Below are 72089 nucleotides of genomic sequence, written 5' to 3'. Positions count from 1 at the left end.
ACAATTCAGTATAGTACAACATATCATTGCTTTCCCAGCTTTGGTTGAGACTAATCTGTTGACAGTTTCAAGATGTTGGCCAGATTAAATCCTTTTTTTTCTAACTCTTTCTAATCTTTCAATTAACTCCCAAAAATTTCACTTCTCTTTAGTGAGCATGCATGCATTTGATAGTTATGTGCAAAATTTGACTTATACACTATGCATAATAGACACAAAAGACACAATCTTTGCCACAAATATTTTACAACCTGGGTGGCAAAACATTTTAAAAATTGACTATAATACAAAGAAGACAAAAATAATTACTAATGATATTACTGAATATTTACATTGTGTGCCTCAATTTAAGTACTGATAAAAGAAAAGATAAGGTTCCCATTGTGAAATTCTTATTTGGTAAGTATATATGAATTGGCATTGAATTAAAAAAAAAGGAACAGAATCTTCAAACGTAAAACATGTTTTTTCATGGAAAAAGGTGAAAAGGAAAACATCAATTTGATGTTTTTGGCTACGAATGAGGAAACTCATAGGTAACATTACATATAATTATTAAAAGAATGTTTTGTCACTTTCAAGTTATACAGAATTGTATATATACACACAGGTACCATTTATATACATATATATACCATTTATATACATATAAATTTACCTAAGACTAAAGAGCTAATGTATAACACAACTGATATCAGTTCTGCTACCTGCTAGCTCTTTAGTCTTAGGTAAGTTATGCAATTTTTCAAAATCTTTGTTCCTTCCTTTTAACACCTATTTTCCTGGGTAACTATATGAATAAGTAATGATGTAGATTGTCCTCCAGAAGACATTGAAAGGGAAAACGTTCATAAATTAAAGCTCCTATTTTCGTTAGACACGGAAAGGAACTATATACTGTAATATTGGGCAGTGTGTGGTTGTACAGGAGGGGGAAACAGATTAACAGGTGTTTTAACCTTGGGTAATTCATATAACTTATTTTAACCCTAGTTACCTTATAAGTGAAATGTAACTGTTATTTTCTTTACCTCCTTGGTTTGTGCTGAAGGCTCGATGAAGCATGATATCATGCAAAATATTTTGCAAAGGCTTGGCATATAAGTAAGCCCTCAATTACTGGTCATTATTATATTTTGACTTACTAGTGGAATAACTATGACAGAATGAGTAATCTGATCAAAGCCCAAAAGATTTTAATATTAATACAAGAATTTCTTGGTTACTGAATGTGGTAATTAAATTTCATCAAATTCTGATAAGTTAATTTAGATGTATTTTTCTATTGTTATATAAACAAAAGTACAGTTTAACTTTTAGAAAATATCTATGTATAATTATAATACATTTATAATTAAGAGTGTAACCATGTGACACCAAAATTACATTTAAATTTGATGACTTGAAAGGAATAGTAACAATTTTTTGAAGATTCATTAACGATACTGAGTTTTTTTCAGTGATACTGATTGGAATCGTTATGATTTCCCAATAAGGGTTTGAAAAGAAAAGTAAAATGATTTTTTATATTAATAGAAAAAGAATTATAGGAGTTTAGAGAGAATGCTAGAGATATACTTACTGATTTTGAATCCTGGTTCTGCCACTTACTAATTTAAAGATCTTTGGCAAGTTACAACCTTATCATGCCTTCTTTTCTCATATTTAAAATGGGAATAAAAATATAATACTTCTTTTGGGGGTTATTATGAGGAATAAGTAAGTTAATATATGTAAGGCATTTCGGATATTTGTTAGCACTTCATAAGAAATAAAGTTTGATTACCTATTATAGTATAACAAAACATTGAAAACTTGATATCCTAAATAATATACGATTATTGTTGATGATTTATGATTTGGTTCTTTGTTTTCCCTTCTGGTTTCTCCTCATGAAGCTGATTGGACCCATTAAAAGGTCGAGTATGGCTTCATTAGTATGTCAGGCAGTTGGCGTTAGATTTTCCTCAAGTAGCCTTTTATCCTTCCATAGTGTCAGCATCATAACTAAGAACTCTGTCTTTACTAATTCAACCCAGTGTATTCCAATAATGTTAGTCAGAAAATACGGTTTTTCTTTTCTTTTAAAGGAAGTTTATTTATTTTTTAATATGAAATTTATTGTCAAATTGGTTTCCATGCAACACCCAGTGCTCACCCCAACAGGTGCCCTCCTCAATGCCCATCACCCATCCTCCCTCCCCCCCCCCATCAACCCTCAGTTTATTCTCAGTTTTTTTTTTTTTAACGTTTATTTATTTTTGAGACAGAGAGAGAGAGACAGAGCATGAACGGGGGAGGAGCAGAGAGAGAGGGAGACACAGAATCGGAAGCAGGCTCCAGGCTCTGGGCCATCAGCCCAGAGCCCGACGCGGGGCTCGAACTCACGGACCGCGAGATCGTGACCTGGCTGAAGTCGGACGCTTAACCGACTGCGCCACCCAGGTGCCCCAATTCTCAGTTTTTAAGAGTCTCTTATGGTTTGGCTCCCTCCCTCTCTTTTTTTTTTTTTTTTGAAATTTTTGCACAATTTCTATTAATACCTTTTGCACAATTTCTATTAATACAATTTCTATTAATAACATAAGTTAGAACACACATTTTTGGTAACAATGATTTAGTCCAAAATATTTCTTTTTTTGTTTCACACAAATGGAAAAAATAAATTCCGAGACCAAAGAGGTAAACAGGTCAACCAAAATCTCATAGGCTTTGTTTGAATCTGGCTTATAAATTGTACTTCTAATAATGCAATCAGATATTCTTCATGCAGTCTGTATGTTATTACAGGCAGGCAAGTAATTAATTATATCTGTAAGTTTAATGCTTTATTTTTTAGAAATAATGATGAGGCACCAATGTTATTTGAGAGGAACTAAAAATAGAAGGAAAGATTTAGTCATTAAAAAACATATATTGAGCATGTGCTGATCACCTAGTACCCCATTAGGGGAAACAGATTCATATTGAAGGGATCAAAAGCCAAATAGACATGAGGATGGCTATGGAATTGTGATACTTTAGCTAGTCTTATGTGACAGATAAGGCATTCTGGATACAGGGAGTATTTTGTGCAAATATGGAGGGCTGAAATATTCTGAAGAAATTTTATCCAAACATGTGGCATCTGACTTATTTAATGACAGTGCAAAACACATGGACCACAAATTTATAGTACATTTTAATGCCCATACAACCTTCAAAAATGTAAAATAAAACACTGTTATGACACAATACAATAATAGCTTTATATAAAAAGAAATGGGTAATGGGGTGCCTGGGTGGCTCAGTCAGTTGAGCATCCGACTTCAGCTCAGGTCATGATCTCACGGTTCGTGAGTTCAAGCCCTGCGTCAGGCTCTGTGTTGACAGCTCAGGGCCTGGAGGCTGCTTCAGATTCTGTGTCTCCCTCTCTCTCTGCTCCTCCCCTGCTCACACTTTGTCTTTCTCTCAAAAATAAATAAAGATTAAAAAAATAATAATAAAAAAAAAGAGATGGGTAACATTATGGGCACTGTCCCATCAAAGTCTTTGCCATGACTTGAATCAAGTTTCACTTTAGTTGATTTTTTTTTAACTTTCTCTTTGTTTACACAAATTTTAAAAATTCCAGCTCACAATTATAGGAATTACAAATAACCACAAGTATTTGTTCTCTGTGTCATACAGTTTTGTAAGCTTCAGTGATGTAAGTTCCAGAGATAGGAAGCATTCTAGTTGGAAAAGCAAAACAAAACGACAGAAACAGCAAAATGCTTTTAGCTTTCCATGAGAAAATGTCAAATACCATTTTCAAAAAGGAGTGCATTCTAGGGGCGCCTGGGTGGCGCAGTCCGTTAAGCGTCCGACTTCAGCCAGGTCACGATCTCGCGGTCCGTGAGTTCGAGCCCCGCGTCAGGCTCTGCGCTGATGGCTCGGAGCCTGGAGCCTGTTCCGATTCTGTGTCTCCCTCTCTGTCTGCCCCTCCCCCGTTCATGCTCTGTCTCTCTCTGTCCCAAAAATAAATAAAAAACATTGAAAAAAAAAATTAAAAAAAAAAAAAAAAAAGGAGTGCATTCTTTCTGTACCTTGCAGAATTTCAATCTTCCAAAATTTAATTTCTCCAATGCCTCTAATCTGGCCTGTGGCCCCCAAATTCCTAATTCCCTGTACATTGCTCTATTCCGGCAGCTGCTACTTAGGGCTTCATTCTCAAGCGATAGCATGTTTTCCATTCTATAGTATGTGTGACCATAAAGTTTATATTTAAATAATTTGTCTACAGAGAGGAAGTCATAAGATTAATTGGATAAATATTTTTGCTATTATAAATACCAAGGTGGAAATGATCTTTAGGTAAAATTGAGTTTTACCCCATCTAGAAGGTAAGAAGAAGTCTTGAAAAACATAAATATGAAGAATCAGTTTTTCAATTCCATCGTGATCAACTGTCTGCCAACCTATAATTTGATGTATTATTCATTCATCTAACAATGCAATATTTATTTGATTAACAAATACTGTGTGCAAGCACAGTGCTAAATACAGAGGTGACTACTCTTGCAATAAAATAGTTTATAGTCTACCAAAAATTCCCGTGAGTGTGAATACTGAATTGAATTATCATTTTCGTGAAGTTATAAAAAGGTTCAAAAAGCACTTTTAAAACAATTTCAGTATTGTTATTATATGTAAGACATATTAGATAATTTCCTCACACAGTGTAAGTGGTCACTTCATTAAATTTGATGATTGAGTAAAACATTGGAATATTCATGGAGTAAAATAAATTATTTAATTTTCACTTTGAAAATAAAAAAGTTATATTGATGCTGTCAAATTGGTAATTTTCCTGTAAATCATGAGTATATCATTGAGGAAATATTGAAATTCTTTACTATATGTGTGCCATAGTTCATTTTACACTTGAGGTGAGATGCCTATGAATTCTACACATGACCACCCTTGTGTTGATAGAAAAAAAAGTAACAGAAATTTTACATCACTTTGTGAATTTAACATTGGGAAAGTAGTATCTTCTCTGTGAAAACAAAATCATTGACGTTCAAAGGACTAAACATCAAAGTAACTATAGAGAACATTTTGACATAGTTTACCCCATTTTTTTCAAGGACACAATATTATTAGGAGATTGATGTGATTACGCAAAACTGAATTGAAATACATATGAATAGTTTGGATAGGAATGATAAAGCAGCTATTAAGACCTATATGAAAACATCCTGATTTTGAAATTTAAAGGTAGCAAAAATTATTGTGAAATCTATTTTCTTCACCGTAATAGAAATTAGTTGTACATTCAAAAAATTCATAAGCTTTTTACTCTTTGTATGTCAGTTATTTTTGCTCTACCAATGAGATTAACAGGAAATAAGTGCCTATTATGTTAAGAAATAATGAAGCCTGTATACAAAAATAATTTTGCATATATATATGTATATGTATATATATATATACATATACATATATATGTATTTTTTTTTCAAAGCTGATACACTTTTGATTGTGAGTAACACAAAATCTTTTGGAGCTGATACCATATGTTAAATTCACACATTGAATGAGCTCTTCTTCCTTCAGTGTTCTTTTAGTTCTGCATATATTAGGCCTTGCATAAAATAGAGCTAATATAACATGGATATGTAAACACAAAGCCACTTTTACCATTTTAACAAAGTCTGCAAGTCATGTTTTAATAAACATGGGTACCTCAGTTCATCAGCAGGAAGTAAAAGAGGAATTTAGTTTTAGAAAGTCTTCATTTGAGATTAGAAAACATTTTCCTCTGAAAAATATTACAAATTTATGACTTTGATGAAATATTTAAGAACTCATAGAAGTAGAAGTCACTTTCAGTAAATTGGAATGAAACAGAAGAATCTACCCTGGAGACATAAGAACCCAGAACATTTTTTTCTGATAATCAATAGTAAAATTGAGGCTGTTTTCTGTGTGTTTTTTTTTTTTCATTGTTTTAATTTCATTTAACCTTTGGCGAGTTGTACATGTAAAGTTTCAGAAGGAAATTAGTCTCTGTTGAATTTTTTATCATCTAGCAAAGTAATATAATATAATCCCTTCCTGTCCCATATTCCAAGAATCATCTTATTTAGTAGTAGTTAAATATTATTCTATTTATTCTTAAATAATAATTTAAGAAATCATGCAAAAGGGTGTAGAATATGGGAGATAAGCATAGAATATTGAGTGACTGTGCTGTGCCTATCCGTATATTAAATACTTATATTTAAAATTTTCAATAGACTTATTTAAGAACAGTTGTAGATATACAGAAGAATTGTGAAGATGGTATAGATGGTTCCCATATATTTTACATCTGGTTTTCCCTATAATTAGCATCTTACATTAGTAAGATGTTATAATTGATGAATCAATATTGACCCATTATTATTAACAAAAATTCATTTTTTCTTATGATTTTCTCAGAATCTATCTAGTATCCTTTTCTGTTCCAGGTTACCACATTTCATTATCTGTTAAGTGGTTTTTGGCTCCTCCTGACTGTGACAGATAAGTATTAGAAATCAAGACATGACTTCTAGGTGTGCTGATTGCTATTATTGTCCACCTATATATTTTTATTCCTTTTATTCCGGTGGGGGGGGGGGGGGAGGAGGAACAAACAAAACAAAACAAAACAAAACAAAACAAAACAAAACAAAACACCAACTGTGTTTATGGCTATGCTCTGAAAAAGAGCTGAAAATGAAAATAGCACCTATATACATGGAACCCTCCCACATCCTCTCAGCACCCTCTTGTGCATTAATCTGATCTTTGAGAAAAGGTTTTATGTATTACATAACTGAGTTTTGGAAAAAGAGGATATTTAAAAACATATTGTACTGATATTGGAGTTTTGGAGAAAATTTTAGTAGTAAGAATGGTTTTCACTAAACCTATCGATAGGAATACTTTATGATTAGCAAACCAAAGGGAAAAATGTTCTGGAAGAGTTTAAGACACCTATTAAAATGGAAGTGGTGTGAGAGGAAGGTGGTTAGCAATGTCCAAAGAATTACTGTCTTTGGGCATGAGGGTAATCTGGCTGCTACACCTGTCTCGGCATTGATCGTCAGGGTTGATTCGGCTGACCTGGCTGGTGAGGTGCGTTTCCCTTCCTCCCTCCCTGCTCCACGTGCATCCCTCCCAAAGCTGTGAAGCTGCGCTTTAGGTGGAAGAGGACCTTCTTTGGTCAAGGGTATAGGAGTAGCTGTGCTCCCCTGCTAGAACCTTCAGACAAACTCTCAAGCACCATTTGTAGGAGAAAGCAGGGCAGTCAAGTCTCCAAGACTCGGAGACACTGCATGTTGCCGGCGGCCTTAATTAAAAAAAAAATTATACACACACACACACACACACACACACACTGTTTAAATATATGATAAGATTTAATTTTGTAAAGTACCTATCAACTGCCTCTTTAATGTAAACATTTTACATTATTATTAATTTATACTTGTGTAGCACACATTATTGAGTACCATTATTATTATTTCCAATTGGCCAGTGTTGGTGGTTTGTACCAAATTTTTGGATTTTAAGTGGCAGAACCATGGATTCGGTGTTTTAGCTATTAAGGTTACAGCTATATAATAGTCCTTGTTTCAAAATACGTATCTTGTCTGGAAGGACAGAGCCTAATTTGCTCTGTGTATTGTTGCTTTATCTGTACCTTAAAAAGACTGTTTCAACATTTTGTCAAACTTTGAGCTTCTGGGTGACTTCTGCATAGCGGGGCAAGTACTGTTTATCCCAGGCTGTTTTAAATAGTGTAGGTTCCTTGATCCAAGGAGAAGTTATATAGACTCCCAGGATGATAAATTAGAAATCTTGTGAGTCAAAGGACAAAGGTATCAGACTAGGCACTGAAGCCAGGGAAAGAAAACCTATACTCAGGATCTATATTGGTTACAACATGACAGTGAAAATACAAATCTTCTATCATCCAAACTATTGCTTTGTGTCACTTTGAACTCAATCCCCTTCCCATATGGCAACCATTAATCTACTTTGCATTACTGTTAGTTTCCCCCCACCGCCCCTAGAATTCCACTCAACAGAAACTATGTGTAACAGATAATGTATGTAGCCATATTTGTCTTGATGTTTTCACCTAGCATAATGCTTTGGAGATGCTTCCATAATGTTCCACCTATCAGTGGTTAATTTCTTTTCATTGCTATATAGTGTCCCATTGCCTAGATGAACCACAATTAATTTTTCCATTGGTGCCCATCAGGATATTTTTCAGATTTTGTCCATTATAAATAAAACTGTTATAAATATTTAGATGGAAATCTTTGTGTGGACATATGGTTTCATTCTCTTGTGTGAATATCTAAATGTAGAATGCCTGGATTGAATAGTAAATACATGTTTAACTATATGATGGATTGCCAACTCCTTTCCAACATGATTTTGCCGCAGCCCCTCAGAGAAAACTCTAAAACATGCAAACATGTTGGCTTTTCCAGTATAAGGCACCAAGTAGTAGGCTCATGTAGTAGTTTTCAAATAACAGATATCTGAGGACTAAAATTCCAGTAAGTGGAATATGCTTTCATATAATATGTATAAAATGATTAATTCATACAATATATTCAAAATCAGTATAATGTTTAAGTGTTCTACTTCTCTTAAAAAATATTTCCCTGTCCTTTTCCCATCTGTCCATTGATCTAAATTTCATTGAGGTAATAAATCATTAAGATATTTTGTCTCTCTTACTTGGAATGATTTTGATTTATTAATGAATCAAGGGCAATTCTGAGATTTGACCTTATAGCATCGGCACATTTTGAGATGTTATTAAGGAGAATCTTAGAGATTTGAAGGAAGTGCTCTCAGGGAAGGAAGAATGACAGGTATGACCCTGTGAATCACTTTTCTAGCAATTATAAGATTATTCATGAAGTTAGTGGTTTTATTCACATTATAACACATCAATTAGGCATTGTTTAGGGACAATAACATGTAAGTTAAATTTGTATTCAACAATGTATTATGCTAGATATCACTTATGTTAGTTCATTATATTCTAAATTTTGAAAAATATAAAATATAATAAATATATTAAAATATAAATTCTAAATTTTCCAAACATATTATCAAAACAGTGTAATAATGAATATCATGAATAAAGTTTTCTGAGAAGTTGTTGAGTTGAAAGCTACCTCTCCACTTATTATTTATAACTAATTATTACTAAGTAAGAGAATTACTAAATAAGAGAATTTACTAAAATTCATTGGGCGACTTCTGATTTTTTGGGGGGCACAACATATCAGTCTTTTAAAACTCACTTTGTCTCGGTGACATTTCTGTGTATAATTAGTCCTAATAAACCTGATAATTCCAGAAAATGCCAGAATTATGTGCTTTAATCACTGCTCAATAACCACTACCCTAGAATTTGCTATTTTTTTGCAATGACAAGGGGTCATTTAGTAACAAAAACAGGCATTAAAAGGCTTTTCATTATTATACTAGCAGAAGAATGGTCAGTGTGTGTCATCATATAGTTTGGCCATTCACATTTATCTTCATGTTCTAAGTTAAACATGATTCTATCAACAAACATATTATTAAGTTGCCATATAAACATGGAAAATTGAGGAAAAGAGTTAGAGGAAAGCAGCTGGTTAGATTCTATTTCCAAGCCCATATAATAAACGCCATGGTTATTGATGAAGAGCATCTTAAAATTCCTCTCTGCTTTACTAAAATTTAGACATGCTTCTTCCTGACTTGAGGCCCGTGACTGCCTCTTCTTAGAGCATTTATTGAGAAAACTTTGATTCTTTGGGACGTAAAGCTTTTTAAAAGCCTCTTGCAAGTTTTCACAACCCGGCAATGTCTTTCTGAACGACCTAGGAACCATCTCACAGAAATGTCATCTTCAAGGAAGATAATGCTCCTATCTCATGGTCTCTGTGACAGGGGACAGGAGCCTAATTTAGAAAGGTGCCATGCTCCAAATTGTAAAACTATCACCTGTCATTACATACAAGAAAGTTTGCTTTTCCCTGGGTAAAGTCAATTAGCAAACACAGATGGGCTAAGACACCCCACTCACCCCAGTTCTAAAAACCTTCTATCTTTTGAGAATCACTTAGTAAATAATTAAAAACGTAATAAATATATGAGATTCTGAGGAATAGAAGAGACTTGCTAAGTAGCCAAAATAACTTTTATAGATAGGTCATGAATTGCCTTTATGATTTTTTTTTCTTAAATCATTCATACTGACTATTATCAGAAAGCCTGAGGTAGAAGGGCATTTGTGATGAGCCCTGGGTGGGTGTTGTAAATGATGAATCACTGGATTCTGTACCGGAAACTGACATTGCACTGCATGTTTACTAGCCAGAATTTAAATTAAAACTTGAAAAACAAAAATGTACCAGATCCATGGATTCTCCTCCTTGTAATTCACTGACAACTTGGAATTGTATTTCTGATAGCATTAATTGAGGCATTTCTCCCCAGTAGTATAAAACAAGAAGATTTTGCAACTAATTGTTTTTTTCCCCTTTTTTCTCATCTACTACAGTTCAAATTTTTATACACAATCTTATTTCAGCACAAATGAGTAAATATTGCAGATATAAACTATTGTGACACACATACAAATAAATCGCTACTTACAGTATAGTTCTATTTTTATTTTTACATGCCTAATATAGTACTCTATACACTGTTGACAAACCTATTTAAAATTGAAAGCATTTTTTCCAAGACTATTTGCTTTATATATGCAGGATTAAATGGAAGTGAATCAAAAACAGAGGCCAAATGCTGCTAATGTCAGGGATTTCTTCATAGGACAATAAGGCAGAGTGATTATTATTATTCTCATCATCATCATTATTATTATTATTATTCTCTTTACAGCCTTTCTCCGTAAAGGCTTGGCACACAGATTAACAATCCTACATTATTTGTTTATTTTATTTAATTTCAAATAATATACCTCATCTTAGTGTCAGTGAGGGAACATTTTAGTAATTAAAGTTGACTCAGAAGAATATAATTAAAATTAAATTGGACATAGAAATGTATATATGTGTATAGGTATACATGTGTATATGTTTGTCTGCATTTGTTATATATATGCATGTATGCATAATATTTTAGAATTTAAAGATATACATTAACATATACAATTTTTAACACATTTATGAGTATATATTTTGTAGCATATATGCATATGTCTATATAATATATTATCCAATTAGGTTGTTAAGTGGTTCTATATCTCTATCTCTCTACCTATCATCTATCTTTACTTATCTCTTCATATCTATATCTATCTCTACTTACACGCCTGTCTACCTATCTACTTATCAGTCTGTGCATCTGTCCATCTGCACAATTCTGTCTCTTCTTTAAATTTACTATTTCACCATCTGTATTCATGTAACCATTAAACTTTGTAATGTCCAGAGAAGTCACTGTATGGTACAGTCGTATCATCCGATACTGCTTGAGAGTGGAGCTCAGACTTATGATCGGAAAAAAATTTTCAAGGAGGAATGATCCAATTTAACATAAGGATGTTGATTATTTTTGACTTCAGAGATGTCAGAGAGAAAGATACAGAAGCATGATGAAGGCTAAATACTTGTATGTCTTGTTTGAAAGTCATTTTTTTACTAAGATTGCAGTAGTTAGATAAACGCTCAAAGAGCAAGTAGGAACACAATTTAGGAAACTAATGCGTATTAACTTCTCAATGAAAGCAAGATTATCTTTGTAGCCTAAAATATTATGGGAACAATGAGGACATCACTTAAACAGTTTGTTGTAGAAAAATGAAAACTCGTAGGTATTAATGAAATATTTAATTTTATCACATAGTACAGGTGACATTTTCTGTTTTTCAAAATAAGTCTTGAATTAATTTGATGGACTTCTTCTCATTTGATGACAATTTAGAGTCATACTTTTCCATATCTATGGTTTGATCAGGTTAATTGGGCATTAATCTCATAAGGGATATTATATACAACATACAACTAGTTGGATTGTATGTCTGATTTTAATATACAGTTCATAATTTTGCTGAACAATTTGGAAAATGTGTAACTAGATATCCAAGTACTATCATTGTGACTGTAATTGAAAATGCTGTATGTAATAGAGATAAAAATTCATTTTCAATGCAATTTTGTGAAAGAGTGAACACCTATTACTGTATAAATCCTGACCATCTCCTACAGAAATGTTAAGATACTGACATATTGTGAACCTATAAACTGGGGGTCTTGCCTTTGAGGTAAATTCAGTGACTGTTTCATTTTCAGGGTGTCACCAATGGCACTGCTTAGTACAGATATCAGAAAACTTTTTCTGTAAGGAGACAGATGATAAATATTTTTCTGTTTTGTGGGTGTTACATATGGTCTCTGTTGCAACTACACAACTCTGTTGTAGTGTAAAAGCTACAATATACTCCCGAGTGACAAATGTGACAATAGCAGAAACAGCGAGTGGTCTCAAAAAATATGAAACTCAAGAGGATAATAATAGTGTGGGCTGCTCCCTGTGTCTTAAGACTATCCTCCCATTATCCTTAATTAGGATATTTTTGGCTTGATTAGGAAAGTCTTATATTTCTGTATCTCCTTCTCCTTAGTTGCTCTAACCTAGAATATACTCAACCCTTCTTCACCATCATAATAAATGGGCTATTTAATAGTGAGCACTTTTTGGTGGTGACCAAAAAATACTGATTTAAACTTTTCATTTCCCTATTTAATTCATCCTCAATTTGTGTTGCAACTAAGATCAACTTAAGTGGCTATGTCCCTCTTCTTCTGTTAGATAGTCTCAACTTCTTTTTCTATGAAAGGAAATATCTTCACTAAAGAATAAACAAGTTAGAACTCAACTTCCTCATATGAATATTACATTTGATCCCATCCTTTTATACCCATAATATTCTTTTTCCAAATATGAAGGTAAGAAGATCCTCTTTATTCCTATAATTGGTCTCAGAAATGTGAGCCCAAATGAGCCACCTCTAAAGAGTTTAGAGACTGCCACCGTTTTAGGAAATTATTTAATGCCTCTTCACTTCTTTAGAAAAACATTCTGATAAGGGTTAATGGGACATTATATAATAGCTATTATATACAATATTTAACTATTTGGATTATAAACCTGATTCCAAATTCCCTGGTAGGTAGAAGATGTGAAGAGATTGAGGCTCACATGCCCAGTGGAAGAATCATTCAGTTAGGTCTGGCAAAAAATGGCCTTTTATCTAGCACTCCAAGTGCAGTCCCTGTAATTACAACATGCTTTGCCAAACTGAAGTTAGAGGTTTCATATACCATTGTGCCTATTTTTGTCATTTCTATGATACCTTATGCAGTCACCTTTCAGCTGTTATATTACCTCACAAATATGCAGTGATTTCCAAAGTGTTTGTGAACTATGTATTATTTTATTGTTGTCTGATTTTCCCAATATTTAGCACAATGCTTGGAACAAGTAATGTATTCAAAATGTTGGGTAAATATGTGAAAACCTCTCCAGACGATCGAGTTACCTGTCCATCAGTCTACTCAGGAGGAATGGTGTGATAAAAAATGGTCTGCAAACATTTCCTGGATGTCTGTATATATCAAGAAGTGAATACTGCATTAAATATAATACACATTAACATGCATCTAATTAATTAGGTTCTTGTGCATGATAAAAGAATAATGGGAAACTCTAAAAGATATTGCTTTGAGATATTTCCCTCTGGACTCATTTACAAGCTAACAGAAGGATGTAAATCTGGTAATCGGTAAAATTTGCATATTTGTGAAAGAAAGATCTGTGGGATGATAGATCTTTAAGAACTTTGTTCTATTGATATTTTATAAGTTCATGCCATGGGATTGTGAATCCATTTGGGAAAAAAAGCTTTCCTAGAAAATTTGAGGCTAAACACACTGAAATATAATAATGTCTAATGTAAAACACTAAAGATGCATATAAACTTCTTATTGAGAAAACTTCACTTGTCTTTGATTTTGCATTTTTCTTTGCATATCACAAAGAAGTCTGTACATAAAAGTTCATGAGTAAAAGAATACAGTTGATAGTATTAATGAAATACAAGAATATTTGAAGATCTCTGAAAAATAAAATAACTGCTTTCCTTTAGATTATGTGAATAGCATTTTTATTATGTATAAATTTTTAAATGAAATATTTTTAAACAACAAATCCAATCTTTCAACATTTTTTTCCCTTCAGTTGTACAAGAGGAGTTTCTAACCTGGGGACCTTGGCTTACAGTTAGCATTCTGACTACATCTTCTAGATACTATAAGAAGACTAATGCATACTTGAACACATGAGATTTTACAGAGGAGAGATCATACATATAAAAAGGATTTTTAAAGGTTTTTAATGTTTATTTATTTATTTCTGAGAGAGAAGGAGAGAGAGACAGAGAGACAGAGAGAGGGAGAATCCTAAGCAGGCTCCACTTCGTCAGCACAGAGCCCAATGCAGGGCTCCCTCTCATGAACCATGAGATAATGACCTGAGCTGAAATCAAGAGTGGGATCCTTAACCGACTGTTAAAAAAAGGATTTTTAAAAGAATCTATTCAATCAAAAATGGTTAAGAAGCAGAGGTGCATATAAAAGGATCAAAAAACTTAATTTTTGTTGAGGTTAAAAAAATTTTATTGATGTGTACCACCTAATATTAATATTAGTAATGCATTCTTTTAAATAGTAACCATAATGTTGTTTTGCTAATAAGAATCAGGTCTTTGTACATGTTAAGTCTTCTAACTGTAAGATCGATCTTCACCTAGTTTACCATTTTACCAGTTACATACTTCTCTATCAGTTTTAGATCTCTGCTCAAATGCCTTCTCTGACTACCATATCTAAAATAACCACTTTCACCATCCTTTATAATTTCTTTATTCTGCTTGTTAATTCCTTGAAGCACTTCACACATGCAAGCATCATGAAGTTAGTGATATCATGTCATGTTTACTACTGTGTCCTTAACTACCTAAACATTTCATAGGGGTTCAATAAATAATTAGTGACTATTGAATATTGAATGCATGACACTATAAGAATTCCCTATCCAACCTAGTATTGATATTACACCAATATAAATATTTGACTTAGCCCAATACCTTTCCTGTTGTAGGTTCATAATTTTTGATGAATAAACCTGAATCAACACATATTTCTAAAGCTATCATGTATTGGAGAGATATTTCTATATAAATAATTGCATAGAATACTAAACAAATATTTATTAAGAGTATTATGAATAATGTATGCTCTACTGTTTTTGTTTCTTTAATTATTGAGTTAGAAATATTTCTTTTTTTCAACGTTTTTTTTTTTTTTTTTTTTTTTTTTTTTTGGGACAGAGAGAGACAGAGCATGAACGGGGGAGGGGCAGAGAGAGAGGGAGACACAGAATCGGAAACAGGCTCCAGGCTCCGAGCCATCGGCCCAGAGCCTGACGCGGGGCTCGAACTCACGGGCCGTGAGATCGTGACCTGGCTGAAGTCGGACGCTTAACCGACTGCGCCACCCAGGCGCCCCGAGTTAGAAATATTTCAATGCCATATCTTCCTTTTCCATTTGTCTATTAATGAGCACAAGGTTTCTACATCTTGGCTATTATAAATAATGTTGCAATAAATATAGGGATGCATATATCTTTTCAAATTAGTGTTTTCATTTTCTGTGGATAAATACCCAGTACTGGAATTACTGGATTATATGGCAATTCTATTTTTAATTGTTTTAGGAACCTCCATACTGTTTTCCACAGTGGCTGCACCAATTTACATTCCCACCAACAGTGTATGAGGCTTCTTTATGGTATCTAAAAAAAAAAAAAAAAAAAAAAAAAAGAATAAACAGAGAAACAAATAAAGAATGGAATCAGACCTGTAAATACAGAGAACAAACTAATGGCTGCCAGAGGGGATTGGGGTGGGGGGATGGGCAAGTGAATGAAGAGAAGTTAAAGATACAGACTTCCAGTTACGGACTGAATAAGTTATCGGAATAAAAGTCAATGCATAAGGATTATAGTCAATGATATTGTAATAGCATTGTATAGTGACAAATGGTAGCTACATTTGTGGTGAGCATCGCATAATGTATAAACTTGTTGAATAGTTATGTTGTATACCTGAAACTAATGTACTATTAGTTGCATATCAACTATTCTCAAATAAAAATTCTTTAGAAAACATTTTAATGCCAATAGACTTACTAGTTGACAAATTTCCTTTAAACTAACAATAAGGAGGTTAGAATAGAAATAACTTACAACTGAATATAATAAAACTTGGAATGAATAGAGAAGAAAAAATAATAAAATTACCAAGATTCAAATTATATTTGAGAAAATTTTTCAAGGAAAAGCATAAACTACAACAGAAGTCGGTGCACTTATGGTCAATAATAAAATAGTACACAGATTTTTAAATAAAAATACTAGGTTATTTTTCCTTCCAAACTTCATTGCATATTTTATTTTTTTATTTTTATTTTTTTTTAATTTTTTTAACGTTTATTTATCCTTGAGACAGAGAGAGACAGAGCATGAACAGGGGAGGGGCAGAGAGAGAGGGAGACACAGAATCTGAAACAGGCTCCAGGCTCTGAGCCATCAGTCCAGAGCCCGACGCGGGGCTCGAACTCATGGACTGTGAGATCGTGACCTGAGCCGAAGTCAGAGACTCAACCTACTGAGCCACCCAGGCGCCCCTTCATTGCATATTTTAAGGTTGCTTTTGCTTCCCAAAACAAAGAATAAATTCCCAAAGAACACTGTTAGTAATGACAGAGATAAGCCAGTAGGTAACTAACATACTTTTTTTTTTTTTTTTTTTTTTTTTAATTTTTATTTATTTATTTTTTTTTTGGGACAGAGACATAGCATGAACGGTGGAGGGGCAGAGAGAGAGGGAGACACAGAATCGGAAACAGGCTCCAGGCTCTGAGCCATCAGCCCAGAGCCTGACGCGGGGCTCGAACTCACGGACCGCGAGATCGTGACCTGGCTGAAGTCGGACGCTTAACCGACTGCGCCACCCAGGCGCCCCAAAATTGTTATTTTGACCAATTTATTTCAATTCTGTTGTCAGTTTTGTGAAAATAACTTAAGAATATAGATGATACTCTATATGCAAGAAGAAAATTAGTGCCTATTTAATAAGAAAAGAAATACATTAAAATATATTAAAGAACTAACTCTGAAAAACAAAATAACATTGAAAAAAAATAACAATGTTACCTGTATATACGATATTAATGAATGCTTTAAAAATCATAATTATGTTCTGTACTATGATTTTTAAACTTGTTTAAAATCTTGTTATTAAAAGATAAACATTGATCTAGAAATTAGGTCCTAAGTTATTTACTTTTTAAATAATTAGATTCTTGAATAAGTTCACTGCTGGGATCATTCTTAAATGTTCCACTTTACTTTGTTGATGTATCACAAATAAATGACTTTTCATAACAGCACTTTAATTTTAAAGTCTTTTAAAGTCTTTTAAAATAATTTGTATATTTTCCTATTAATTTAAAAGTTAATTATTTTAGAAGGAGCTGCATTTAACACTCAGTGGTGTGCCAGTCAAGAAATATGTATTGGGTCCGTACTCTGTATTAGGTATTCTGCTGGGTTTCAAAAATTAAAGTATGAACAAGACAAACATATTTATTATTTTTAAAAATGTTGTGGTCTATGAGGGTAGAGAGATAATTAAAACTCCAACTAATTATTAAGAAGTGATAAGTTTTTTAATAAAGGAAATAAAGAGACTATCAGTGATGAATTATGATGTTTCACTATATACACACGGTACAAATAATCTTACTATTGAAATTATAGTATTAAATTATTGCCATTATTATCTAAGATATGTTTCTGCGTTCAAAGTTTGTAGAACTGCCCCAAGAGGCAAAACTCTTATTTCTAAAGTGTCTTAAAAATAATTTCATTTTGGGGCGCCTGGGTGGCTCAGTCAGTTGGGCTTCCGACTTCTGCTCAAGCCACGATCTCATTGTTTGTGAGTTCAAGCCGGGCATCGGGCTCTGTGCTGACAGTTCAGAGCCTGGAGCCTGCTTCTGATTCTGTGTCTCCCTCTCTCTCTCTGCCCCTCCCCCGCTCACACTCTGTGTCTCTCTTTCTCTCTCTCTCTAAAACAAATGAACATTAAATTAAAAGAAAAATCATTTTATTTTACCTCATGTAGACTCTACCCAAAGTAAAAAAATTCTCCAAAAGCCCAAATAATTTATTTCAATTAGTCAGTTATTTGTAAAAACAAAAAGGGATTGACCTGATATTTTATTTGTCTTCACTCCATAAAAATAATCCTTAAACTCAATTAATGTGACAAAATTAAGTTTTCACTAGGTATTTAATTTTTCAACCTTATAGCCATTTGGCCTTAAATTCTACAACTTGGCCTCATACAACTGTACAATGTAAGTTTAGGAGATGACATGAAACAGCCCCTGGAGATGTTAAGTCTGCGAAAAAGCTGCAATTTGAAAATCTCGTTCTTTTTCAAAACACAATCTTCTCTCTTTGCCTCTGGATATCAAAAATTTCAGTAGCAGTAGTTTATGATCAAGCTATCGTGCTATGTATTTATTCCAGCTACACAAATACCTAATAAACAACATTTCACAACTGCTCTTTAAGCCATACTGTGGTCAATGAAACACGTCACATCTGAGATTTGACATCAGTTGAAGCACTAGGACTTAGGGAGCTCAGATAAGCTTTCAGCAATGACAGAATGTGTTCCTTTTAGCATTAGCATCAAGTGGTTTCTATCTAGGTATTATGTTAAAAAAGAAAATAATCTCTAGCGCATGATATAAAAAGAGGAAGTCATGGGGATTGGCATCTTTATGTACAGAACCTGAAGAGTTCACAGTTTGAAATGTTATAATCCTCTCTCAACATTATAATTATCGCCTTCAAAAATTTCTTTGAAAGTGTTCTTTTATTATCTCAGTACACAATGGTATGCCAGATTATAACTACTTTTTCAGTGAGATATTAAATTATCCATATTGGGAAGCACAAATATTTTAGCAAGCAAAAAAATAAGCAATGGTTTTACCACAAGAGACATGACATTTACAATGGATGTCTTTGTCACTTATTTTATTGCTAAAATGATATAGATTTATCAAATTCCTAAAATATGTTACTGTAAGTTCTCCCTCTGGCTATTTAATTTTATTGGATATACAATATAAGTCTGAGTATCAATTTAAAGAATGTCGAAACAAATTCCTAAAATTGAAATTTTGTTAAATGTAATGAAGTACACATTCAGTGTTTCTGCCAACGCATTTAAGCATAGAATCATCTGTGTTTCCAGCATTTACTCAGAATTATAGAATATTTTTGTAATAAAGTTTGAGTGACATTAAAAATTCTGCACGTGGAATTTTTTTTTTTTAATATAAAATGACCATGGTCATTTTATAGGATTGTTTACTCAAACACCTACTTTGGGGAGGGAGGGGGGATGGTCTAAAACTGACCACGCAAGTGTTGGCCAAAGACAGAGCAGAGAATCCAAAATCTGGCTCAGGTTGTATTGACTCCATTAGGCCTTAGTTCTCTCCTCTGTAAAATGAAGGCTGTGCCGCACCCACTGAAGAAGTTCTGTGACCTCAAACACCATTTTAGGCTCTGGAGTGTTCCATTCTGAAGGGTTCAGAGAGTTCCAGCAACTTGAAGGTAGCATAAATGAGGATCAGGCACTGATACCCTGCCAGACAGACCCATCTGCATACTTGGAATGTCCTGAAGCCACAGGTGAGGTGGGGGGAGGGGCTCAAAGCATCTTTTGCCCTGGATGGAAGAGATTCCAGAAGATGACCACAGACTGGACCATCAGAGGTGCAAAGCCAACAATCTACAACCTGGAGGTCAATTTCCCAGATCCCAGGTTGCAGCAGTCCACACTTGAGAAAGATTTTTCTGATGCTCCAATTACAAAATAATTCCATGTTTCAGATTGGGGCTGAAAGGGCAGCATTATAAAACTGCATGGAGAATTTTAAGATCATATTCATATTTTCCAAAGGTAATTTTGGTATAGTCCTCATTATGGCACGTTTCCAAGAATATGTTTAGCAGGAAAAAGCCTTTTTTTTCCTCTCCCAGCTGTTAGAGTTTTGTTATTCAGGATTATGCCTGTAGTGTAATTTTGAAGAGTAGTAGGCCTTCATTTTACGTACCAATACAATTTTTTTTTAATCAGCACAAACACCAATTCATCTCAGATTTATTACATAAAAAAAGTGTGTAGGTCTTCTGTCCAGGTAATAACTAAATGCTGTAAAGTTATCACAGGTACAATTGTATCCAAGAAACTACACTAATGGAATATAATGCTTAAAATCTTAATTACACACAAATCAGCATATTACAAACAAAGGTTGTAGAGCTACAATTTTTTCTAACACTTTCTATAATTCATTAGAGTATATTTTTCTTTCTGGATGTGAATTTCAACATAACATTGAATAGTTCATTATTTAAGAAGACAAAATATAAAATCTCAGGTGAATATTAAGAAAATAGACCCAAATTGCCCCTTTGAAAAATCTCCCAAGATTTCTTTTAGAGATCCAAATTTATTATCAAGTGCTATTTATTTATTTATTTATTTATTTATTTATTTTTAAATGGTTATTTATATTGAGAGAGAAAGAGAATGGGGGTTGGGTGGAGGTAGGCAGAGACAGAAAGAGAATCCCAAACAGCGAAGAGCCCTGTGCTATCAGCACAGAGCCCGAGGCAGTGCTCAAACTCATGAACCACGAGATCATGATCTGAGCTAAAATCAAAACTTGGATGCTTTACTGGATTGAGCCCAGGCGTTCCTGGAGCATGGAAAGTACCCTGTTGGCTTAGTCATGTGGTGAATTGAATTGTTTTGATACAAGTCATCTGAATCATTTTTGACAAAACTCTATTCAGATAACTTTATTTGTATGGATACAGAACTTTATACATGTAGCTTTCAGCTCTTGATTCAGAAATATGCTCATCTGGAACAAACTGATGGTTGCCCGTGGAAGGAGAAGGGGAATGGGGAAGGCAAAATGAGTGAAAAGGAGTGGGAGACACAGGATTCCAGTTATGGAAAGAGTAAGTCATGGGAATAGAAGGTAGAACATAGAGAATACAGTTTGTGGTATTGTAATAGCATTGTATGGTCATAGATGCCATGTACACTTGTGGTCAGTTTAGCATAACGTATAAACATATGGAACCACTATGTTGTATGCCTGAAACAAATATAACACTGTGTGCCAACTAGACTTCAATTTTAAAACAAAGGAAATATGCTCATTTTGGGGGCGGGGGTGGTGGCTGGCCAACCCCAACACTGGTATAGCTTACTGGTATACCTTTAGGAATACTTCAGGTCTTTCTGGAAGTTTGTTGAGCCACTAAGTAGGATAATTATTTAATACATCTTTTTATTGACTCTGAATTTCACAATTTGGAGACATATGTTAAGGACAAAGGCAAAGTACTTTGGTACTACACACAAAAAAATTGGTGGCTCCATGGTTATTCTGTCTGACCCAATAACTAGATTTTAAGCTCCTTCAGGGGAAAAAAAAAAGTATTTACATTTTCAGTAACTTTCTGTATAACACATTAACCAGTAAGTATATAAAGTGTCTACTGAATTTAATTAATAATTGAAAGGAGAAATTTGATGTTATTGGATACATAAACCTTATTGAAATATATTATTTGTGAGTATGATCAATATTTTGTTTCATTTATGAAAATTAATATAGAGTGGAATATCTTTAAATTGTTGATTAATAACAGCTTATTTTAAATGACTGTAGCTTCTATCATAAAGGCAGAATATGACATGAGTATCAGAATTCAAAAACAGAGAATTATAAAATAAGTTGTATCCAATTGTTTACTTTCAATTTCTCACATGCAGTTTAAGGACTTTTCAGTTCTTATATCGTCATTTATCAGTAATTTTTAAAAATGCATAAGTAGATGGGGCTCCTCAGTGGTTCAGCAGGTCAAGCATCTGGCTCTGGATTTCAACTCAGGTCATAATCTCATGGTTCATGGGTTCTAGCTCTGCCACCAGTGCAGAGTCTATCAGGATTCTCCTTCCTTCTCTCTCTGACTGCCCCTGCTCACACTCTATCTCTCTCTCTCTCTCAAAATAAGTGAACATTTAAAAGTGTATAAAAAGATAATTTCTTAAAAATACTTGAGTTATTTATTATTTATTTATTCATTCTTAAGTTAATTAACATACAGTTTAGTCTTCGCTTCAGCAGGAGAACCCCATGATTCACCACTTACATATGACACCCAGTGCTCATCCCAACAAGTGCCTTCCTTAATGCCCATCACCCATTTAATCCATCCATTTAACAATCCTCAGTTTGTTCTTTGTATTTAAGAGTCTCTTATGATTTGCTTCTCTCTCTGTTTTTATCCTATTTTTCCTTCCTTTCCCCTATGTTCATATGTTAAGTTTATCAAGTTCCACATACGAATAAAATGTGATATCTGTCTTCAGCTGTCTGACATATTTTCCTTAGCATAATACCCTCCAGTTCCAGCAACATTGTTCCAAATGGCAAGATTTCATTCTTTTTCATCACTGAGTAGTATTCCACTGTGTGTGTGTGTGTGTGTGTGTGTGCGCGCATGTGTGTGTCTATACCACATCTTTTTAATATGCTCATCAGTTGATGTACATTTGAGTTCTTTGCATAATCTGACTATTGTTGATATTGCTGCTATAAACAGTGAGGTGCATGTGCCCTTTCGAATCAGCAGTTTTGTATCCTCTGGATAAAAACCTAGTAGTGCAATTGCTGGGTTGTAGAGTAGTTCTATTTTTAATTTTTTGAGGAAATTACACACTGTTTTCGGAGTGGCTGCACCAGTTTGCATTCCAACCAACAGTGCAATACGGTGTCTCTTTCTCCAGATTTTCATCAACATCTGTGGTTTCCTGAGTTGTTAATTTTAGCCAATATTTATACCAATAAGATACACATGCCAATAAATTGAATGGGACTTTATCGAGTTTTCATTTCAAAGCAGGTGATTTTTTTACCTTGCATTATTCTTCCTGGAAACTGCATATAGAACTTTAATTATTTCCAGAAAGAAGATATCAGTTTATCTTTTTAAATTTTCCTATTTAAATTCTAATGATACCAGTTTCTTTAGTGGGAAAATTATCAGCTTCTCTTTTCCTACGCAGACACTTACATAGAAATAAAAATAATGCCTTTGCCAGATGGGAATGCTGACATTGAATGTAGAATGTGTTTCTACATAGGCTTAGGGTAAGGTAGTAAGCAGTGCAATATCTTGTCATTTTTAAAGAAGGAAATATTTGAAAGTGTTCATGCAATTGTTCCATCTCCACCGCTAGTTATTATACAAGTAAGTTTTTACTTAAGTCAACCTTGAATGATAGCTTGAATTCCTTTTACTACTCCATGTTTTGTGGACTTCATTTTCTTTAAGGGTCTTCTTTTCTTGATTGGAAAAAGAAGCACTACTCCATATTTCCTAGGAAACACTATAGGCATAGGTAAGAGCTAAACTAATGTGTTGTCATTCTTTGACAATTTCTATTAGCTGGAAGGAACAGAAGTGAGCTCTATGTCACTCCCAAACTGCTAACCAGCTGTGACATTTTGTGCTACTTATAACATGATTATGAAAATTAGGAAAAGAAACATTATTAAAATAATGATCATTACTATTAGAGAAATGATTAATTGATTATAATTTAATTTAGAAGTGATTCTATATTAAAAACGCAGGTTCTTAGAAAAGTTTTAATTACTAAGTAGTTTGAGATTTAAGATAAGTACTCGCTCAAATGCCTCAGCATAAACTCTCTGGATGTGAGGAGCTGCTTATGTAATTTTAAGAAATAATTAATCTTTATTTTTGAGAGAGAGAGAGAGAGAGAGAGAGAAAGAGTGAGTGAGGGAGGGGTAGAGAGAGAGGGAGACACAGAATCTGAAACAGGCTCCGGGCTCTGAGCTGTCAGCACAGAGCCCAACACGGGGCTTGAACTCACGAACTGCAAGATCATGACCTGAACCGAAGTCAGACACTTAACTGACTAAGCCACCCAGGTGCCCTAAGAAGTAATTAAATAGAAAAAAATATATAGTTGAAAAGCAAGCATCCACTATTTTTAGGTCATATTTAAAGCAGAATATTTGTACATTTTTCAGAAAGTGAGTATCTTTTAACATAAACATATTTATTCGGGTTAGAACACAATCAGCACAGTACATGAAAATTGTAGCTACATCAAGCAGGGCCACTTGCCAAAATGTTTAGTATTAAAAATATGTTCCAGATAAAAAAGGAATTAGAGGAAAACAATAAGTGATGCTTTCATCCCATTTAAGCTTCATTTATCATTATTCTATTCTCACTCCTTTAATAGCCCATAATAAGGTCAAATTTTCACACTAAATTTAACCACAACAACTAACTATAAGTTTTAGGTATAAAAATATTTATAAATATAACTGGGTCTCTATGCTCTTGATATTCAGGAAAGATAGAATATAGCCAGCATATTCTCATTTGAATGGACTAAAATTTAGTCATTTATTCAATAAATATATATTAATTACCTATTTTATCTCAGTCAGTTTTCAAGGCTCTGGTGATGCATTTGTTTACAAAGTAGATAATTGCACTTGCTTTCAGGGATCTTGTATTCTTCTGGTAGAAACACACACAGAAATTCACATATGCAGAAAAACACATATCATCAAGGACCATGAGTAGGTGCTGTGAAGGAAGATAAACCTGAGTTGCAGTTTGCTTTAAAAGCACTGGTCAAGGGATGCATCATGGAGAAGGTATAATTTGAACATACTGTGGAAGCCAGTAATACAAGCACTTGAGGTAATGTAGACCATTACATCATGTAGAAGGATACATGAAAAGGCCCTGAAGGAGAGTGCATGGGTGTATTCCAAGGACATTACAGAAGACATTATGGTTGGAACTGAGTGCAGCAATTGTAGGGCAAAGGTAGTGGAGAGAGATTTACTAATACTGGGGTTTGTATTTTATTCACAGTGATAGAGTAAATTTAAGAATGGTGAAAATGTGAATGACAAGATTGTTCTCATCCTTGAAGAGTATCTATTGCTAATGTTTTAACAATGGAGAGTACATTGAGAAGGATGGTTGTAAGGAGGCCAATTACGAGGTTCTTGCAATGACTCATGTTATCATATTGATGTTTGGACAAAGGTAGTGGTGGTGAAACTGGTAACAAAAGTGACAAAGTCAACTGGGTTTCCTCATAGGATATATATGAGTTGTGATAGATAAGGATAAACAAAAATGTTACTAACACTTAGGGTCAGAGCATACATAAGGATGGAGTTGCCATTTCAGGATGTGGGAAAGGCATAAGTAAAAAGCAAGTTGAATGGTGGTGGGCAAAGATCAGACTTAGTTTTTGTACAGTTGGTTTTGAGAAGTTAATTTAAGTGGACTTATTGAATAAATTATTGATATAGGACTTTCCAGTTTGAGCTCCAAAATATAAAGAGCTTGGAAGTCATCACTCTTGTCCTTATATTAAGTAAAAGCTAAACAAATTAAAAAAAGAAAATGAAAAAAAAAAAGCTGAACAAACTGAAAATCAATGACTTCTTTTGGACTCATCAGAGAACGGAGGTCAGAGGGCTAACCTCTCCCCACACATCTGGAGAGACATGTAATCCAGCGGGTCACAGCCAAGGTCTCCTTTGCTGCAGTAAATGCCGCTGCAGCCATTAACTAACAGGAGCACTTCAATGGTAATTTGATGAATGACTGAAAGCTGAGTTATCTGGAGTGAGAAGGAGAAATTCTTCTGGTCACAGTCTTACAGCAGCCTTCTCGAGAATTTGATGCTCTATTTTCAGGAATCCTAACAAATTCTCATAATACCCAAGAAAGAACCCTTTGTGGCACTGGCAGAGGGATAAAAATACCATTGTGCAATATGCCCACTTCTTTCTCCATAACGAATTCCTATGCTCTGGCAAGAAAAGACTTTAGAAGACCTCCATTCCAGGGACACCTGGGTGGCTCAGTGGGTTAAATGTCTGACTTCAGCTCAGGTCATGATCTCACAGTTCATGTGTTCAAGCCCTGTGACGGGCTCTGTGCTGACAGCTCAGATCCTGAATGGTTCTGTGTCTCCTTGTGTTTCTGCCCCTCTCCCACTTGTGCTCTCTCTCTCTTCCTAAAAAAATGTAATATATATACATATATGTATATCATATATTATGTATGCTCAATACATATATATATATATATATATATATATATATATATAGAGAGAGAGAGAGAGAGAGAGAGAGAGAGAGATTGAGAACTCCATTCTACCTGGGAGAAGGATATTTACCTCCTGCCATCTCATTCTATACTTCTTGTATCACTTAAAATGTGGATAAGGAAAAATAAATAAATAAATATGTGGATGAGGATAAGGAACCCTTATGAAGGTCACAGACCAGATACACAGGCTTATTAAAAGACTGACATGTAATCATAGGGCTAGAATGCTTTTTGCCCTTGACACCTTGTTACCACATCATTAGGACTCCAGTATCCAGTATACTCACAGTGGACTCCAGCTCAATGAGCTGCAATATATAGATAGATTCTACTTAAGGAAGAGTCTTAGGGAAGTCAAAATACAGCATGGAGGAAGAAAACAGAAGAAAAACACTAGAGGAAATTGAAGCCTTGGCACTTAAAGCTACAACAAATATTAATCACTGCCAACCACTAGCCAGGAATCATATAAGGCCTCATATTGAAGAGCTATTTGTCTCAGTTCTATTATCCAAATTATCATGTCCAGCTTTCAAAAAAATTATAAGAAATGCTAAAAGTAAAGAAAAAATATAGTCTAATGAAACAAAAAGAAATCAGAACTGGATTCAGATACGATACAGACTTTACAATTATTAAACAAGGAATTTAAACTGAAAATATACTAACCTGGAGTTCAGAAGAAAATTTCATTGGAGGCATTAATTTGTTGTCAGTGTATTTTAGTATTCAAAATCCATAAGATGGATTAGAAAATTTACAGAGCAAATGGTAGAGAAGAGGTGTGAAAATTGAGTTCTGAAGCCCTCCACTGCTTGGAAAGGCTGGAAGAACCAGAAGTAGAGATTGGGAGTGTGATGTAAAGCCAAACCCAGAAAAATGTATGCTGTGGAAGGTAGTAAGAGAAAGTGTCTCAGGGAGCAAAGAGTGATCTTCTCTGGTAATGCTTGCAGATAGGTGAAGTTAGAGGAGAACCAAGCAGCCATTGGATCAGAGTAAAGTATCAGTGGGATCATTGATGGAAGGACCAGAGAAGACTCAGTAGGTGATGATAGTCAACAACAAATTGGCAGATGTAGAAGATAAAAAAAGAGGAGAAGAATTAGAGATAGAGAATATAAATAGTTGGAACAGTTTTGTTGTAAAGAGGAAAAGGATAATAAGGCTGTAGCAATTGCAGAATGTGGGTTGAGAAGCTTAATTATAACTTAATAATGGACTTATAATAATTTTACTCTCTATGCATAATAAAAATAGATGTGATGATTAATAATGCAAAAATTAAAGGAAATAATAATTCCTAGAATATTATCCCTGAGGAGGCCAGGTGAAATGGGCTGAAGTACATACAGGGAGTATTTGACCCAGGAGAAGTGCGTTCATCAACATTTTGTAATAATTCAACATATACGCTTTCATTATCCTCTCTAATCCTTCCTCGAATTCCGCATCAGACTACACTTTGTCTTTGATTGTTTTGCTGAGTTCAGGGTATATGCTACCACTTTGAAATTGTATATTGCTGGAAAGAAAGGTGTGAGGACCTATCCTGCATGGGCATATTCTTACAACAAATGAAAACTACTTAAATTTGATTATTCATTCAACACTGTGAAAACCTAAGCAAAAAAAGCAAGCATACTAAGAAATGAGTCACCACTGATACAATCTCAAATGTAATGTTTAAATTTTATATCAATGACATTATCTGCAAACATCACTTTTTTTTCTTTTATACTGCTAGTTCCTTCAATTTCTATTAGATATGCCAGGCCTGTTAAACTGACAGAACTTAAATATGCCTAACACTGCTGTGAGTAATGAAATGCAGAATTAACCAGGTTCTGTAATTGGCACAGCAGGTAATCACATACCAGTAACTCAAATATTAACTCTGGTTTGTAGAGGCTAACAAATTCATCTCTGCTTCCGTTCTGTTGGGATTTAAAGGATTATAAAAGGCCAGGATCCCAAGGTTCTGGGTTCTATAGACGAGTTTCTCATTCCAAATAGAATTGTTCAGAACGCTGTATTAGGGTTTGCCTCTGTGAGAAATAAAAGAGCATCATGGGATAGCCACTCATGCAATGTTGTATTTGTGTAGTCAAACATGGTTTAACATTTATGATTCTGTCTCTAGAGCAAAGCAAATAGAAGAGGAATAGTAATGTTTTCAAAGAAACATCTATAAATGGAAAGTAAGCATAAGGGCATTTTGTTTTCCTTTAGATGCTTTTGTTTTAGAATATATTTTGCCAAAGCCTCATCTAACTCTGTGCCATCACAGAACATATATTTAGAAAGATGCTTCATGAAAATAATTTTTGAAAGTTTACTCAAGTAAAATGAGAAATCTCTGCTTTCTATATTTTTGAGATTTGTGCTGCACCTAAGAAATACCTATAATAGCACCTATAATAATAATTATCCTCAAATATATTTTTCCAAAACAATTTCTTTGATAAAAGCATAAATATATGATTAAATAATTTTCCAGCTAAAACACTTAAGAAAATAGTGGCTGATTATTTTTATCTACAGAATGAGAAGATTACATTATTCTCCATGTGTCTAGAAACTTATGAGGAAAATCTTAGACTTGAGACTATGGAGGAACTGTTTGGGCCATTTAAGATCTTCCTGATTGGAAGAATATTTGTATTATGTATGACAGAAATGTATTTTTTCAGTTTAAATGATATCTGTTTTGTAACAAGAAAGGTAAGAGCCAAAGACAAGCAACATTTGTGACTAAAAAAATTATAAAAGGATCTTGACATTTTGTTATATTTTATTCTGTCTTCAGTGTGATATATTATTTGGTTCAACACTTTGGATCAGTGAGCTATGCAACTGACTGAATACATTTTCTAAATTTTAAAATGATAAATGTTTAAGAAACATAACTGAGGGTATCATATACCTTATACAAACTAGTGATTCAACCTTTATGGCTTTCAATCATCATGCGTTTCATATTACCTACTTTGCCAGATCACTGTGATTTTATGATGACTCAAACATGAATAACAATAAAAGAAAATAGCTTTGATTGATGATAATGGTACTGTGAAATTCATTAGGAATTCAAAAGACTTCAGATTAAGAGTTCAGTTCAAAATTCAGCGATCAGAATCATTGGACTCTGGAACTCATGAAATCAGAATAAAATGCATACACACTTTTAGATAAAACTGTTTCTGAATTGCATATACAAATCAATTATTTATATGATTTTTATTCATAAAATGGAGAAGCCATTGCCTCCAAAGCTTTTACTCTGAACCTAGTAAAATTAGAACACATATTTTGTGATACAGAAAGACTTGTTTCCTATATTACAGAAGTAAAAGGTAGTATGTGATTTCATGAAATGATTCCTAAATGTTAGTCTTCCAGAGAAAAAGAACATTATCAAATGATACTTTAAATAATTTTATCCTGTAATCATGATCTTTACTGAATAAGTTCCTGTGACTTTATTTAAAATCAACTTAATGGAAACAGAAATCTCTCTTTAAAATAGAATTTTAAAATGGCTTGCATAAATATATATTAAAATTAACCAAAATGTTATTGCATTTTTTCTGAGAAAATTTTATAAAGTATATAAAGGTAAAAAGAAATATTTAATATTTGGCTTTTAAGTATACGATTATTAAACTATATTTCTAAAGTACATTGTGAAGAACTCACGTTAAGAATTCAGAAAAGATTTTTTACTAGAAATCCAAAGTCTCCAAAGAATGACCTCGTGCAAGCCATTTAAATCATAACAAAGTTCTTGAATAGCAAAAAATAAAATCACAAATTATAATAATAAATACAATAAAGCAATTTTATACAAATGCACAAACCTGATAATCTATGCTGATAGGTTAGAAAATAATTACTTGCTTCCCTAAAGAAAAGCAGCTGTAAATTATTCAGTGGTTACTCCAGCACTGATGGAAACATTCCTTTGTTTTGTATTTCTAGCTTAAAGAATTCTCTATCAAGACTTAGGCAGCCTTCTTATTTCTCTGTAATTATGGATAGTGTGGTTAGCCTTTAGTTTTCACATCCACATTTATTTTCTTTAAAGAATGTTCTTTATTCCAAATGTTTCTTTCGTTTTTTTTTTTTTTTTTTTTTTTTTTTTAATTTGTATTACTTAGGAAGACTGGTAACCCTTCCTTGAATAAAATGACTAATTCTTGAATAGTGGAAGAATTGATTGCTAAATTGTGAGAGAGACATAAACACATCAGCACACACATGCACACACACAAACACACACACACACCTTCACCTATCTGTCATCTATTATCTTATCTATCTATCTATCTATCTATCATCTATCATCTATATGAATTGATGAAACATGACCTGTAGGGAAATAGGTTCTACTTACATAAATGGGTTAGAAAAAAATCTTAGGGCAGAGAGCCGCCACCACGGGGTGAAAACGCCCAAGACTAGGTAGTGAGATATTGTAATGGGGTCACGAGTAAATTTACTTTCCATCTGATGCCAATGCATCTTTATCACAAACTCCACTTGCCCCACAGACCCTTTGCTTCTTACACATACAATTTAATGATTACTGTCTGAGTATTTTCTTCATGTTTACCACATGTGTAAGATCTCTTTTTCTTCACTTTCACCACATGGGTAATATCTTGTGAGCTCAATAAATAAAGAGACAAAACCCCTGTTCATGGCTCTTATCTCCTCCAGGACATTAACCTCTCTTGTATTCAATTCTGCATACACTTTCTTGTTGGAAAAGAGAACTCCAGACTCATAGTCTGTGACAATGACCTAGATACAAGTACTAAAAAACAGAGAGTGCCAGCCGAAAGGCTCAGATCTAGCATTCTGACCTGGATAATAGTCCAGTAATACTTCAGTGTGAAAATATTATTCTCCTGGAAGATTCCATTGTATAATTCTCATCAAGCATTATTTTTTTTGTGTGTGTACTTGTCATTCCCAAACACTGGTAAACATTTTTTTCACATTTTTATTACCTCATTTGTCATTTTAAGTGTACAAGTCAATGAATAATCATCTTTATGAAGTTTTTTCTTTTGTGTTTTGTTTGTGATTTTTCCTGTAATGCCACTTGATACTTTAGTTTTATGGTTGATTGTGATAATAATGAAAACCAACATTTATTTAGCATTTACTTTACCCCCACAATAATAAAAATATTTTATACATAATTTCTTTTTCAATTATTTCAATGTTACTATAAATTAGATAATAGTTATTCTAATTTTATAGATAAGGATGGTAAAATGCAAAGAGATAATACGCTTCTATATTATCCATATTTTCTTATGGTCTTCTTTCAGTCCTGCTACTCCTCAAATCCTTTTGTATTAAAGGTATTTATGTTGAAGAATGACAAGAAGAAATTATGTCATAGAGGCTGATTATGGCTCTGTGAATTAATAACTCGGTGAATCTGAGCAAGTAATGATTATGTCTGGATCTCAGTTTCATATTTGTACAATGAGGATAACACGTAATGAAATGCTTGATTTTAATACACATAAGTAAAAATGTATGCAAAACCTATAATGCTTTGGCAGATTCAAAACTATCAGTAATGTAGGTATAGAGATTATAATTAAAGTGGGAAAAGTTTGATTATTAAGAAACAAAGTTTACATTTTGGAGGTTAATTGACTGATCACACAAGTTAACTATCCCCTCATGGTTCCAAGTACAAGATTGCTCAACTGTAACATAACTATGGGAGTATTACCTACGTGGTACAATTATTTTGAGGGTCAATTTAGATGATTCATATAAAGCAGAGTGCCAGACACATAAGTATTCAGTAACTGTTAGGTATTTTTTGTTATTGTTATTATTTTTCACTTTTAGTGTAGAAGTTTACATCTATTTTTCTGACTCCTTTAATCCTAGAACTTCTAGTTGCTTATATACATACAGTTTTTATTTTCTACACTTCTAATTCGCATACCAAAAGAAAAAACTGACCCAGATTTATTTTCGGTTTGATGTGCCAGAATTTGGTCCCATTGGGTGGCATTCTTTTCCAAACTTAGCTCAGCCAACTTAAATTACGTGACTTGTTTTATTTTCTTATAATCAATATAGAATTCTCTTATTTGATCCTTAACATCTGGTTTGTTGACCCAAGCTAAGCCAGAGATAACACAATTTGAGGATTGAAAGAAACCTGATTAAGTGCCTCCTTTTATGTATGTGTTAACTATTATACATATTAAATGTCTTGCAAAAATTCATAATCAGTGTATTATTTATCTAGATAAAATCCTTGAGAGCTGCTTTAGAGAAGGAAGATAAACTACACTATTAAAAGTGTTTTAATATTTAATTAACATAATAGTATTACTGAAGATGAATAAAAAGATCAAAAAATTTAAAATTTTTGGAATTTTTTGACAATTATTCTCTGGCAATTATTTCTTATATTATGAAATTTACTAGGAAATTACAAAAAGAAAGTCACCAAATAAGCAGAATATTTTTGGGGGGCAAAAAAGTAAAAAATTGTATTTTTTTCAGTATATTTCAGGAAATGTCATGATTTTAATATCAGCACTATAATATGATTTTACTGTGTTCTGTCACACCAAAGGGTTTCAAAGGAAATAATGTGTGAAGAAATGGCATTTTTACTTCAGAGTGATAATTATCAGCTATATTCCGTAACAGATCACTACAAAGCAAAATAGTGCCTATTATGATTCAAGAAAACTTTTATGTGAAGTTCTTCATATTTGAAGGATGATGGTATTGATGACAATGATAAAATAACAGCACTCAAGTTCCGTTTTTTTATTTTCTCCTGAAAGATCCTAAGGTTATATATTTGAAAGTCTCTATTTCTGCAATCATGGAAGGCAAGTAAAATACCAAATTATTTTCAGGAAAAGGAAATCAAATCCTCTTAACAGTAACAGTGTGATTTGCAAAATGAGATGTTTTCTTTCAATATTTAATCATGACTGCAACATGCTCCAAGAGAAAAACAAAATCAATGACAACAGCAGCAACAGAAATTAACATTTTGTGGCATATCAAAGATTTCCAAATTGTGAGTATCTCATATTTTATGGCCCATTCTTCAGTGATTTATTTAACGCCATGAATTAAAGACTAATACACACTTTCATGATTATCATTTATTAATTGTTCTGAGGGGAAAAAAGTCACATGGTGAGCCAATATGTTAAAAATATATTTTACATCTAGATGAACATGCAATATATTTTAAATCAAAGATGACTCAAAACAAAACTACAGTTTATTAAAATTAACCCAAAGAAGTAGAAATTGTGATGGAAAAATTAACAGAGAACCAATTAGAAATGTAATTGAAGGTTTAATGTTAAAAGTGTCATTAAGGTCAAATGTAAAGATATCTACAATCTAAATGGCTGACAAACCTAAAACTATTTAAATTACCTTAGAATACATGGACTTCTTTCCAAATCAATGTATAAAGCTAACATAAATTTAATGTAAACATGTGATATGTTATACAATGAAAATTGTATATTTTAGAATATACAAATATACATTTAGAATATTTAGAAAAATATTATAGAATAATCTTATTGCAATTATTGCATCATTATGGTAAAACTATTTTAAACATAAAGTTAGGAAACACAGCAATAAATTAAAAGAAAAATACATTACTAAAAAAATCCCTGATATATGAGAATAAGCCTAAATTAAGAAATATATTACTGTTAACATATGAAAGGGGATAAATACACTCATATCATTAGATGTTAAAATATTTAGATGTAGAAGGATTTAGATTTAGATGTAGAAATATTAGATGCAGAAATGAGCAACTATCTCTTATCCAAATTCTATATAAAGTGAGAATAAAATAAAACCATGCATTTAATACTGTCTGTTTTCAAATCTCAACAGCAAATAAGTTCTTAATTTGGGAAATATAAAAATGAATTTGAGTAATGCCAGAATTTGAGAGGACTAACTTTTCTTAGCCTGATTATTGGACCTTGATTTGAAGTCCTAGTGGCACCAGAAGAAAATAAGAATTTATGTTTGTGGATGATAAATTTTAAACCTGAGAAAACCCAGCTCTAGAAAAAACAAAAAAAACAAAAAACAAAAAACAAAAAGCAAAAAACAAAACAAAAAAACCCCTAACATTAACGAAAGAATTTTTAGGTCATCAGATACATGAAAAATCTATTCTTGGCTTTATCAGTAACTACTTAGGAAGCTAAATAGCTAAATCATTGCATTTATATTAACAACAAAAATTATGGAAATGTTTAGGAATAAATTTAACAATGAAATGCAGGAACTACTTGGTGAAATTAAAAAATCCTACTTCAATTTATAAAGCAGAATTTAGATATAATGGCATAAAATATATTTTTTAAAGTGAATTACTGGTTTATTATTTTATTTTTATTTTATAAAAGTTTTAATGTAAATCCCAGTTAATGTTCAGCGTAATATAAGTTTCAGGTGTACAATATAGTGATTCAACATTTCTAAACAACACCTGGTGCTCATTACAAGTGCACTCCTCATCCCCATCACCTATTTAACCCCCCCCCCCCGAGCCTCCCCTCCCCAATCTCCCCTCTGGCAACCATAGTTTTCTTTTCTTTTTTTTTTTTTATTAAATTTTTTTTTAACGTTTATTTATTTTTGAGACAGAGAGAGACAGAGCATGAACGGGGGAGGGGCAGAGAGAGAGGGAGACACAGAACTGGAAGCAGGCTCCAGGCTCTCAGCCATCAGCCCAGAGCCCGATGCGGGGCTCGAACTCATGGTCCGTGAGATCGTGACCTGAGCTGAAGTCGGACGCTCAACCGACTGAGCCACCCAGGCGCCCCTAGGTTTCTTTTCTTTAGTTAGGAGCCTGTTTCTTGGTTTGCCTCTCTCATTTTTTTCCCTTTTTTCATTTGTTTTGCTTCTTAAATTCCATATATGACTGAAATCATATAGTATTTGTCTTTCCCTGATTTAATTTTTCAATTATTTATTTAAATTATAGTTAGTTAACATACAATGTAATATCACTCTTAAGAGTAGAATTTAGTGATTCACCACTTACATATAACACCCCCAATGCTCATCACAAGCATTCTCCTTAATACCATCACCTATCTGGCCTATCACCCACCCATCTTCTTCCATCAACCCTCAGTTTGTTCTCATTAGTTAGGTCTCTTATGGTTTGCTTCCCTCTATCTTTTTTTTTCTTTCTTTATGTTCATCTGCTTTGTTTCTTAAATTCCACATATGTGTGAAATCATATTGTATTTGTCTTTCTCTGACTAATTTATTTTGCTTAGCATAAAACACCCTAGCTCCAACCACATCAGTGCAAATGGCAAGATTTTATTCTTTTTTATGGCTTATTATTATTCCATTATGTATATATCTATATATCTATGTATCTATATATCTATATATCTGTATCTGTGTATCTACCTATATCTATATCCTATCCATATCTATATCTATATCATCTGTATCTAAATCAATAATCTATATACCATCTCTTCTTTATCCATTGATCAGATACTTGGGCTCTTTCCATACTTTGGCTATTGTATGTAATGTTGCTATAAAATCAGGGTACACGTATCCCTTTGAATTAGTATTTTTGTATTCTTTGGGTACATACCTAGTAATGCAATTGCTGGATCATAGGGTAGTTCTATTTTCAATTTTTTGAGAAATCTTCATACTGTTCACAGTGGCTGCACTAGTTGGCAATTTCACCAACAGTGCAAGAGGGTTCCTTTCTCTCCAAATATTCACCAACACTTGTTTCTTGCATTTTTTTTATTTTAACCATTAGTACAGGTGTGAGGTGATATCTCATTGTAGTTTTGACTTCTATCTCCCTGATAATGATATTGAACATTTTTTCATATGTCTGTTGGGCATCTGTAGGTCTTCTTTGGAAAAAAAAAAAGTCTATTCATGTCTTCTGTCCATTCTTTAGTAGAATTATTCATAATTTTGGTGTTGAGTTTTATAAATTTTGGATACTTTTTATCAGATATATTATTTGCAGATATCTTCTCCCATTCTTAAGATTGCCTTATAGTTTTGTCAATTGTTTCCTTCACTGTGTAAAAGCTTTTTATTTTTCTGAAGTCCCAATAGTTTATTTTTGAATTTGTTTCTTTTGATTGAGATATATCTAGAAGGAAGTTGCTATGGCTGATATCAAAGAGGTTACTGCCTGTGTTCTCATCTAGAATTTTTATGGTTTCCTATCTCACAGTTAAGTCTTTCCCCCATTTTGAATTTATTTTTGTGTATGTTGTAAGAAAGTGGTCTAGTTTCATTCTTTTGCATGTTGCTGTCCAGTTTTCCCAACAGCATTTCTTGAAGAGACTTTTTTACATTGGATATTCTTTCCTGCTTTGTTAAAGATTAGTTGACCATGTAGTTGTGGGCTCATTTCTGGGTTTTCTATTCTGTTCTATTGATCTATGTGTTTATTTTTGTGCCAATACCATACTGTCTTGATGACTATAGTTTTGTAATTTACCATGAAGTCCAGAAATGGGATATATCCAGATTTGTTTTCTTTTTCAAGGTTGCTTTGGCTAGTCAGGGTCTTTTGTGGTTATACAAATTTTTGGAGTGTTTCTTCTAGCTCTGTGAAAAATGCTGGCGACATTTTGATAGTATTGTATCAATTGTGTAGATTGCATTGGGAATATAAGAATATGTTCATAAAGAATTTAAAAAAAGAATGCATATGTAAATAAAATTGTCATGAGAATATCATGTAATTTTGTATAAATTATTCTTGTATTAAAAATATTATCAAAGTTTTGATAAAAGAACAATGGCCCTAGAATTAAAAAAAAAGATAAACAATAATGGGAACTTGCCTTATTATATATGAATAAATCATAGAAGTCCTTTGGGTTAAATCAATAAAATACCAATGTTATATAACTTTTCCTATGTGTTTTTTTTTCTAGGTTTACAGGTTCAGATCCCACACTTAAATATTTTTAAATGTAAAGAGTTTATTCAAATTGATCAGAAATAGAGAAATAGTCAATTGACTAACAAGTATATGAGCAGACAAGACCCTGAAAACTCCAAATAATTAATATGAAAACGTACCTTGAATGATAAATAGGAAATGGTGAGTAAAAGAACAGTGACATTATTACTGATCATATAGGCAAAATCTAAAAAATATAGCATCATGTGAAGCTAATAGAGCCACTGACAGTAATGAATGTATATGAAACTTCATACGTTGTTGTTGTTGCTTCGCTAATGAATTTACAGAATCTTATGTAATGCCACAAAGGAGAATTTCTTTATAGAAATCATATCATACTGCATAAATTTTCATCTCAAACAACTTTATTTTTTTTTATTTTTATTTTTTTATTTATTTTTGGGACAGAGAGAGACAGAGCATGAACGGGGGAGGGGCAGAGAGAGAGGGAGACACAGAATCGGAAACAGGCTCCAGGCTCTGAGCCATCAGCCCAGAGCCCGACGCGGGGCTCAAACTCACGGACCGCGAGATCGTGACCTGGCTGAAGTCGGACGCTCAACCGACTGCGCCACCCAGGCGCCCCTCAAACAACTTTAAATGTAAGTGAAAATAATGTAAACAACTTAGGTGCATATTCATAGGGAAATAACTGTACAAGATTGTTTTAGGGACTTCAGTCTTGGAGATAATTGCTACAATATCCTTTTCCTAGTTTGGAACATCAGAGAAATTTTCACCTATACTTAGGCATTCCAAGATCACGGTTCTGAATCCTATGATACTAACGCAAAATGTTTGTCACCCTCTCTGAGGTACTGAACTTGCTCATAACCCCTGTCTCTCACCAGGGTTCCCATAATGAGAGCTTGTCAGTGATTAGCCATTTTCCCAAATTCCTTATATAAGACTCCACTTATTCCCTTTTCGAAAGGTGAAATGTTGACTTTCCTCCTCAGTGCTTTCTAGTAGTGCTTTTATCTACTATTCTTGCAAGAAGATGTTTGCAGAGTTAAACTTGTTTAACTCCTAACAAATCCAGAAAATCACATTCTTTGCAGATGAAATCTAAGTTTCGTATTTTTCAGCTCCAATTAGAACCAAAATACATGTGATCCACAGTGAATCCAGCAATTAAGCAATAGGTTTTTTGTCAGCCAATTGGATAGGAAAATAGCATTGGTGTCAAGAAACATTATTATTCATCAAGTTCTGAAGATTATGAGATGTTTGTGAAAATATGTATCCAAGATAAATCGATTTTATTAGTTTGGCTACCTTCCAAAATACTTGAAACATTAATATGTAGATAGTAGAAAAAAATTAAGGATTAATTCCTGCTGGATATGTTGATAAATGATTCTTAAATATTTTTTTATTTTTTGTCTCAAATATATCTCCTTAATGTTTTTAATTCTTGAGATTTCTCTATCAAACAGTTGTTATATTATTTTTCTTCTTCCTCAGTTGTTGTTATGTATCTTAGATGAGAAAGTTACTAATGCAAGAGCTTTGTTTAAAATGAAATATATATGTGTGTGTATGTATATGTGTATTTATATAATAAAGCAAAGTCTTTTAAAAAAACTTGTCTTTTTAGATTTCTTCATAATGACACCATAGCTGTTCATGCTGTTAAAATCTACTTATAATTAGGGGAGGAGCCAAGATGGCAGAACAGCATGTAAGTCTTTTGTGTGTCTCCTGTCCATGAAATACAACCAGACCAACACTAAACCATCCTACACACCTAGAAAACTGATTGGAGGATTAACACAACAATCTGCACAACCTGAACCACAGACTTCATCAGGTACTCGGTGCGGAGAGGTGAACTTGGGGAGAGAGAAGGCGCAGGAAGGGAGGTGCTTCTGTGAGCAGAAAGAGGACAAGAGACAGGGGGGGAATACAGGAAAAGCACTCCTCCCCAAAAGCAGCTGGAGAGAAAGTGGAAAATTGGAAACAGCTGCAGGGACTAAAATAAAAGGGAGGAGGGAGAAAGGAGAGTGTTTAAATTCCATCAAGACTGCAAACAAGGGAAGCACAAAGTCTGCAACTCCACAGGTCGATACCTGATGGTGCTCTGGTGGGAAAGGCGAATCCCCAGAAACAGAGGGCGTCCAGGAGGTTCTCGGGCCACACGGGGAAAAGCCGTTCCACTGCTGGAAGGACATTTGGTAGAGACTGTTGAAGCCACCTGGTTCCAGCAGACCCCGGAAGGCAGCCACATTCGCTGGTGCTGGGGCAATGTCATTAAGGGTGAAGCCTGGTGCTGGATTTGTTGTGATTTTACATAATCCTTGAAACGCTGCTGCTACACTATCTCACAAACTTTTTCTGGGGCAGGCTGGCACCTGGCCAGTTTCGGGACACCAGCAGCAATAGGCCCAGTAAGCATTCCTGGGTACAGCTGACATTCAGCCATTGCTCATTCAGCCATTGCTTGGCAACACCCTCCCGCAGAGGGGCAGAACAGGTCAAAGCCTCAGTCCTTCAGAAATAAGGGACCAGGGAAAACAGCCGCATCTGAAACAAAACTTGGGAGAAAGGTACTGCCTGGAGCCTGGTCACGCAGAGTGAAAAAACGGGGAGTGGACGAAACCTGAAGACAGAGGATGGATGTGCGATTGCTGATTGGGGAGAACAGACTGGCTCGCTGGGTGGCGCCATTTTCACTACTCCCGCACATGCGCATACATACACGCACCTACAAGCACTGCGACAATCCACCCCAGTAGGCTAACAGCGCCATCTAGTGGAGAGCGGAGCCGTTTCACTGAGCCCTGCCCAACTGGGCTAACTTTGCTCTTCAAGAACAAAAGCATCACCACTGGCTTAATTAATGGACGATAAAGCGCTACATAGACTGATGTCTAGGGGAAAACGAAGTAATTTCAGTCCTACTTCAATCTGTTACCAACTCCATCTATTCAATATTTTTATTTTTTTTCCTCTTTTACACTTCTTTTCTTTTTCTTGAATACAGAAAGAGAAAAATTTATTTTTATTTTCAACTTTTATTAAAAATATTTTTATTTAATTTTTATTACTATATTTTTTACTTTTGTGTAAATTTTTTCAAACTCTATTTTACTTTCTTTTTTTTATTTTTTTATTTAAAAAAAAATTTTTTTTCAACGTTTTTTATTTATTTTTGGGACAGAGAGAGACAGAGCATGAGCGGGGGAGGGGCAGAGAGAGAGGGAGACACAGAATTGGAAACAGGCTCCAGGCTCCGAGCCATCAGCCCAGAGCCTGACGCGGGGCTCGAACTCACAGACCGCGAGATCGTGACCTGGCTGAAGTCGGACGCTTAACCGACTGCGCCACCCAGGCGCCCCTCTATTTTACTTTCATCATTTTATTTTAATCTACTTCAGGGTATTCACCTTTTCAAATTTTCAAACAATTTCCATATTTTTTTCTTTTTTCTCTTTTTCTCTTTTTTGTTTCTTTTCTGTTTCATGAATGCAGAAAGAGAAAAACCTCATTTTTAACTTCAATTTCTATTAAACATATTTTTCTTTAAATTTTTTTACTATATTTTTTTGCTTTTATGTAAATTTTGTCAAATTCTATTTTACTTCCATCATTTTATTTTAGTCTACTACAGTGTATTCACTTTTTCAAGTTTTTAAACGATTTCCTTTTTTCTTTTTTATCTTTTTTCTCTTTTTCATTTCTTTTCATTTTCTTGAATACATAAAAATAAAAAAATCATATTTATTTTTAATTTTTATTAAAACAGTTTATTTAATATTTTTCTACTATATTCTTTATTTTGGGTATATTTTTTTAAATTCTATTTTACTCCCATCATCTCATTTTACTCTACTTCAGTGTATTCATTTTTTCAAATTCTCAAATGATTTCCTTTTTTCTTTCCTCCCCCTTCCTTTTTTTTTTCTCTAATCTGTCAATTCACTTTCAACACCCAGACCAAAACACACCTAGGATATAGCATCATTTACTCGATTTGTGTTTGTGTGTGTGTGTGTTTAATTTTTTAATTTTAATATTTTTTAATTTAAATTTTTTAATTTTAACTTTTCTACCTCATTAATTCCTTTTCTCCCTTCAAAATGACAAAACGAAGGAATTCACCCCAAAAGTAAGAGCATGAAAAAACGACAGCCAGGGATTTAACCAACACGGATACAAGCAAGATGTCTGAACAAGAATTTAGAATCACAATAATAAGAATACTAGCTGGAGTCGAAAATAGATTAAAACCCCTTTCTTCAGAAATAAAAGAAGTAAAAAATAGCCAGAATGAAATTAAAAATTCTATAACTGAGCTGCAGTCATGGATGGATGCAGCAGCTGCAAGGATGGATGAGGCATAACAGAGAATCAACAATATAGAGGACAAACTTATAGAGACTAAAAAAGCAGATAAAAAGAGGGAGATGATGGCAAAAGAGCACGATTTAAGAATTAGAGAAATCGGTGACTCATTAAAAAGGAACAACATCAGAATCATAGGGGTTCCAGAAGAGGAAGAGAGAGAAATAGGGGTAGAAAGGTTATGTGAACAAATCATAGCAGAAAACTTTCCTAACCTGGGGAAAGACACAGACATCAAAACCCAGGAAGCACAGAGGACCCCCATTAGATTCAACAAAAACCGACCATCAACAAGGCATATCATAGTCAAATTCACAAAATACTCAGGCAAGGAGAGAATCCTGAAAGCAGCAAGGGGAAAAAAGTCCCTAACCTAAAAGGGAAGACAGATCAGGTTGCAGCAGACCTATCCACAGAAACTTGACAGGCCAGAAATGAGTGGCATTCTGATTCAGTGTGCTGAATCAGAAAAATATGCAGCCAAGAATTCTTTATCCAGCAAAGCTGTCATTCAAAATAGAAGGAGAGATAAAAAGCTTCCCAGAAAAACAGAACTTGAACTTAAAGGAGTTTGTGACCACTAAACCAGCCCTGCAAGAAATTTTAAGGGGGACTCTCTGAGCGGGGAAAAGATGAAAAAAAAAAATTTATATATATTATATATATATATATATATATATAATATATATATATTTATAAATATCTATATAAATATGTATAATATATATAAAATATATAAAAATATATAAATATATAAAAGTATATAAATATATATAAATATATAATATATATAAATATATAATATATAAATATATAATATATAAATATATAAATATATAAATATATAAAATATATATATAAATATATACATATTTATATATATATAAATATATATAATTTATTTTATATATTTATATATATTTATATATATTTATATATAAATGTATAGAGAGATAAATAAATAAATACTAAAAGCAACAAAGATTAGAAAAAACCATAGAACACCACCAGAAACTCCAACTCTACAAGCATCATAATGGCAATAAATTCATATCTTTCAGTACTCACTCAAAATGTCAATGGACTCAATGGTCCAATCAAAAGACATAGGGTAACAGAATGGATAAGAAAACAAGATCTATCTATATGCTGTTTACAAGAGACCCACTTTAGACCTAAAGACACCTTCAGATTGAAAATAAGGGGATGGAGAACCATATATCATGTTAATGGTCAACAAAACAAAGCCAGAGTAGCCATACTTATAATCAGACAATCTAGGCTTTAAAATAAAGTCTGTATCAAGAGATGCAGAAGGTCATTATATCATAATCAAGGGGTCTATAAACCAAGAAGACCTAACTATTGTAAACATTTATGCACCAAATGTGGGGCACCCAAATATATAAATCAATTAATCACAAACATAAAAAAAACTAATTGATAGTAATACCATAATAGTAGGAGACTTCAACATCCCACCCACTGCAATGAACAGATCATCTAATCAAAAAATCAACAAGGACAATGGCTTTGAATGAGACACTGGACCAGAAGGACTTAACAGATATATTAAGAACATTTCATCCAAGAGCAGCAGAATATACATTCTCCTCCAGTGCACATGGAACGTTCTCCAGAATAGACCATATACTGGGACACAAATCAGCCCTATGTAAGTCCAAAAAGATTGAGATCATACCATGCATATTTTCAGACCACAACGCAATGAAACTCGAAATCAACCACAAGAAAAAATTTGGAAAGGTAACAAATACTTGGAGACTAAAGAACATCCTACTAAAGAATGAATAGGCTAGCCAAGAAGTTAAAGAGGAAATTAAAAAGTATATGAAAGTCAATGAAAATCATAAGACCACAACCCAAATCCTCTGGGATGCAGCAAAGGCGGTCATAAGAGGAAAGTGTACAGCAATCCAGGCTTCCTAAAGAAGGAAGAAAGATCTCAGATACACAACATAACCTTATGCCTTAAGGAACAGGGGAAAGAACAGCAAATAAAACTCCAAACCAGCAGAAGACAGAAAATAATAAAGATTAGAGCAGAAATTAATGCTATCAAAACGAAAAAAAACAGTAGAACAGACCAATAAAACCAGAAGCTGGTTCTTTGAAAGAATTAACAAAATTGATAAACCACTAGCCAGTTTGATCAAGAAGAAAAAGGAAAGGACCCAAATAAATAAAATAAAGAATTAAAGAGGAGAGATCACTACCAGCATAGCAGAAATGAAAACAATAATAAGAGAATATTATGAGCAATTATATGCCAATAAAATGGGCAATCTGGAAGAAATGGACAAATTCCTAGAAACATATACACTACCAAAACTGAAACAGGAAGAAATAGAAAATTTGAGCAGACCCACAACCAGTAAGGAAATCGAATTAGTAATCAAAAATCTGCCAAAAAACGAGTCCAGGGCCAGATGGCTTCCTAGGCGAATTCTACCAAACATTTAAGGAAGAGTTAACACCTATTCCCTTGAAGCTGTTTCAAAAAATAGAAATGGAAGGAAAACTTTCAAACTCTTTCTATGAAGCTAGCATTACATTGATTCCAAAACCAGAGACCCCACTAAAAAGGAGAACTATAGACCAATTTCCCTGATGAACATGGATCCAAAAATCCTCAACAAGACATTAACCAACCGGATCCAACAATACATTAAAAAATTTATTCACCACGACCAAGTGGGATTTATACCAGGGATGCAGGGCTGGTTCAATATCTGCAAAACAATTAATGTGATTCATCACATCAATAAAAGAAAGGACAAGAACCATATGATCCTCTCAGTAGATGCAGAGAAAGCATTTGACAAAATACAGCATCATTTCTTGATAAAAGCCCTCAAGAAAGTAGGGAGAGAAGGATCATACCTCGAGATCATAAAAGCCATATATGAATGACACAACGCTAATGTCATCCACAATGGGGAAAAACTGAAAACTTTCCCCCTAAGGTCAGGAACAAGACAGGGATATCCACTCTCGCCACTGTTATTCAGTATAGTATTAGAAGTCTTAGCCTCTGCAATCAGACAACACAAAGAAATAAAAGGCATCCAAATTGGCCAGGAGGAGGTCAAACTTGGCAGACGACATGATACTCTATATAGAAAACCCAAAAGATTCCACCAAAAAACTGCTAGAATTCATTCATGAATTCAGCAAAGTTGCAGGATAGAAAATCAATGCACAGAAATCAGTTGCATTCCTATACACTAACAATGAAGTGACAGAAAGAGAAATCACGGAATCCATCCCATTTACAGTTGTACCAAAAACCACAAAATACCTAGGAATAAATCTAACCAAAGAGGTGAAAAATCTATACGCTGAAAACTATAGAAAGCTTATGAAAGACCTTGAAGAAGACACAAAAAATGGAAAAATTTTCCGTGCTTCTACAAAGGAAAAACAAATATTGTTAAAATGTGGATACTACCCAAAGTAATCTACATATTCAATGCAATCCCTATCAAAATAACACCAGCATTCTTCACAGAGCTAGCACAAATAATCCTAAAATTTGTATGGAACAAGAAAAGACCCCGAATAGCCAAAGCAATCTTGAAAAAGAAAACCAAAGCAGGAGGCATCACAATCCCAGACTTCAAACTATACTACAAAGCTGTAATCATCAAGACAGTATGGTACTGGCACAAGAACAAACACTCAGATCAATGGAACAGAATAAAGAATTCAGAAATGGACACACAAACGTATGGCCAACTAATCTTTGACAAAGCAGGATAGAATATCCAATGGAATAAAGACAGTCTCTTCAGCAAGTGGTGCTGGGAAATTTGGACAGTGACATGCAGAAGAATGAACCTGGACCACTTTTTCACACCATACACAAAAACTCAAAATGCATGAAAGACCTCAATGTAAGACAGGAAGCCATCAAAATCCTCGAGGAGAAAGCAGGCAAAAACCTCTTTGATCTTGGCCACAGCACCTTCTTACTCAACATGTCTCTGGAGGCAAGGGAAACAAAAGCAAAAATGAACTACTGGGACCTCATCAAGATAAAAAGCTTCTGCACAGAGAAGGAAACAATCAGCAAAACTAAAAGGCAACTTACAGAATGGGAGAAGATATTTGCAAATGAAATATCAGATAAAGGATTAGTATCCAAAATCTACAAAGAACTTATCAAACTCAATACCCAAAAAACAAATAATCCAGTGAAGAAATGGGCGAAAGACATGAATAGACACTTCTCCAAAGAAGACATCTAGATGGCCAACTGACACATGAAACAATGCTCAACATCACTCATCATCAGGGAAATACAAATCAAAACCACAACGAGATACCACCTTATACCTGTCAGAATGGCTAACATTAACAACTCAGGCAAAAACAGAAGTTGGCGACGATGCAGAGAAAGAGGATCTTTTTTGCATGTTGGTGGCAATGCAAGCTGGTGCAGCCACTCTGGAAAAGATAAGGAGGTTCCTCAAAAAACTAAAAATAGAACCACCCTATGACCCAGAAATTGCACTACTAAGCATTTATCCATTGGATACACGTATGCTGTTTCGAAGGGACACATGCACCCCAGTGTTTATAGCAGCACTATCAACAATACCCAAAGTATGGAAAGAGCCCAAATGTCCATCAGTGGATGAATGGATAAAGATGTGGTATATATACAGAATGGAGTATTACTCGGCAATCAAAAAGAATGAAATCTTGCCATTTGCAATGATTTGGATGGAACTGGAGGGTATTATGCTAAGTGAAATTAGTCAGTCAGAGAAAGACAAAAATCATATAGCTTCACTCATATGAGGACTTTAAGAGATGAACAGATTAACATAAGGGAAGGGAAACAAAAATAATATAAAAACAGGGAGGGGGACAAAACAGAAAAGACTCATAAATATGGAGAACAAACTGAGTGTTACTGGAGTAGTGGGAGGGGGGATAGGCTAAATGGGTAAAGGGACACTAAGGAATCTACTCCTGAAATCATTGTTGCACTATAGGCTAACTAATTTGGATGTAAATTTAAAAAATAAATAAATAAAATTAAAATTAAAAAAATTTAAAAAAAGAATCTACTTGTATTTAAATGGAAAGAAGAAAAACAAAATTGCTGTACATCTCTGCCTCTTACAACCTTGATGTACTTTTTAATACATAGACTCTCTTTCTCTTAGACTCCTGATTACTTACAACATTTTCCTTGAAATTATTTTATAATCTATAGTCAGAGTTTTACAAATTGCTCGTCTGTTTGAGACCTCTTTATTCAAAACACTTAAAATACTTCTCAGTAAAATAAAGGGCAAATTGATAGGCCCATTATTAAATAGCCTTAGACTGGCCTCCATTTATCTTTCCAGAGTAATTCCCTTAGTCAATTTATTCAGTATATATTTATTTTCCTGCATTCACAGACATTGACCCAAACTCTAACTAACTAAAGGGTTGACATTCCCTTGAATGAGTTTTACAATTTTGTACAACTATAGTTGAATTTATCTGGAATACCATTCTTTTATTGTTTTTTGTTCTTGATTGGTTTACCTAAAAAGTCACCTTAAAGATACTTTCTTTTAATAGTTTTCTGATTACCTCAGCTGAAAATATGTCTCCCAACTCCAAATTCTTATAGTACTTTTTTAGAGACATTTGTATGGCTTGTACTATTTTGACTTTTAATGATTAATGTTTAAACCTTAGCTTTCTAGTGTGTTAGCTACTGGTAATCGAGAAAGGGGTGTTATGTCTCTATCACATATAGCAAAAAGTTGTTACACATTTTTTCAAAGAACTAGTGAATAAATCGTTTATTCTGGATTGTTTAAAATCTAGGCTCTCTTATGATTGAGAAAAGAACAAATACAGTCAGTTCATTTGTTTTGTATTCTATTTTCTTTCATTTCTACTTTATTCAGAATAGATTTAGAATCTTTTTTGTGTGTGTTCCATGTGTTTTTCGACTTACATCTTTGTATAAAAGGTGTTTCCTTATGTTACAATAAAAAAAAACATAACCATGATGTCTAATGTTTTCGTGGATTTAGAAGTTTGCATAGGTACTAATAAACAATTTCTATCACTTTAGTATTCCTTTAGGTATTTGGTGAATATTATTGACCATTGTATTTTATGCATTGTGTAGTGTGTGCTGTTGCTTAGCTGTTTCTTTTCATTAGCAACTTCTTTTTTCCTTCTTCTGTGAAACATTGGAGATTTTCATATAAAAATAAAATTTATAACATTTTCCAACTTCCTAACACAGGCAAATCTTTAGATTATTAATTATTAAAAAAGCAAGAACATATGCCTCCTTATTAATTAAAAAAAACATTAACATGAGATACACTACTGGGGTGCCTGAGTGGCTCAGTTGGTTAAGTGTCTGACTTAGTCTCAGGTCATGACCTCACAGTTCATGAATTGAAGCCCTGCATCTGGCCTTGTGCTGACAGCTCAGAGCCTGGAGCCTGCTTCAGTTTCTGTGTCTCCCTCTCTCTCTTCCCCTCCCCTGCTTGTACTCTCTCTCTCTCTCAAAAATGAATACATATTAAAAAAAAATTATAAAATAAAATAAAATAAGATGCACCACTAACATGTAAAGGCTAAGACTGAACTAAGGCAAAATCAATTCTATTATATTGCCAAAAGCACCACCTCTTTGCCAATATGGAAAATATATAAATCCAACATATCAAATGAAAGCGGAGTAATGAGAAACTCTCTATCTGAAAGAAATTTGAACTTATTTTAGGTGTAGTTCTTTGAAAATCATAAAGGAAATAAAGATGGATGATGTCCAGTGTTATCAACAAAAGAAAGTGAGAAGGGGTCCCTAGTTCAAAGAACACCTTATTTTAAAAAAAGAATACTAATTAATGTTAAAAATTTCTTGGGGCGCCTGGGTGGCTTGATCGGTTGAGCGTCCGACTTCAGCTCAGGTCATGATCTCACGGGCCGTGAGTTCGAGCCCCGCGTCGGGCTCTGTGCTGACAGCTCAGAGCCTGGAGCCTGTTTCAGATTCTGTGTCTCCCTCTCTCTCTGCCCCTCCCCTGTTCATGCTCTGTCTCTCTCTTTATTCAAAAATAAATAAAAACGTTAAAAAAAATTTCTTATTTTACTGAAATATTCTGAAACACTATGTTCTTTCCCTCTAATGTTCTTAAATTGAAAGTATTGAAAGAATCGACATCGCCTCCCTTCTCTGTGTTAGAAGGTGCTCCACCTTTTCTTCAAATAGGCCATTTGTTCCCATGTTCTCCTATTCTGGCTAGAATAACATGAGTAAGCTGTCATAAAGTACTGACAGAGGCCAAATCCCTAAATTTCAGCTAATTTTACCAGACACTCCAGGGTAAGTCACAAATATTATTATTTTCTTAAATGTCTCAAATCATTATAATCTAGTTGTCAGGACTGTAGAGTAAAATTATAACTATTCTGAAATAGTGAGAGAGATGATACCCAATAACAAATATTATAATACTTCCAGATGGATCTTTACATCTTTGCTTTCTTGGTAACACACAGGTTCTCCATAATATCAGGCATGAGTAGATAAAAATAACCTTGTTAAATCAGATAATTTTTACATATTATATAAGGACAATGTGAAGAAGAAAGGTTGTAAGGTAGATATTTACATTTTTCAACAGGTAGTTTCAATTAATGGGTGAAGAAATTCAGACTGCTGGATATTATATATCTAATTCCATCATCAATATGGAAGGACATATTAAGTAAAAGCATATTTTTATTCCGTGCTTAACACATACACACACTTTTCTATCTTGGGTAAAATTATGAATGTCAGAAAAATTCCTTGGTGTCATGAACTTCAATTCTTATGAACAGAAAAACAAATCATTTAAAAAGCAAAATAAGGACAAATAACGACAAAGTATGAAAACTGCAGACTAGTAATGTGAAAGTGCTTATTCTGATACAGTGATTTTTTGAATAACTGGGATATAAATAATGAACAGTGATTATTCATTTTAAGCTTTGAAATAATTTTAAGCTTAGGAAATAACCCCCAATTTTAAAAAGTTTGGCAAGGTTCCTAGCAAGAAAATTTGATGCTTTCAATGAGTGGAAACAAACTAGAGAATCGAAGAAGGATACATGGTAGCTTCAGAGGGTGAAGCAGGATCAGTAAATAAAAGGGGTTTCTCTCGCAAAAGGAAATATTTTACTATTGATTCTACTTGTAATGCAAAATCAGTAGAGGGTTTGAAGAAGGAGGTAACATAATGGTTTTTTATATTTTATAAATATCTTTCTGACTGTTGTGAGAAACATTTGGGAGGAATAAGAATGGAAGCAATAAAAAAAAAAAATTAGCCCTGAGAAGACATTATAACAGTCTGGACTAAGATGTCTGCATCCCAGAATGGGACAAAATAATGGACTTGCTCTGCAATGGAAAGTGATGTAATATTTCTATCTTGGATATTGGTAATGGTTTTCTTTGCCGAAATGAAGCCCCATCTGAAGAAAATTATTATGTTGCCCTTAATGCTTCCATATAATTCCATTAACGGATAATTTAAATCTTTATAGTAATGATAATTATAGTTAACTGATATTTATAAATATCTGATAATTATAAATCTATAGACTAATTATTACAAATTGTCCACTTGAAGATATATTTATTATCTTGTTTGATCTATACATTGCTGAGATAAATCTTATGTAGGTTTAGATTCATGACAACATTAAAAAGAAGATTTTATGTGTAAATATACAGATATCTGATTACCTCTGAAAACTTTGGGAATATTTAGTGACACCGAATCTATAGTCTTTCATTCCTACAAGAAACAATTTGTTGGAACCAAATAACAGAAATCCATTAAACTGGTGCTTAACTCTCCAAATTACCACACTGTTTTCCTTTCTTTCTTTTTCTTACCTGAATACTGTTGACATTATTTTCATATACTTTGCATATCAAATACTATAAGAAAAAGACCAAATAAAACTAATCCTGGAAGAAGAATACTTTGAACTGAAAGCATATATATATATATATACCCATTCTCAAAAAGATAGCTAGATTATTTCTATGGTTTGATAAATCAGTATACTTCTCCTTTGTTTTCAAGGAGAAAGTTTTGTTCTGAGAATTCTATTTTGCATTTTTGCATTTTTAATTTATTGCTATTTCACTTAGTGTTGATTCATGTCAGTGGAAGTTGTCACCATAACTGAATTCAATTAGCCTTTCTATCCCTTGTCCTCAGATTCTGTTGTGAAAAGCCAATAAATCATGTGATGTCACAATTATAACATTGTACAAATAATAACCAGGCTCTTGCAGTATATGACATTCCTTTTATGAACTATAAAGAGTAGGGCATATGAATAATAAGAAAAAGTCTTTCTACCATATTTTCTCTGAATTAGCACACAACTGACAGACTTCTCATGTATGAAGTTTCTACCAGCCAAAATAGTTAGGTAATTGCTTATTAAAATGAATAAAATTGAGCCTGGGAGTGACATCATTCTTTACCCCAGACCCACTGACATGTTTGTTTCACTAGAAATTGCATTCATATACAAAATCTGAAGCTCATGAATAAAGTGATTTGCACAAGACCAAATGAGTTTCAAAAAGTGGAAGTAGGATTTGGGTACAAGTTTTTATTGTTGTTGTTGTTGTTGTTGTTGTTTATTTTTTTCTGTTACAACACCTTGCCTGCAGTGAAGATCCTCCCTGATCCCAGCATCTTTTAACTCTTAAAATAGTAAGTCCTGTTTCAGGCAAGATAGGCTACATTATGCTGCAATAGAAAACAATGCTACATTTCAGTGGTTTACAATGAAGGTTTATTCTCACCCACTCTACATGTTCATAGTGATTTGACTAAGGGTTTATTCTTCTTTGTGCTTTTTCAGGAGCTTGGTTGATGTAGCAGTTCTCTTTAAAGCATTTTCCTATCACAAAAGCAGAATAGAAGGAAAATATGTCAACCATGAACTGGCTCTTCAGGTTTCTGTTCAGAAGCGACAAATGTCACATTTCACTAGCCCCGGCAAATCATCTCACGATGTCTGAGAGGAACGATTGGTATGTATTATCATCTCAAGGAAAGTGATACTGAATATTTTGGGGCAATATAGTCTGCCAGGAAACCATTACAGAAATTACACACTCAGAAAATATGCACCGGAAGAAATCATAAAATAACAGATAATGATTGAATCAATGAATATCACATAGTGAAATCTGAGAAGACGTTTTAGGTCAGAAATGCAGGCTATAATCAGAATGTAAATGGACATGGCTGACAGAGTATGGGGACAATTCTGTAACTAGAAAACTCAAACAATGTTAAAATGCTAAGAATCTTCAAGATGAGCTTTACAAAACATTTACCAATGTTGAGTAAATAACAAATTAAACTAATTGAAACATGTAAAATATATGAGTGATAGTAAGGGAAAAATTGTAAAGCAATATACTTGTCATATTGCAAAGCTCTTCAGATGCTAACAGTAAAGGGAGAAGGCAAATGTAGAGTTGCTATTAACAAATACATCAAAACTATCAATATTTTCTCTCAAAATGTGTTCTTTTAAGTTTAAAAATGAATTTTTTTTTCTTCCTGCAGTCTAGACACAAAGGAAAATCACTGAACTCAGGTCCTTATGAATGTTTCTCTTTTCCAAATGAGGTTTTCTATTGCTAATCATTTTGAATGCCTGCCAGATCACTTGGACTCTTAATCGGCAGGACAACACAGATGTCTGTGTGCCACTGAACAGCTTTCAGGTGAAATAACATCCCAGGCAAAAAGTAGAATTGACATCCAGCATGCTGATGAAAACTGTAGGACTTACAATTCATCAACTGAATAACATTTGAGCAAGCAGCCTTTTCAAAAAATAAATATTTTTCTCCAATAGGTCATCATATATCATGCTAGAAACTTGGAAACTTACTTTTAAGACAATTTAGCAGTTTGTCTCTTTCCATATACCAAAGATGTACCTTTCTAAATTTAGAATGCTTGGTGGATTTTATGAAGGATTTGCCATATTTTGTGGTTTAATCTTTTTTATGATTCTTGAAACTCTTGTTATTTTTTTCTTTTGCATTTAATAAAACTTAGCAGCAAGCAAAAAATCACATTTCCACACCACTGTTTATTGCATTAAAAAAGACAGCGTATTCATTTCAACGCTCTTAGCACATGGGTAGAGTTCCTATGTACCAGGTGGGCATAATTAGGTTGGAATGTGGTTTGGCTGACAAATTATTTCCTATTGGATGCATAATGCCTCTGTAGCATCCCCACAGAAAAGGAAATAAAAGGACATATTATTGAGAAGCTTTTGGAAAATATTTGATAGGCAACCATGGTTAGATTTATGCAAATATAGCTTTAAAAACTCCAACATTCTGAGGCCATGTAATTAAGGAGAACGGAGATTGTTTTAATGAGAAAATTTCTAAAATTGGTCACTAAAGTAAAAGGATTTGATAAATTTAATCTTGATAGTTGATGTACTGAATTGTTCTCTTTCATTGACAGGTTTGTAAATCATTTAGCCAGCAAAGCAGTTGCGTGATAACAAAGTTGATATAAATAATAATTGATTTTATATTAGCCCAGCAAACTGGCTCATTTATTTTGTTATGGAAGCAAGAATCACTTGTTTCAACAATTACTCATACCAGTAATTAGATGAGAAGACATAAAACGGAATCCTTATTCAAAAAAATAAAGAAAAAAAAGCAAAACAAAACTTCTGAAAGCCAATGAAAATAAATTTTGGAACAACAAGGGAATATTACTATGCAGGCAAGCAAAGTTTAAGATGAGCTGCAAGGTCTATTTCGCAGTCAAGACTAGCATATACTTGGGCATATGGAGAGACACTTAGGAAAATAGTTTTCTCTGCTATCCTGGTTCCTGGTGGCTCTTGATAACAATTGTTGAAACTTAAATTTTAAACCTTGAACTGATTATCAAAGTGTCTTTGTTTGAAAACTTTTGATAACTTTCACAAATGTAAAAATCATATTATAATTTTATCAATCACCATTAAAACTCAAATTGATATTTTCTTGGTTACACTATGACTGTATATTTTATGCCAATTTAAAGTAAAATTATCAGCCTTCCTATAAAGCTTTATTGGAGATAAATAAATTTATGAACCATACTAAGAGTAGATAAAGCAAAATATAGATGCAATAAAATATGAAGATAATGTCTATATTACTAAAGTGCCTAGATAAGGAATATTCCAGATAGCTGTGTTTTATAATTTCTCAATCACCAAATTAATAAATGACTTCATTTGTTTCATAATATTTACCCTAGTATTTCAAAAAAGGGACATTGTGGAAAATGTGATTATAATTCATATTTGAAAGGCAAGCGCAAGGGGCAATTCCAGAAATGGTGAAAAATAATCTTAAATGTAAGTGTAATACATGATGGCACTCTACTGGATAAACTGATGTCCAAGTCTAAAGCACATAATTGTTCTCGAGTCCTGCGACTATATTTTAATCATGGATTATGTAGTAATAATTTGTATGTCTTACCTTATTTCCATACCTATCAAAGAATCTTATAATTATAGCAGGATCAATGGCAATTGATACTGGTCTTCATTTGGAATATCTTCCAAATGAGCCCTCATTAAAGGCCTTGGTGCAGGCAAGTATATTGTTTGATGATGCCAGAAAGCAAAAGTGAGGACTTTGATAAGACAAGACTGGGAAAAGCTAATAAAGGGTGTGTTGAGGGAGTTATTGCTGTTGGTGAATAAATCTCAATTCTGCTGAGATGTTTCAGAGAAGAAGCGTTACAGTCATCTTGCTTGGACCTGAGTGACATTAACCTCTCACTCTCCCAACAGTCTACCTGTTGGAAACAGTCCTGTTTCCAACACTGTTTCCGCACTGTTTCCGCACTGAGGTGGATGAAGCTCCCTGGAGACACAGCCCTCAGGCAGAGAAGACTGATAAGGAGCATACAGCCACTAAAAGTGCTGAATAGATGGGGGTTGGGGGGGAGGGGAATCCACAGCATTTGCTACTGTATCATTGGAAGAATTCATAAGAATAATTTAAAATACTTTTGTTACAATATGAAATTCATGCTATTCTTAGAAAGAAAAAGTGGCTTTCCCTTCATGAGTGTATACATATAGCTAAATTATTACTTAATTTTTAATATATATTTATTTATTTTGAGAGAAAGAATAGGAGAGGGAAAGAGAGAGAGGGAGGGAGAGTGAGAATCTCAAGCAGACTCCGCACTGCTAGTGAGGAGCCCAATACAGGGCTGAAATTTACAAACCATGGGATCATGACCTGGGCCAAGATCAAGAGTCAGATGCTCAACCGACTGAGCCACCCAGGAGCCTCTATTACATTTTTTTCCATCTTACACAAACACACCCAATTTTTTCAAAGAAACTATAAAATCAGCTTTCTTAATATATCTCAAGATTTCTTTTCTCTCACAATCATCTACAGCTGTTGAATTTCAGTTCCTCATCAATTTTCAATTAGAATACCATGCTTCCTGCTTTGTATTTTTCCCTGATTCCATCTTTCCTCTTCTTATATCATCTTACATTACACTCTCAGATATTTTAAATAATATAACAAGGATGTAACTCACTACCTTTAAAATTCTCTGTGGTTCCTCATTGCATTCTAAATGGTGTCACATATGCAGCCTTTTCTTAATTGTTCCATACAGATTTTTTTCCAATGTATCCCATCATACGACTTTCTTCGCATAGTTCTTATTCCATCCATAAATAAGTTACATTACTGAACCTTAATTTATTTTTCCTTTTCGTCTCTATAAAATGTGAAGATGTGAAGATGACTTCTCATATAAAAATGTGTTCTTTCTTGCTTTTTTCTTGCTTGCTTTCTTCCCTCCTTCCTCTCTTCCCTTCCCTTCCCTTTCTATTTTATTTATTTTAAAGCTTTTTTTCTTCTGTTTTTTGTATTAACCCACTTCCTTCTTTTGTATTTTTTTTTAGTTTTTATTTAAATTCCAGTTAACATATAGTATATTATTAGTTTCAGGTGTATAATTTAGTGATTCAACTCTTCCATACAACACCTCGTGCTCATCACAGCAAGTGCCCTCCTTAATCCCCACCACTTATTTCACCCATCTCCCCACACACCATCCTTCTCATAACCTTCAGTTTGTTCTCCATAGTTAACAGTCTGTTTCTTGATTTGCCTCTCTCTCTCACTTTTCCTTTTGCCCCTTTGTTTTATTTCTTAAATTCCACTTATGTGTGAAATCAAATGGTATTTGTCTTTGACTTATTTCACTTAGCATAACACTAGCTTCATCCATGTCATTGCAAATGGCAAGACTTCATTCATTTTTATTGCTGAGTAATATTCCATTGTATGTGTATAGCATCTCTTCTTCATGCATTGAACAGGCAATGGACACTTGGGCTGTTTCTATAATTTGGCTATTGCAGACAATGCTGCTAAAAATACTGGGGTACATGCATCCCTTTGAATTAGTATTTTTTTTGTATTCTTTAAATAAATACCTAGTAATGTGATTGCTGGATCATTGGGTAGTTCTATTTTTACCTTTTTGAGGAATCTGTATACTTTTTTCCAGAGTGGGTGCACCAGTTTGCATTCCCACCAATAGTGCAAAAGGGTTCCTCTTTCTACATATCCTCACCAAAATCTGTTGTTTCTTGTGTAGTTGAGTTTAGCCATCCTGTTAGATGTGAGGAGATATATCACTGTAGTTTTGATTTCTATTTCCACAATGATCAGTGATGTTGAGCATCTTTTCAAGTGTTAGTTGGCTCTCTGCATGTCCTCTTTGGAAAAAAAAAATGTTTATTCATGTCTAAGTTTTAACTGTATTATTCATTCTTGGGGTATTGAGTTTAATAAGTTCTTTATAGATTTCAGATACTAACCCTTTATCAGATATGCCATTTCCAAATACCTTCTCCCATTCCAAAGGTTGTATTTTAGTTTTATTGATTGACTCTTTTGTGGTGCAGAATGTCTAATTAGGGTTCTTTCTATCTTGGGTTGACTGAGGTATGAATACATTCTACACTGACAAGGGCCCACATTGCAAATATTTTACTTTCAAGTAAAGTAAATAGACAAGGACTAGAAATTTGACTCTTGAAAGTCAAAGGCACATGGGGGACATAAATAGGATAAAGTTGTGACACTGGCAGAGGATTTTTAAGTAAGATTTCATTGGAGATAGTGACCAGCATTCTAAATATCTCATACCTCCATCAAGTAGGAGGGTTTGGGGGTGTCTTCATTTCATTTCCAGCCAAATGAGAACAGCATTAATTGGGTGGCTCAGAAAGGCAAGTTGGAGGACCACAGAGGACAGATATCTGACTCCAACTGAAGACACTGAGAAAACAAGAGATCAACTGCTAGCAGCTATATAAGCAGACAAAGAATAAGTGTACCCCCCTCCCCCCATATTATATATATTTCATTTAGGCAATATCAAAGGGTATTTCCTTAGCATTTTATATTAGCCAAATGGAAAGACAGAAACTTGAAAGAATTGTAAACACTTGTAGGAAAAGTTTATATAAACTGGGCCAGGGAAAGAAAACAGAATTCGATGGGGAGTCACTGGCCAGAGCCGAATGCATCACTCATGTCAAAGGAAATGCAGGTAAGCGATCTCCACCAGTGGAGAGTTCCTCAAAAGCCATTAAAGCACCCTCAAAAGAGAGAGATTTAAACACTTCTGGGCTCATAGATTTCAAGGGGATGTGGAAATAATGCTTGCTAAAAGTAATTTTTGTGCGTCTCCTAACTCTTTCCGCAGACCAACCCCGATGTGGTCAGAAACCGCACTTGGCAAGCTGACAGAAGAGACTGGGTGGAAAGAGAAGGCTGACCACATCCCTGTCCTTGACCACAGATGACCCAAGAGGAACAGGTTAACATTTGCATGGGAGGGGGCATTCCAATGACCAAAGTAAGAACATTTAACGACTGAAGGAAAATATGAGTCTTCAATACATAAAAGTAACCTGAAAATTCATGAGGCTCATCTGCATTTTCCTCTGGGAACAGAATAAAATCTTTTCTCCTGAATATATTTGAAACAAGTTAGGTAAACAAAGAAAAGTTACTCAACTACATGACATGAGCCTTGTCAGATAAAAATGCATAATTTGCACACAGAATAGAAGGAAAGAATTATAGGATTATTATAATTTGTAAAAATAATTACTTTTCTCAGGTTACTAACATTATTTGGGGTTATTTTGTTGTCTTCAATTATTTGCCATTATTTAAAAGTGCTAGTTGTCAATTCAAATTTCCTGAGTTTGAATCCTACATTCTTGTTTTATTAGATATGTAGCTATTAGAAACTTTATAAGGCCTATTTTCATTACATCTGAAGTGTGGGTAAAATGGTACTTATTCCATTACGGAATTTTGGAGGTGTTTAAATGGCTCAGACTGCTCTATTGTTATTATAATAAGCTTTCAGTTAATGTTACTATTACTATTTATATTTTACATAAAACCTAGAAGTCCTATTCTTTGTTAATGCTTTTCTTTGAGCTCCTACCAAGAAAAACTTTAATCATCTCCCCCAAATAAATCAATGAGAAATTTGCAATATCATAGAGACATCAACAGTCTTTTATCAGAAAATTATAGCCCTGGTTAAATGTGTAGAGCAGCAATTTCTTAGACATTTTAAAGAGGTTCAAAGATATAAATAAACACGGTATTTCTGTACTTATCATCTGTGTCAGTTCTCTGTCCTTGTTGATAATCTTCCCAAGGATGTGGTCAATATTCAGTGCTTCAAACTTCAGTGTTGAAGAAAAAGTCGAGTGTATACTCCTTGTACCAAGCTAGAGAGCTAAGGATATTATAATGGGATTGGCAGATCAGCTCCTTCAGTGCTGCTGAAGCTGGGCATTACCCTGAAATTTTATCCCCAGGGAGTATCTATGGGTTCTTGACCATAGGCCAGATGTCCAAAGGCAGATCTAAAAATATATATTCCCCAGACCCCACTATTTTCTCTACTGTGGAGGGGTAAATACATTTATAAAATTTTATTTCTGGGCCTGTGCTTTGTAAGTACGAACAAGTCATGGAGTGGTTTGTGCTTTTTCCTCTTAGAACTTCTGTTTTAAATCCTGAATATAATATAGTGATTAAGGTATTAACACTATGTAGGTTAAAGAGTTTAAAAAGCTGAGAAGTTGGATTTGTTGCTGCTTTTTCTCTGCAGCCAGACCTCACTTGAGATATTCAGAAATATATATAAATGAATACACGATAGCATCTCCTATAAAATGTATCATTTCAACACTTCAAATATTTTATTACAAATGTATTTTTCCATACTTTATATCTTGTCATATGCTATTTTCTAAAATTATTAAGAATGCTTTTATAACCATAAACAAAACTGGGAATAAAATCTTTGAAACAAGATAATTTGAGTAATTTTGTTATGAATGGTTAAAAAGCAACTCCTTAAAAACAAAGTTTGACAATGATGATTTCTTATGGAGATACAAAACCTGATTTACATACACAGCACAAGATCTTAGAAATACTCTATTCTCTACACATCCATATGCTGCCAGGAAACATGCTCTTTATACTCTCTGTTCTGTGAGAGGGTCAGTAAAGCTCAAAGGTCACTGCCCTCAATTCCATAATTTATTTTTCATACTACCAAAAGTTGAAGATACATGGCAAATATTTTTCTTATTTAATTGACTAGTGTAAAATACATTTTCCTCAGAATAGTAATTTTAGTGGAACAGTATTAAAGAACTGTATATTTCATGTAGTGATATTTCAACTTATAAGAAGGGTAATAAATTATATTTTTAAAAAATGTGCTATCTCCATATGTAGATCTTTGCAGAGTCTGACAATAAATTGTGTATTTCAAAAGAAATTTTAATTTATATATGATATTTTAAATATATATGTGTGAAAATAATTTAGATTATGACATTGAGTATAATAACTATGATTTTGAACCAAGAACAATAATAAGTTAAAATTAACACATAAAGAGTTTATTTTCTGAAAATCAGAAAACATATGTGTAAATAAATATTATAAAAAACTATTTTCTAAAAGTATAACCTAGCTTAGAAGTATAGTATTCACCTAGTTAAGCTATTTTAAAAGTGTACAGTTTCTCAGGAACAAATACATTATAAATATACCATTTTCATATATATGTTATTTCCCAATATTGTTAAGTAGCTAAAAATATTAATCATATAATAAGTATTGAATAAAGAGCCATTTTAACTTAAAGCATTATTTTCATATAAGAAATATTCATGCATACAATAATTTTCTTTTTTTAATACTATATAGTATATTGCTTTAAGGAAAATTTTACATTATCACTTTAATACTACTTAAAATCTAATTTACTGAAGGAAAAGATAAGCTGCACCAATAAAGTAAACATAAATAACACTATATATTTATTGAATATGTTGTACTTAGTACTTAAGAAAACCTTACGTTTTGATCCTTTTAAATGTCAATGCTTTTTCTTTTTTTTTTTTTTTTTTTTCTGTTCAGTGCTTCTTGGCAAGAACATAGGAAACTTTTTTTCTGTCTGCTATCTGAGTGCTCATAAAATTGTAAATCCTGATGAGAAATAAATGTGTGGGCAACACTTGCACAATGAGTCTTTTGAGAAATCTGCATTCTAGACAAAATTATTTAATGGTATTAAGATAAATTATTTATTTACATAACATCCTTTTTTCTTTTTTACATCACATAAACAAGTTTATCTGCAAGTATTTATGATATATATGCCCACATACATACAGGTTTTAAAGCAATTGACATGATACTTCTTGGTACCGTTTAAATAGAAGAGCATCTTCTTCATATGCTTTCCATCTAAGAACATTCTCAGGAAATTTAGTGCATTTATGATATACCAAATTTGATATCCTTCGAGCTGGCTGCCTATGTCCACTGCCAGAAAGGATGCCTTTTTGTGCACAGCTAAGAGGCACAAGTAATTTAGAGGATGCCACTAGGCTGTGAGGTAAGAGGGAGCACCACACAATTCAAAATTCACCTAGCATAAAACACATTAAAAGCACAACACTATTTTATCTGACTATTTAAAAAAATAATTCTAAATGCTATGGATTTTATTACAGAAGAAGCATTTGCTTACTTTTGTATGACTGCAAGAACATCACTAATAAAAATCATCTTTAATAATTTAATTTTTTGTGTCATATTTGTGTATATCTTGAATGTTCTGAGACTCAAATTTTACTTACATTAATGCTAAAAGAAAAAAAAGTGCAATGATAACTACATGGCTGGTCATCAGAAAAAAATGAATTATCATAACTTAAAAGATCCACTAATTTTTAAAAGACAGACATTTAAAAAAGAAAGCTTTAATATTCCTTTGTCTACTTTTAAGGGGAAGCATTCTTTCATCATAGGGATTATGAGTTACAATGTTAATAATAGTAAAGGTTATTTCACTGACTTTATTTTAACAACAAAAATGCCTTGGAGAAAATGTTTCCTTTCCTGGATCTTGACCTAATTGGACAATTTTATAAGAGCTAATATTTGTGGTCTGATAAGGCTTTCAAGGGAGCCAATTATGTGTTTTCCCACCATCAATACTGCAGTATTATAGCTTTATCTGGGGCCTTCTGTACCTTTTTTGTTGTACATATTGAGTTAAGTTTTGCTCTTTGGGACAAAACATTGTTTCTATGACTATTATTGCTGCCGATAGCCAGGGAAGATTACCAGTAGAATCACTGTTTTAGAGAAAAAGGAAAATCTTTTTCCCAGACATGATTGCATTTTTATTTCATAATCCATTAGACTAAGTTTAACTAACACTAGAGAATTGCAGGTAGCTTACTACAGAAGAAATGGAAAAATCCTTTCTATCACAAATGAAAACTTCTGCAAATCATTACTATAAGTCTTAAATAGAGATGCTAGCTGATAAAGGAAGCCAATATTTTCTAAAGTTGCTCTGGGTTGCATATTAGTGTGTCTGATGAAAACAGAACAAATAACCACCTGAGAAAATCCCATCTTCAGTATAATCCTTTAGAATATTCAAAGTGCAAAAAAAAGCTGCAAAGCTGCTGTGTAAGATAAGAATGAGTTTTCTGTGCTCACCTTTTATCCTCAGTAGGATCCGGGCTCTAGGACTGAAATGTAGACCTGGTCTCTGTCTAAGATGTGATGTGCAAAATTGTGCATTCGTTCAGATCTTTTGGGAATAATGAACTAAAGTGATGGAAACTTTTGATTTGGCAAAGATAAGGGAATTCCCCATGTGTAGATAATTGTGCATTTTGCTTCAATTAAAAAAAATATTTTTTCTCATCAAACATTCTGGGATGAAACATTCAGATGCCTTTTCTAAATGCTATTTAACACACTATATTTTTGAAATATAACAAAGTAAAATGATTCCTAGATGGAAAGTGGTTTATCTAAAAACTTAAGAATATAACTAGTAATACTTTAAAAAGTATAGTAACAATTGTCAACCTATTCCTTTTTAAATAAAAATGGATGAAGTTATCAGTTTCTGGAAAAATATACCCAAACATTATAAATATTTTGAAAGGGATTCATGAAAGAATGCTGGCCTGACAAATAAAAGCATGCAAAATTTTCTCTACACTCGCAGTTTTTTGGAATTTCTACCTCATTTAGATTAGCCATCTATAACAAGGTTTATGGTACCTTTCCACGGAAGCACAAAATATTGACTGAAATGAACCAAAGTGGGAATGTTTAGTACGAAGGTAAAAGTGTTCTAAAATTTTTTAAAGCCCTATTTTTGGTAAAAGTGTATAGTTGAATTTTGAATATTCCTCAAACTATTTGTGTAATTTTTAATGAAATAAATTCTACTCCTTGCATAATGAATACCCTTCCTTGGCATGCATGTTCCACTATCTCTGAGAGGAGGGGGTCACTTCATTTATTTATCATTTTTCTCTTAATTTAGCTTCTGCTCAAGAGCATGCAAATAGAGCAATCCATATGATTTTGATAAAATAAAGCTGCTGAACTCAGACATTTTATTAAAATGTTCTAGAAATGTAGGAAATTAGCAACACAAAGCAATGCCCATTTCCTCAAAGACTAATCCTGTATTTTTATTTGTACAGTTTAACGGTAAAAGCAGCCTCAGTGCTATCTGAAATAGGCTATTTACAGATTCTATGCCTTATGGGTAGTAAATGAACCATCCTAAATATCAGTTTAAACCCGTTCCTGAAACTGTGAATAATAATGGTTGTCTCTTAAAATGATGCTATAAAAATAAGTAAAGTAGTCTAAACATAGAAATATGCAGAGTGCCTGGAACATAATAGATGCCAATAAATTATCATTAATATCATCATCATTACTATCTTTATTATTATATGTTCTTCATACCAGCCATACAGTAGAGTTATGATGTAGAATTTTCCTAATTAGAATTACTTCATTCAAAATTAAATTTGCAATATTCATGAAAAACCACTCAATGATCACATTTGAAAATATATTCCTGTGTCTGAAAAAACTTTGGGCCAAAAAACGTGGATTACACTAGCCTGACCTCTTGCGTTCAGTTAAAACCTGGAGAGCGATGGTGAATATTTCTGAAACGAGTAAAAAATATTAAGATATAAACTACTCATCACTGATTAGAGTCCATTATATAGTCTTTAAAAATGTCACATACATTTTGCTTCTGGGTGGGATGGGATATCTGGCAACAGATGAATGCTCCTACTTGGAAAACTAAAGATGTCAGGTAACATATAGAAATCCTTGATTCAAACACAGCAGAATTCTGCTTAAAAAGATCTAAGATAAAATACTGGAGAAGGAAGAAACTCAGAGAAAGACGCTGACCCTCTAGAGTTGCTTTTACTCCCATAAAAGTTTGTCAATTCTGAACAGGGGCAGGTGACTGAGGATCCTTTGTAAAGCTTAATACAAAATAGAGAGAGGGCTGTTGTAGAAGTTCAGAAGTATATAGAGGACTTTTGATGGAGATTTGAGTGTCTTTAACACATGATTATCTTTCCCTCAGAATTTTTGACATATACTGGGGCTACATGGGGTAGGAGGAAAAATAATTACACAGAAAGCTTCTGAAAAGCAGAGCAAGATTTTCTGCGGTCTGTTGAAATAACAATGAAGGGGGGCCCATTAGATAAAAGGGCTCTAATGAATATACCAGACTCATTGGGGAAAACTCTGGGGTCCAGGGTGAATAGGAGGAAGAATGGGATTTAACAGGGCCTCTTATTGAGCGTTTTTATCCATCATAGCCTGTCTTATTGGATTATGTTGAACATTTATTATTGTACCCAAGAGCAGAGCATGATAAGCCCGCTGGAGCATTACATTTTTTATAACACCTAATGTCTGGCAATAGATAAAATATTTATGTGAACAACAAAAACAACAAAAGACAATACCACATATTCAATAATTGAGAAAAAATAACAGAGCAGACCCACAGGTGATCTAGGTATTAAAGTTACCTAAAAAAGAATTTTAAAGTGTTTGAATATTAAACCCAGGAAAAGAAAAAAGAAAAAAAAAACAGAAGAAATTATAAAAAATTTTGATAGAAGATTCCAACTTAAAAACAATATGGTAAATAGTAATACTAGGGCTTAATAATAACAATAATAATAATAATAATAATAATGATAATAATATACTACACCATATATTATTATCAATTGTTATATATAATTATACTGTTAATAAGATTCTTTTCATTTTTCACATTTTTATTTAAATTGCAGTTAGTTAACATATAGTGTAACATTAGTTTCAGGTGTAGAATTTAGTGATTCACCACTTACACACCACAGCCAGTGCTCATCACAGCAAGTCCCCTCCTTAATACACATCACCCATTCAATATCCCCCCACCACGTGGTCTTCAGCAAACCTATTTGTTCCATATAATTAAGAGTCTGTATTATGGTTTTCCCCTCTCTTTTGATTTCCCCTCCTATTTCATCTGTTTTGTTTCTTAAATTCCACATAAGAGTGAAATCATATGGTATTTTCCTTTCTGTGACTGATTTATTTCGTTTAGGATAATACTCTCTAACTTCACCCATGTCATTGAAAACGGCAAGATTTCATTCTTTCTTTATGGTTGACTGATATTCCATTGTATATACAACTTCTTTATGCATTCATCAGTCGATGGACATTTGGGCTCTCTGTAATTTGGTTATTGTTGATAATGCTGCTAAAATCACTGCGGTGTATGTACCCCTTCAAATAAGTATTTTTCTATCCTGTGGGTAAATACCTAACAGTGCAATTGTAGATTAATTCTATTTTCAACTGTTGAGGAAGCTCTATACTGTTTTCCAGAGTGGCTGCACCTGTTTACATTCCCACCAACAGTGTTATTTCCTGTATTGTAGATTTTAGCCTTTCCAACAGATGGGAGGTGATATCTCATTGTGGTTTTGATTTGTATTGCCCTAATGATGAGTAATGTTGAGCATCTTTTCATGTGCCTGTTAGCCATCTGGGTGTCTCTTTTTGTTAAAATGTCTATTCTTGTCTTCTGCCCATTTCTTCACTGGATTATTTGTTTTTTGAGTGTTATTTTGATAAGTTTTTTATAGATTTTAGACATTAACCCTTTATGCAATATGTCATTTGGAAATGTCTTCTTCCATTCCAAAGGTTACTTTTTAGCTTTGTTGATAGTTTCCTTCTCTGTGCAGAAGCTTTTTATCTTCATGAAATTCCAATAGTTCAGTTTTGTTTTTATTTCCCTTGTCTCAGGAGACATGTCTAGTAAGAAGAAGTTGCTGTGGCTGATGTCAGAGAAGTTACTGCCTATGTTTTCCTCTAGGATGTCTCACATTTAGGTCTGTCATCCAGTTTTAATTTGTTTTTGTGTATGATGTAAGAAAGTGGTCCAGTTTCATTCTTTTGCATTTTGCTGTCCAGTTTTCCCAACACAATTTGTTAAAGATGTTGTCTTTTTTTCCATTGGATAGTCTTTTCTGCTCTGTTGGCCATACAGTTGTGGGTCCATTTCTGGGTTTTCTATTCTGTTCCATTAGTCTATGTGTCTGTCTTTATGCCAGTACCGTATTCTCTTGATGACTACAGCTTTGTGATATAAATTGAGGTCCAGAATGTGATGCCTCCAACATTGCTTTTCTTTTTCAAGGTTGCTTTGGCTATTCAGGGCCTTTTTGTGGTTCCATACAAATTTTAAGATTGTTCGTTGTATCTCTGTGAAAAATGCTGATGGTATTTTGATAGGGATTGCATTAAATCTGCAGACTGCTTTGGGTAGTGTAGACATTTTAACAAGGTTTGTTCTTCCAATACATGAGCTTGGGATGTTTTTTCACTTCTTTGGCTCATCTTCAATTTCTTTCATAAGTGTTCTATAGTTTTCAGAATATAGATCTTTTACCTCTTCAGTTAGGTTTTTCTTAGGTATCTTATAGGCTTTGGTGCAATTTTAAATGGGATCAATTCCTTGATTTCTTTCTTCTGCTTCATTCTTGGTGTATAGAAATGCAACCAATTTCTGTACATTGGTTATGTATCCTTTGAGTTTACTGAATTTGTATATCAGTTCTAGTCCTATCATGTCATCTGCAAATAGTGAAAGTTTGAATTCTTCCTTGCTGATTTGTGTGTGTTCTATTTCTTTTAGTTGTATGGTTGCTTTGCTGAGGCTAGGACTTCAAGGCCTACGTTAGATAACAGTGGTGAAAGTGGATATCCCTATCTTATTCTTGACCTTAGAAGAAAAGCTTTCAGTTTTCCCCCATTGAGGAAGATATTAACTGTTGGGCTTTGTATATGGTCTTTATGATGTTGAGGTATTTCCTCTCTGTCCCTACTTTGTCAAGGGTTTTTTTTTTTTATCAAGAATAGGTGCTATACTTTGTCAAATGCTTTTTCTGTATCTATTGAGAGGATTATATGGTTCTTCTTAGCAGGTTTTAATAACAGATGACAAATAGCATACAGTAGGAGTAGTAAATAAAAAAAAAATATGTTGATAGAAAAGAACCCAATTGAAGCACCCAGAGGGAAGACAATAAGAAAAATAATGAGAGGAAAATGGAGGACACTAATGGAAAGACCTAAGAGATATATAATTTGTGCCTTAGAAATTAAAGAGGGAGAGAATATTGCAAAAGTAATACACAGATGATGACTATGATGACTATGTAATTTACCAAATTTATTAGATGTTCCTCCATAAATGCAGTAAGTTAAGTCAAATCCAAGGAAAACTCATAAGGGAAAAAAAGAAAACATGGGGTATACCTTAATATATCTTTGATTTATTGAAGAAAAGACAAAGAGAAAATCTTAAAACCAAATTGTAGGGCAATGGATGGAATGAGTAGGAATAAAGATATACCAACTCAAAAGGTTTCACAAGCCGAGGTCTGATTTTTAAATGAAACCAAAGGGAATTAAATAAATGAAGTGTTGAAAAGAGCTGAATGGGAATACCGGATTATCGAGAACTTAGTGTTAGGTAAAACCTCCACCCAAAACAAGCCCTCAAAATTGAAGACAAAATAAACGATTTTTCAAATAGGACAGAAACTGCCACCAAAATTTCAATAAATTTTTACTAGAAAGATCTTCAAGTAGAATAAAAATAATTATTGCAGAAAACACAAAAATTTATAAAAAATGAGAAATGAAAAGGAAAATTATGTGGATAGACATAAATGAACACTTGCTAAAACCTACATTAACAATATTACCACTGTTTTTTTAAATCTTAAATACATGTAAAAGTAAAATGTAAGATAAAAATAAAGCAGTAGGTAGAAGGGGTTAAACATACTAGATGTATTATTCCATCTAATATTCTGACATTACAGAGGAAGAAGTTATACTAATCTGAATTAGAATTTTTTAAAGGTTTATTTATTTTTCAGAGAAAGAGAGACAGAACGTGAGCGGGGGAGGGGCAGAGAGAGAGGGAGACAGAATCTGAAACAGTCTACAGGCTCTGAGCTGTCAGCACTGAGTCCAACACGGGGCTCAAACTCACAAATTATGAGAGCATGACCTGAGCCGAAGTCGGATGCTTAACTTACTGAGCCACCCAGGCACCCCTGCAACTGAAATATTTTATTACTAAGTGGACATCTTTCAGATTAAAATGAGAGAATAATAAAAGATATGCATGAGATCATGACCTGAGCTGAAGTCAGACGCTTAACAGACTGAGCCACCCAGGCACCCCTGAATTAGAATTGAATGAGTGAAGGATGCATGTTGTCATCTCTAGGATAACTTAAAGCATAGAGAGAAGATTCAGTAGAACATAGAGAAACAATAAGCTAAAAACTAAAAGCAAGAATAACAAATTTATAAATGAAAAGAATAGAGCAAATGGAACAAAAAAGAAGTAGACTTAAACAGAAAAAAAAAGTAAAATAGTAACATGGTGCACATAAAATTTAATATATAATAGCTAAATTAAATATGAATAAATTAAAAATTGTAACTAAATGACAAAGACTATCAAGCTGTAAAAAAAGGACAAATAACAAAAAATCAAGTAAATACTATTTACAACAGACACATCATTAAACATACAGACCCAGATAAAAGTCTATAAAAAACATACCATTGTAAAGTAAATAAAAGAAAGCTGATGTTCTAATATAAGACAAAGTAAAAACTAAGACAAAAAAACACTATATGGGGTAGTTCGCATTAGTATAGGGTTACTACGCTAGAAATAATTATTTGGTGCATACAGATTTAAAATTTCAATATCTTTCTAGCATTAAATGGATATATGAGGGAAAAAGAAAAGCTCAAAATAGATGATCTATTCTTCCATCAATAGAGCAGGGAAAAAAAGGACAAATAAAACCCAAAGATATGAAAATTAAGAAAATAACAAAGAGAAGACAAAATATACACAATAAAGAAAACCAGCAAATCCAATTGTTTAAAAATGTTAATAAAATCAATATAATCATAGCAAGGAGATCTGGAAAAACAATGAACAAGGAATTACCAAAATATGTAATGAAAATGGGCACCACTATGATTCTACGATATTAAACAGACATAAAATATTATTATTATACCAGTAATTTTACAATAATAAGAGTAAGGAAAAATTCTTTGGGAAAATTATTTAAAAAAGCAGATAAAGAGACAATTGTATATAAAATAGAATCAACGCATAATATAAAGTATTCTTCCAAAGTAAAATAAAAAACTGACATAGATTCACTGTTGAATGCTTTTACATTTAAAAAATGTAGAAGTTAATATAAACTTACACAAACTTTTTTAATAGGATTCAAAAAAGGGAATGGTTTGCAACTTATATTGTGAAGTCAATGTAAACTTGCTTTCAACACTAGACAGGAATATTGGGAAAACCAATTACCATCCAAACATTCTTATGAAAATAAATGACAACTAAAAAATATAAAGGGCAGTCATACATACCAAGAATAATATATCATTAACAAATAGAACCCGTTCTAAAGAATAATATATCATTAACAAGCAGGATCTAATAACATACATGTGATTCATTACTGAAAATTTTTGAGAAAGAAAAGAGTGGAGCTTGATAGCTAGAAACTATTCTGGCACAATCAGGTTTCAGTGTGAGAAATTGGCCTGATAGACATAGGTATGCTTTTGTGTTCTCCTGTTAAACACAAACACCTTCACAGGACACCAACATGAGACAAGCCCCCTCTGTGGCCCTGAGATCAAGGAAAATTTCAGATTGTTTCATAATCAGTGCTGAACACAGACACAATCATGAATGCTGTCCAAATCACAAAATGACCATCTCTTTCTACATAATAGTGAATACAAATGACATTTGCTACTTTTTCAATCAAGCTATAGCCTTGCTGTGTTACACTTGAATGTTCTGTCATCTTAATCTTCCAGTTACTAAAAACTCGACTTCATTGTCGTAGAAGGGTTGTTGTTACATTTATAGGGATCTATAATTATCTGTTTTATAGGATAATGTGTCAAAAATAACTTGTAACATTTCATTAGTCAAAAATAAAGCTATTCTTTCAAGGACACTGTATGGTGCATTTTAATATCTCTAAAATTATTTTCTTGGTTTCTTTTCTTGTAAGTCAGAATGATTTAGTTTGTGGTATTCTCTTGGTGTTTAAAAAGTTGTTATATCTGTTTCTGCTAAAGATGCTGATAAACTTGATCTTTCTGACATGAATTCTGCAGCTTAAATACAGCTCTAACAACCAAGTTGCCCAGGATAATATGAAGAATAATTAAATTAAAAAAAGTGTATTTTCTTGCCTGAAAGTCACTACTGTAGCATTTTTGGCATCCAGGGTATTTTAGTGCTAGCGAGAAGTGCTCTTAGGTACAGTTACTTTAAATGATTTATTTCTATGTGCCCATTTGCAATTCTGGTATGACTTGGACAGCAGGACTGATAATATAAGGCATTAAAGCATCTGGAATTAGACCAAACTGTGAGGAAAGGAAATTGTCTATTCTTATGGATGGTATTTTATGCTATTTTTTTATGTAAGTAAAGCACTCAGGAGGCACTGACACAGTCCTAAAATATTTTTAAAGTATAGATTAATCTATAAAATACCACTTCTGGATTAAAAATCCTAGGCCAAACAAAACTACACTTTAGGTTTCCATTTTTAACCTGTAATAGAAGCGAGACTTTTAGAATAATGGACACAAAATAAAACTGCACTTTTCAGTACTTATCCTCTTATGCTTGCAACACATATCATCATTCCCAGGAAGAAAAAAAAGCCATTTTAAATCAAGGATGAGTCACTCACTCAACGCTCCCTCCACTCGTATGAAGCTAGAGGTATGAAGCAATATCCATTTGTCCTAAAGATCTGTGTTAACCACAGGATATTGTACCTTCTTTTCATAATCAAGAAGAGGGAAAACAGGTACTGTCATTAATAGACTAAATCAAAGAACACTTTTGAATTCTAATTATTTTCTTTTGAAAGCATTTTTTTATATTGCTTTGATCAGTAAGAGTTTATACTTTGTAAGAAATAACAGCAAGAAAAATACAGCACAGTTGGTTCCATATTTCTGCTTTTGTCCTTCAATTTTATCTTCCAAACTTTTATTTAAATTTCAGTTAGCTAATATACAGTAAATATTAGTTTCCTGGGTAAGATTTAGTGATTCATCACTGACATATAACACTCAGTGTTTATCCCAACAAGTGCCCTCCTTAATGCCCATCACCCATTTGTCCAATCCCCCTGTCCACCTCCCCTCCAGCAGCCCTCAGTGTGTCCTCTATGGAGACTCAGCTTTATGGTTTGCCTTTCTTTTTACCTCCATGTTCATTTGGTTTGTTTCTTAAATTCCACATGAGTGAAATCATATGATATTTGTCTTTCTCTGACTGACTTATTTCACTTAGCATAATATACTCTACCTCCATCCAGGTCATTGCAAGATTTCATTCTTTTTCATGGTTGAATAATATTCTATCATCACCCTTCTTTTTTAAAATTTTTTTAACGTTTATTTATTTTTGAGACAGAGAGAGACAGAGCATGAACGGGAGAGGGTCAGAGAGAGGGAGACACAGAATCCGAAACAGGCTCCAGGCTCTGAGCTGTCAGCATAGAGCCCGGCACGGGGCTCGAACTCACAGACCGCGAGATCACGACCTGAGCCGAAGTCGGCCGCTTAACTGACTGAGCCACCCAGGTGCCCCAATCTCACCCTTCTTTATGCTTTCATCAGTCAATAGGTATTTGAGATCTTTTCATACTTTTGCTATCATTAATATGCTGCTATAAAAATTAGGTATTTGAAATACTTTAAATTGGTATTTGTATCATTTGAATAAATGACTAGTAGTGCAATTGCTATTGTAGGGTAATTCTTTTTCAACTTTTTGAGGAATGTGCATATTGTTTTCCAGAGTGACTGTACCAGTTTTCATTCCCACCAACAGTGAAGAGAGTTCTCCTTTATCCTCATCCTCACCAACATCTGTTGTTTTTTGTGTTGTTAACAGGTGAGAGGTGATATCTCACTGTAGTCTTGATTTGTATTTTCATGATGATGAGTGATGTTGAGCATATTTTCATGTGTCTGTTAACCATTTAGATGTCTACTTTGGAAAAAATGTTTATTCGTGTCTTCTGC

General features: G+C 33.4%; 1 long non-coding RNA gene across 1 annotated transcript; it reads left to right on the top strand.

The window, feature by feature from the left end:
* Positions 1-19782: 19782 nt before the first annotated feature.
* Positions 19783-57833, top strand: LOC131506138 (uncharacterized). Its single transcript, XR_009258751.1, has 5 exons — positions 19783-19872; positions 33360-33526; positions 37440-37609; positions 51746-51917; positions 57685-57833. It is a non-coding gene; the product is annotated as an uncharacterized LOC131506138 (long non-coding RNA).
* Positions 57834-72089: the final 14256 nt, after the last annotated feature.

The sequence above is a fragment of the Neofelis nebulosa genome, chromosome 3 (genome assembly GCF_028018385.1).
Source record: "Neofelis nebulosa isolate mNeoNeb1 chromosome 3, mNeoNeb1.pri, whole genome shotgun sequence".
In the NCBI taxonomy this organism is placed as follows: Eukaryota; Metazoa; Chordata; class Mammalia; order Carnivora; family Felidae; genus Neofelis; species Neofelis nebulosa.
Note: the sequence above shows the minus strand (reverse complement) of the source record. Positions and strands in the feature narration are given on the sequence as shown.